Source organism: Solanum pennellii, chromosome 3 (assembly GCF_001406875.1).
Source record: "Solanum pennellii chromosome 3, SPENNV200".
In the NCBI taxonomy this organism is placed as follows: Eukaryota; Viridiplantae; Streptophyta; class Magnoliopsida; order Solanales; family Solanaceae; genus Solanum; species Solanum pennellii.
Genome location: NC_028639.1, coordinates 3616436 through 3688524, shown reverse-complemented (window position 1 = coordinate 3688524; position 72089 = coordinate 3616436). Strand labels below are relative to the sequence as shown.

The 72089-nt window shown below is 30.7% G+C and overlaps 6 protein-coding genes across 8 annotated transcripts; 4 read left to right on the top strand and 2 right to left on the bottom strand.

Annotated features, from left to right (window-relative positions):
- Positions 1 to 13831: 13831 nt before the first annotated feature.
- On the top strand, positions 13832 to 19518 carry LOC107014968 (homeobox-leucine zipper protein ROC5). 2 transcript variants are annotated; one of them, XM_027915711.1, is made up of 10 exons: positions 13832 to 13844; positions 13956 to 14015; positions 15141 to 15352; positions 15440 to 15557; positions 15636 to 16322; positions 16565 to 16666; positions 16760 to 16969; positions 18041 to 18212; positions 18295 to 18656; positions 18742 to 19518. In XM_027915711.1, exons 3-10 carry the CDS (start codon positions 15150 to 15152, stop codon positions 19123 to 19125), a joined length of 2238 nt encoding a protein of 745 aa, XP_027771512.1. In that variant the 5' UTR covers positions 13832 to 13844; positions 13956 to 14015; positions 15141 to 15149; the 3' UTR covers positions 19126 to 19518. The 2 variants fall into 2 exon arrangements, with proteins under 2 accessions (XP_027771512.1, XP_015070591.1); XM_015215105.2 differs by lacking the exons at positions 13832 to 13844; positions 13956 to 14015 and adding an exon at positions 14425 to 15038.
- A 10919-nt stretch (positions 19519 to 30437) lies between these two features.
- LOC107015481 (E3 ubiquitin-protein ligase XBAT33) lies at positions 30438 to 37199 on the top strand. Its single transcript, XM_015215763.2, has 10 exons — positions 30438 to 30783; positions 30864 to 30923; positions 31118 to 31189; positions 31330 to 31514; positions 31900 to 32060; positions 32148 to 32206; positions 32370 to 32416; positions 32503 to 32646; positions 34174 to 34265; positions 36110 to 37199. The coding sequence occupies exons 1-10, from the start codon at positions 30607 to 30609 to the stop codon at positions 36646 to 36648; spliced, it is 1536 nt and encodes a 511-aa protein (XP_015071249.1). The 5' UTR covers positions 30438 to 30606; the 3' UTR covers positions 36649 to 37199.
- Positions 37200 to 38777: 1578 nt separating this feature from the next.
- Positions 38778 to 39823, bottom strand: LOC107013858 (CEN-like protein 1). 2 transcript variants are annotated; one of them, XM_015213739.2, is made up of 4 exons: positions 39520 to 39819; positions 39335 to 39396; positions 39225 to 39265; positions 38778 to 39152 (listed from the first exon to the last, which is right to left on the bottom strand). In XM_015213739.2, the coding sequence occupies exons 1-4, from the start codon at positions 39724 to 39726 to the stop codon at positions 38935 to 38937; spliced, it is 528 nt and encodes a 175-aa protein (XP_015069225.1). In that variant the 5' UTR covers positions 39727 to 39819; the 3' UTR covers positions 38778 to 38934. The 2 variants fall into 2 exon arrangements, with proteins under 2 accessions (XP_015069225.1, XP_015069224.1); XM_015213738.2 differs by having other exon boundaries at positions 39225 to 39396; positions 39520 to 39823.
- A 12149-nt stretch (positions 39824 to 51972) lies between these two features.
- On the top strand, positions 51973 to 56332 carry LOC107014643 (leucine-rich repeat receptor protein kinase EMS1). Its single transcript, XM_015214641.2, has one exon. It carries the CDS (start codon positions 52355 to 52357, stop codon positions 56180 to 56182), a length of 3828 nt encoding a protein of 1275 aa, XP_015070127.1. The 5' UTR covers positions 51973 to 52354; the 3' UTR covers positions 56183 to 56332.
- A 3712-nt stretch (positions 56333 to 60044) lies between these two features.
- On the top strand, positions 60045 to 61442 carry LOC107014185. The gene has a single exon (XM_015214037.2). It carries the CDS (start codon positions 60045 to 60047, stop codon positions 61416 to 61418), a length of 1374 nt encoding a protein of 457 aa, XP_015069523.1. The 3' UTR covers positions 61419 to 61442.
- Positions 61443 to 63965: 2523 nt separating this feature from the next.
- LOC107012083 (heat stress transcription factor B-2a) lies at positions 63966 to 65743 on the bottom strand. Its single transcript, XM_015211809.2, has 3 exons — positions 65368 to 65743; positions 64999 to 65271; positions 63966 to 64896 (listed from the first exon to the last, which is right to left on the bottom strand). Exons 2-3 carry the CDS (start codon positions 65248 to 65250, stop codon positions 64126 to 64128), a joined length of 1023 nt encoding a protein of 340 aa, XP_015067295.1. The 5' UTR covers positions 65251 to 65271; positions 65368 to 65743; the 3' UTR covers positions 63966 to 64125.
- Between the last annotated feature and the right edge of the window lie 6346 nt (positions 65744 to 72089).

The following is a 72089-nucleotide window of genomic DNA, read 5'->3' as shown; positions in this document are numbered from 1 at the left end:
ATTTATAGATGGAGTTCTTGATTTGGGATGATTTTAATATTTTTAACTTATTAGATGATTAGCTTCAAATTATTTGATATTTTCAAAATTATTGATTTGCAATAATTAACAGATTCAGCTAATTTGATCATTATATTCAAGTTATTTGAAATTCACAAAGCTCTTGATTTGGAATGGCCTTAATACATTCAACTAATTTGACTATTAACTTCAAATTGTTCAAATTTTGTCAAATTCTTGATTTAGAATGACCTTAATAGCTAATTTGACATTATGGTCAAATTGTATTATGATAATTGTCAAAAAGAAAATCAGTTTTGTAGTGTGAATGTGTATGATGGACAAATTATTCTGGCCAAAAGGATTTCTCCAAAATTTATTCAGTCTAAGTTAAAGATATCAAAAATGAATCTCCCAAAAAAAAAAAAAAGGTTAATGTATATTCATTGTATTAGATTTTTTTAACACAGATATATATTAATTGAAACGTAGATTTCACACATTGAATATAACCACAAAGTAAAAAAGAAATAAAAAAGATGAAGAAATTTAATTGTGACAAAAATTGGATCACTAAAGAGTACGATGAAATGCTAAACGTTTATTAATATTAATTATCTTTAATTTGAGCTTTAAACTTTGCATTTGTTTTAAGGTTGCTAATATTAACTGTAGTTAATTTCTTAAGCGCATATATGAATTAATCAGAATGTAAATTTCAAACACCAAATATAACCACAAATTCAAAGAGGAAAAATTAGAAAAAAATAAATTGTTTAATTATTACGAAAGTTGAACCACTAATATTAACGTTATATGTCTCAATCTTCTAGGCTTTTTCAAAATAAAACTCTAATATTCATTATAATAGATTTTTATTGTACAAATATTATTTATTAAAACGTAGATTTAAACACGAATATATAGTCATAAAATTAAAAAAATAGAGAATTATTAAAAAATGTCGAATTATTATAAAAGATGAATTAACCAAAGATGTCTAATTTTTTGAAGAAAAAAAAGCATTAATATCAATTTATTACCATATATTTATATAATGTGAATATAAATTAATTGAAACAACGAATATAGTCATTAATCACAAAGGCAAAAAAAAATCATAAAAGATAAGTTGTTAACAACTAAATGACAAAAGAGTATGACTATTTTGTTGAGGTTTGAGCTTAATGATATTTTTTTAAAAAAAGAGTAACACTATTGTTAACTATTTTTGAAAAAAAGCGTCAATTTTATGAGATTCTTTTAAATATCATTATCATTTCATTACAGTATGTTATATAACGCGAATATAAATTAATCAAAAAAATAACATAGTGACAAAGTTTTTTTCTAAAAAAGAAGAGAAATTTATAAAACATACTGATTGTTAGTAAAGTTAAATCATTAAAGGGTATATTTTTCTCGTTAAATCTTGAACATAACGAATTTTTTTTAAAAATGTGTCACCATTGTTTATGATTTTTTTTAAATGTGTGTATTGTTAAAGTTTTTTCATAAATTCATTGTGGTAGATTCATATAGCATGAATATAAATTAGTTAGACTAACAAATGAGCAATTAATTTCAAAAAAGAAAAAATCACAAAAAGTAAGTCGTTGAGAGCAAAAGATCACTAAAGAATATTATTGTCTCGTTGAGCCTTGAATATAATAATTTTTTTTCAAAAACGTGTCACTATATCCGACGTTTTTTTGAAAAAGTAAAACGTTGATAGGTAAAAAATTTATCTAAAAAAGGCATTAATATTGACTCATTATAATAGAATTTTATAGCACGAATACGGAGAATCAAAAAAAAAAAAAACTTTAAAAGGTAAGTTGATTGATTGTTACTAAAATTGAATCACTAAAGAATTTGATTGTTTCGTTGACCTTGAACATAACATATGAGTTTTTAAGAACTGCCAATATTTTTCATAGATTTTTTTTAAAAAAAAGTAGCACCAACATCTCTTCATCAAGGTAATTTTCTATAGCGCAAATATAGATTAATCAAAACAATAAATATAATCACAAAGTAGATTGTTGACCGGGAAAGTAGAATCACTAAAAAATATGGTAAGCCAGAAAAAGATACTTCTAAATCAGTTTTTGACTCCTTAAAATATTTGATAAATATAAAAAATAATTTAAAATAAGTTAGAAAGTGTTTGACAAGGTAAAAAATGACTTAAAATAAGTCAAAAATAAAAAGTAAGTCATCTCATACTTTTTATTTTTTGACTTTTCATTCTTGACTAATTTTTTAGGTCAATCTAAACAGGCTATGAGTATGAGAGATAAGTTGACTGATTGTTACTAAAGTTGAATCACTAAAGAATATGACTATCACGGTTAACCTCGAATGTAACCGCCTTTCTTATTCTAAAAAAATGTCACTATTTTTAACAATTTTTTTTAAAAAAACCCACCAATTTTATCAACGATTTTTTTTAAAAAAAATAATACTAACATCGGATCATTACAATAGATTTTTATAGAGCAAATATAGATTAATTCGAGTAATGAACATAGTCACAATTTTTTTTAAAAAAATCATAAAAGATTATGAAAGTTGAATCACTTAAGAATATGATTGTCTTTTTTATCGTTGAATGTAACGATTTTTTTTAATAAAGAACAGCTATCGTTAATGATTCTTCAAAAAAAATACCGGTAACATTTAATAATTTTAAAAAAAATACTATTATCAATTCGTTACAATTTTTAATAGCGCTAATATTTATTCATTATAACATCGAACTTAGTCACAAAGTCAAAAAAGGAAAAATTATATAAAAAAATAAGTTGACTGATTGTTACGAAAATTGAATCACTAAAGAATATAACGTTCTTAATGAGCGTTGAATGTGACATATTTTTTATAAAACACCACTATTGTTGACGATTTTTCAAATATAGTGCCAATGTTTAACTTTTTTTTAAAAAAAAATCCACCAATATTAATTAGTAATAGTAGATTTTTGTAGCGCCAATCTAGATTAATTAGAAAAACAAATATTATCACAAGATTAAAAAAATTATAAAAGATAAATTAACTGATTTATACTAAAGTTGAATCACTACAGAATACTCGTTGAGCCTTGAAAACAATTGTTTTTTTAAAAAAGCGCAACTATAGTTCATGACTTTTTAAAAATTAGCGGCAAAAACTTTTAACAATTTTTTTTTAAAGAAAGAACATTAAAAGATGAGTTGATTAATTATTATTAAAGTTGAATCAACAAAAAATTTGATTGTCTCGTTGATCCTCAAATATAACATTTATTTTTAAAAGAAGTGTCAATATTATTAATGGATTTCTTTAACAAAAAGTAGCAACAACATCGGTTCATCAAGGTAGATTTTCTATAGCGTAAATATAAATTAATTAAAACAATTAATATAATCACAAAGTCAAAAAAGGAAAAATCATAAAGGATAGACTGTTGACAATGAAAGTAGAATCACTAAAAAAAATTGTAAGCCAAAAAAGGATAAATTAAGAGATTGTTTGAATTGGCTTAAAAGTTGGTCAAATCTGTTGAAATTACAGATAAGATGAAGGAGATGAAGAAACAGAGATGAAGGAGATGAAGAAACAGGAACATGGTCTGAATGTTGAATCACAAGTACGTGGCAATCATCAAGACCTATCAAGGAAGATGTTTAATCTCAGCCACACATTTAAGAGATCAAATCCCAACCATCCATCTTAGAGGACCTAGAAGTAACTACAAGCTCACGTGAGAAGCACAAAATAGGAATAAAAGTTTGTTATAGAGGTTACATAGACAACCAATAGGATTTAGACAAATATATTTGTATTTAGAATAATTTTAATTCTTTTAATTAGTTGAACAGTATTTAAATACATGTATGTTGTACAGAGAAATACACAAGCAATTCTTCTTCAATCTTCCATTGTTCTTCAATTTTTCAATTTTCTTCATGGTATCAGAGCAACAAATCAATTGATCAATCTTAAGTTTTCGTTTCAGCAATGGTAGGAGAAACGACTGCTACAGCTTCCACACTCACTTCTGCACAAACAGTCACTGGAAACACATCAGTGATTGATCACAATCACCCTTATTATCTTCATGCTTCTGATGCTCCTGGTATGACTATCGTGAATAATCCTTTTGATGGAAAAGGTTATCAAGGATGGAAGAGATCTGTTCTTATAGCCTTGTCAGCTAAAAACAAGCTGGGATTTATCACCGGAACACAATCAATCCCAGCTGATGGTTCTCCAGATTTGCAGGCTTGGAATAGATGCAATGACATGGTGACCTCGTGGATCTTGAATTCATTATCAAAGGAGATCGCAGACAGTGTGATCTACTCAAAAACTGTGAGAGAGCTATGGATAAGCTTGGAACACAGATTTGGGCAGTCCAATGGTGCAAAATTGTATCACCTGCAGAAGGAACTCAGCAGGTTAATTCAAGGCACATCCAACATTGCAGGATACTTCACCAAGTTGAAAAGACTATGGGATGAACTAGATTCTCTTAATACTAATGTCAAGTGCAATTGTGTGTGCATGTGTGAAGGAAAACAAAAGTTACAGAAATCTTTGGAAGATGAGAGACTCATCCAATTCCTTATGGGATTGAATGACACTTATTCACAAGCTAGGGGTAATATATTGATGATTAATCCTTTACCAGATATTAATCTTGCATATTCTCTGATTCTGCAGGATGAAAATCAAAGAGAATCCTATGTCAATTCTACTGTCAATCCTGATTCTTCAGCCTTTATGGTTGGAAATTCATATCAAAATAGAGTCTCTAAGCAGGGCCAGAGATTTATGGATTCTTCAAACAAATCTGGAAATGCATACCCTAGATCTGCTCTTGCTACATCTCAACAATCACAGGCATTTCAAAGACAGAATCAGTATCCAAGACCCAAAGTCAAGAAAGCAAAATATGACCCCAATGTAACCTGCACTTATTGTGGGAAAACTGGACATGTGGAACTTAATTGTTTCAGACGAATTGGATTTCCAGAAAATTTTCAGTTTACACATGAGAAAGGTTTCAACAATCAGGTAAAGGGAAATGGAGATCAAATTAGGGGAAATGGAGTCATGACTATGGAAGACACAGAGAACAAACAGAACTTTGGAATGGACACTTCAAATCAAAACTACTCCCAGGAACAATACAATCAGTTTGTGAAAATGTTCAAACACATGAAGATGGAAGAGGGTATCAACTCAGGGATGGAGATCAATGCTAATGCAGTGGCTGGTACGATTGTTAAATATCTTGGTTCATGCTTTTCTGTGAGTAATTCAAGCACCTGGATCATAGATTCAGGTGCTTCTGAGCATATGTGTTTTGATTCAACCTTTTTCAAATCATTATCCTCTCTTACTCCTCCCTTGACTATTAATCTTCCTAATTGTCAAACTATTCTTGTCACTCACATTGGAACTGTATCTCTGTTTTCTGATCTTGTTTTAGAAAATGTGTTATATGTTCCCAGCTTCAAATATAATCTTATGTCTGTACATAAGTTTTGCAGTCAATTTTCTTACACACTATTCTTCACTCTTAATCATTGTGTGTTGCAGGACCTTTCAATGAGGAGGTCTCAAGTTTTTGGTAAAGTTTCAGAAGGTCTATATCTGCTCAAGCCTAAAGTCAAAGAGTCTGTTTTCAATTCTAGCAAGAACAAAGCTGTTTTACATTCGACAGTTTCTACTAGTTCTTCAGTTTCTTTACCTTGTTTCAGTAATCCTAATTGTAGTAGTACTACTTCTAATGTAAAGTTATGGCACATTAGGTTGGGCCATTTACCTTTCTCATCAATGAAGAATATCAGTTTCATTTCAATTCCGTCTAATTCTGATTGTTTCTGTGACATTTGTCCCAAAGCAAGGCAGTCCAGACCACCCTTCCCAATCAGTCATATATCAACTAAGTCAATATTTGATCTTATTCATATAGATACTTGGGGACCCTACAAAGTTGCTACACATGATAATTATAAATATTTTCTTACTATAGTGGATGATTTTAGTAGAGGGACATGGACTTACCTCTTGAGCACCAAAAGCAATGTTTTTTCGGTTTTACAAAATTTTCTTTATATGATAGAAAGACAATTCAATCATAAAGTGAAGAGGATCAGATCAGATAATGCAATGGAATTGGGGAAAAGTAATGCAGCCATCAATTTTTTCAATTCACAAGGTATCATCCATGAAACTTCATGTGTTGCCACCCCTCAACAAAATGGAGTTGTTGAAAGGAAACATCGACATTTACTTGAAATGGCTAGAGCACTCTTGTTTCAATCTCAGATTCCTTTAGCCTACTGGGGGGAGTGCATTCTTACTGCAACATTCCTAATAAACAGATTACCTTCTAGAGTACTTCATGGAATCACACCTTATCAAATACTTCATGGAAAAGCACCAAATTATGATGGTTTAAAGTGTTTTGGATGCTTATGTTATGCTGGCACTATTTCTCATGGAAGGGGCAAGTTTGAACCAAGAGCTAAGGCTTGTGTTTTCCTTGGATATCCCTCAAATAAAAAGGGATACAAAGTCCTCGAATTGGATAGCCAAAGAATAATCATATCAAGAGATGTCTCTTTCTTTGAAACTATTTTTCCCTTCACTGTTACTTCTCCTATTTCTACTTCTATTTTTCCTAATCCTGCTACTTCCTATTCTAGTGTAAATGATTCTTCTCGTGATGTTCCAGTTCCTAACATTTCTTCTCCAGATTCTCTCCTTTCAGACTCTCCAATTTCTGCATCTCCACTTCAAAACTGTTCTTCTCCTAAATCATCTTCTATACCTGATTCTAATTTACCCACTACTTCTCTTCCTTTAAGAAGATCAGAAAGATTAAATAAAGGAATTAAACCAGTTCATCTTCAAGATTATTTTTGCAACAATATCTTTCTTAGTCCCGTCTCTGAATTTTGTTTTGCAGCACCAATCCCCTCTACTGGTCTATCTCATACTGAGATTTCAACATCTAATCAATTCTTTTTGGAGTCAGTTTCTCAAATCACAGAACCTAACAGTTACTATCAAGCTTCTCTTCATCCAGGTTGGTCAAAGGCTATGCAAGAGGAGATAGCAGCTTTAAAAACAAATCACACGTGGGATGTTGTTCCTCTTCCCTCGAATAGAAAGGCATTGCCTTGCAAGTGGGTATACAAGGTAAAACATCGTGCAGATGGCTCTATTGAGCGCCTAAAAGCCAGATTGGTTATTAGAGGAGACATTCAGCGAGAGGGTATTGATTTCAATGAAACTTTTTCCCCCGTGGTTAAAATGACCACGATCAGGTGTCTTTTATCAATTGCAGCTAAGAAACAATGGCCTATATCACAATTTGATGTCAATAACGCATTTTTGCAAGGAGATTTACAAGAGGAGGTATACATGAAATTTCCTCCTGGTTTGGTTCCACCTGATTCTACTATGGTTTGTCGTCTTCGCAAGTCCTTATATGGTCTCAAGCAAGCTTCCCGGCAGTGGTATGCCAAACTTGCTGGTGCTTTGCAATTCAAGGGGTATAATGCATCACTGAATGATTACTCTTTGTTTTTTTAAACACACAGGTGATTTGGTTTCTATTGTTGCTGTATATGTCGATGACATTCTCATTACGGGAAATGACGTGATAGAAATTCAACGTCTCAAAGATTTCTTAAATGTGTGGCTGAGATTAAACATCTTCCTTGATAGGTCTTGATGATTGCCACGTACTTGTGATTCAACATTCAGACCATGTTCCTGTTTCTTCATCTCCTTCATCTCTGTTTCTTCATCTCCTTCATCTTATCTGTAATTTCAACACTATTTTTTAAAAACCCGTCAATAATAGTAGCGCTTTATTCAAAAAACCCGTCAACAATAGTAGCGCTTTATTCAAAAAACCCGTCAACAGTAGTGGCGCTTTATTCAAAAACCCGTTACATTCAACGCTCTTTAAGAAAGTTATATTCTTAAATTTTTTGGTGTTTTTTTTTAAATTGTTAAATATTCTTAGTGATTCAATTTTCGTAACAATCGATCAACTTATTTTTTGTATATATAATTTTTTCTTTTTTGACTGTGTCTATGTTTTAGTGAATAAATATATGCACTACAAAAAAACTGTAACGAATTGATATTGGTGTTTTTTTAAAAAATCATTAAATGTTGACGCTATTTTTTGGAGAATCATTAACGATAGTGGTGGTTTATTCAAGAAAATCATTATACTTAATGATCAACAAGACAATCATATTCTTAAGTAATTTAACTTTCATAACAATCGTTTAATTATCTTTTATGATTTTTTTTTATTTTGTGACTGTGTTCATCACTCCATTGTTCGGATGAATTTATATTCGCTCTATGAATATCTACTGTAATGATCTGATGTTAGTAATTTTTTTTTTTTAAAAAAGTCATTGATAATATTGATGTTTTTTAAAAAAATCGTTAACAATAGTGACATATTTTTCTTTAAAAAAAAAGAAAGGCGAGTTATATTCAAGGTTCTCTGAAATAGTCATATTCTTTAGTAATTTAACTTTAGTAACAATCAGTCGACTTATCTCTTATACTTAGAGCCCGTTTGGATTGACTTAAAAAATTAATCAGATTTTATTTTGGATTTGGCTTATTTTAAGTCACCTTTTACATTGCCAAATATTTTTGTTTTATTTATAAATTATTTTTTATATTTGTCAAACACTTTAAAAAATAAAAAATTGACTTAAAGTAAATTTGATCAACTTTTAAACTAATTCAAACACCCTCTTAGTTTATCTTTTTTGGCTTTCAATATTTTTTTTAGTGATTCACTTTCCTTGTCTAGAATCTATCCTTTATGATTTTTCCTTTTTTGACTTTGTGATTCTATTTATTGTTTTAATTAATTTATATTTACGCTATAGATATGATAAGAAGTCTACCTTGATGAACCGGTGTTGTTGTTCCTTTTTTAAAAAAAAATCCATTAATAATATTGTCACTTTTTTTTTAAAAAAATATATGTTATATTCAAGGATCAACGAGATAATCAAATTCTTTGGTAAATTCTTTGGTAATTCAACTTTAATAACAATCAATCAACTTAACTTTTGGTGATTATGATGTTTCTCTTTTAAAAAAATTGTTGCCAATAATTTTTAAAAGTCATGAATTATAGTCGCGCTTTTTTTAAAGAATAATTGCTTTCAAGGCTCAACAAGTATTCTGTAGTGATTAAAATTTAGTATAAATCAGTTAATTTATCTTTTATAAATTATTTTTTATTTTGTGATAATATTTGTTGTTCTAATTAATCTTCATTGACACTATAAAAATCTACTATTACGAATTGATATTGGTGGGTTTTTTTAAAAAAATTGTTAAATATTGACACTATTTTTATAAAAATCATCAACAATAGTATGGTATTTTATTAAAAAAATCGTCACATTCACCACTCATTAAGAATGTTATATTCTTTAGTGATACAATTTTCATAACAATCAGTCAACTTATTTTTTAATATAATTTTTCCTTTTTTGACTTTGTGACTATGTTCGATGTTCTAATGAATAAATATTCGCGCTATTAAAAAACTGTAACGAATTGATATTGGTACTTTAAAAAAATTAGTAAATGTTATCTGTATTTTTTGAAGAATCTTTAACGATAGTTGTGCTTTAATTAAAAAAAATCGTTACATTTAACGATCAATAAGATAACAATCACTTAACTTATCTTTTATAATTTTTTATTTTTTTTAATTTTGTGACTATGTTCATTGCTCGGATTAATCATTCACTCTATAAAAATCTACTATAATGATCCGATGTTACCATTTTTTTTTAAAAAAATCGTTGATAATATTAGTGTTTTTTTAAAAAATCATTAAAAATAGAGACATTTTTTTAAAAAAAAGAAAGGCGGTTATATTTAAGGTTCACCGAGATAGTCATATTCTTTAGTGATTCAACTTTAATAACAATCAATCAACTTATCTCTTATACTTAGAGCCCGTTTGAATTGACTTAAAAAATTATTCAAAAATAAAAAGTAAAATAACAGAAAGTACGAGGAGACGTACTTTTGGTTTTTAGCTTATTTTAAGTCAGCTTTTACATTGTCAAACGTTTCCTAACTTATTTTAAGTTACTTTTGTCTTATTTTTAATGTTTTTCTAAAATACACTTTAAAAAATGAAAAACTGACTTAAAAATAGATTTTGAAGAAAATTGAAAAATTGAAGAACAATGGAAGATTGAAGAAGAATTGCTTGTGTATTTCTCTGTACAACATACATGTATTTAAATACTGTTCAACTAATTAAAAGAATTAAAATTATTCTAAATACAAATATATTTGTCTAAATCCTATTGGTTGTCTATGTAACCTCTATAACAAACTTTTATTCCTATTTTGTGCTTCTCACGTGAGCTTGTAGTTACTTCTAGGTCCTCTAAGATGGATGGTTGGGATTTGATCTCTTAAATGTGTGGCTGAGATTAAACATCTTCCTTGATAGGTCTTGATGATTGCCACGTACTTGTGATTCAACATTCAGACCATGTTCCTGTTTCTTCATCTCCTTCATCTCTGTTTCTTCATCTCCTTCATCTTATCTGTAATTTCAACATCCCCCCTCAAGATGGAGGGGAGAGAAACGACACCCATCTTGTTAAGAATCCGATGATGAGCAGGACCAGAAAGGGATTTAGTGAAAACATCAGCAAGTTGATCCTTGGAGGGAACAAATTTTTTTTGAAAAACACCAATATCAATTCTTAATATTAGATTTTTATAGCACGAATATAGATTAATCAGAACAAAATATATAATCACAAAATAATTTTTTTAATAATAAAGAAATTTATTGATTTATACTAAAGTTGAAATACTACAACATATTACTATCTTGTTGAGCCTTGAAAGCAACTGTTCTTTTAGAAAAAAACGCGACTATAGTTAACAACTTTTTAAAAATTAGCCGCAATAATTTTAATAATTTACTTTTTTTAAAAAAAAATCATCAAAAACTTTAAAAGATAAATTGATTAATTATTGCTACAGTCGAATCCCCAAAGAATTTGATTGCCTCGTTGATCTTTAAACGTAACATATATATTTTTTTAAGAAGTGCCAATATTATTAATTATTTTATTTTATAGAAAAAATAGCAACAACATCGATTCATCAAGGTAGATTTCTATAGTACAAATATAAATTAATTAAAACAATGAATTTAATCACAAAGTCAAAAAAAGGAAAAAATACTAAGGGTAGATAGTTGACTGGGTACGTAGAATCACTAAAAAATATGGCAAAGTCAGACAAGAAAAAATAAGTATTATGAGAGATCGTTTGGTTGGAAATAAGTTATTTTAAGATTAGTTATTTTGAAATAATTTATTTTATTATGTATATAGGATAATTTATTCCAAATATGACAACCAAATAGGATACACAAATTTTATTCGATCACTATTTATTTTCATCTTTCACGCCAAACGATCCCCAAAAATAAATTAATTGATTGTTAGTAAAGTTGAATCACTAAAGAATATCACTATCTTGTTGAACCTCGTGTTGAACCTCGAACATGACCACATTTCTTTTTTTCTTAAAATGTCGCTATTGTTAAAGATTTGTTTTTAAAAAAACATCAACATTTTCAACGATTTTAAAAAGAAAAAATACTGACATGGATGATTACAATAGAATTTTATGGAGCAAATATAGATTAATCAGAACAACGAATATAGTCACAAAATCAAATAAAGAAAAATAATAATAAAAGATAAGTTAAGTGATTGTTACGAAAGTTTAATCGCTAAAGAATATGTCTGTCTTTGTAACTGTTGAATGTAACAATTTTTTTTTTAACAATGCACCACTATCGTTAATGATTTTTCAAAAAATAGCGCCAACATTTAATGAATAATCACAAAAGAAAAAAAGAAAAAATTATAAAAGATAAATTGCCTGATTTTTATTAAAGTTGAATCACTAAAGAATATGACTGTCTCGTTGAGCCTTGAAACCAACGTTTTATTTTAAAAATCGCGATTATAGTTAACGATTTTTTAAAAGTTAGCCACAACATTTTTTTTAAAAAAATAATCATCAAACCAATAGATATTTATAGCGCGAATATAGATTATTTAGAACAACGAACATAATCACAAAATCAAAAAGAAAAATCTTAAAACGAAGTTGACCGACCGTTACTAAAATTGAATTACCGAAGAATATGTAACGTATCGTTGAGCCTTGAACGCAACGGTTTTTTAAAAAAAGCGCGACTATCGCCAACGACTTTTCAAAAAAAAAAAAAAGAATGCACCACTATTATTAACGGGTTTTCAGAACGCGCCACTATTATTAATGGATTTTCAAAATAACCACCAACGTTATTAATGATATTTTAAAAACTGCACCAATATTAGTTCATCACAGTAGAATTTTTATCCCATCACTTTATTATAAATAGTGAGATGAGTTATCTTAAATATGACAACCAAACAAGATACAAAAATTTTATTCAATCACTATTTATTTTCATCTTTCACGCCAAACGACCCTCAAAAATAAGTTGATTGATTGTTACTAAAGTTGAACCACTAAAGAATATGACTATCTTGTTGAACCTCGAACATGACCACATTTCTTTTTTTCTTACTTAAAATGCCATTATTGTTAAAGATTTGTTTTTTAAAAAAAAACATCAATATTTTCAACGACTTTAAAAAGAAAAAATACTGACATAGATGATTACAATAGAATTTATGGAGCGAATATAGATTAATCACAACAATATATAGTCACAAAATAAAAAAGAAGAAGAAGATAAGTTAATGATTGTTACGAAAGTTTAATCGCTAAAGAATATGTCTGTCTTTGTGACCGTTGAATGTAACAATTTTTTTTTTAACAATGCACCACTATCGTTAACGATTTTTCAAAAAATAGCGCCATCATTTAATGAATAATCACAAAATAAAAAAAGAAAAAATTATAAAAGATAAATTGTCTGATTTTTATTTAAGTTGAATCACTAAAGAATATGACTGTCTCGTTGAGCCTTGAAAACAATGTTTCTTTTAAAAATCGCCACTATAGTTAACGACTTTTTAAAAGTTAGCGACCACATTTAAAAAAAAAAATAATCATCAAACCAATATATATATATATATATATATATATATATATATATATATATCTAACGCGAATATAGATTATTTAGAACAACGAAAATAACCACAAAATGAAAAAAAGAAAAATCTTAAAACTAAGTTGACCGACCGTTACTAAAATTGAATTACCGAAGAATATGTAACGTATCGTTGAGCCTTGAACGCAACGGTTTTTTGAAAAAAGCGCGACTATCGCCAACGACTTTTCAAAAAAAAAAAAGAACGCGCCACTATTATTAACGGGTTTTCAGAACGCGCCACTATCATTAACGGGTTTTCAAAACAACCTCCAACGTTATTAACGATATTTTAAAAACCGCACAAACGTTAGTTCATCACAGTAAGATTTTTATCGCGCGAATATAGATTAACGAGAACAACGAACATAGACACGAACCAAAAAAGGGAAAAGAAAAATGAGACAGGCGGGCGATAAGCGCGCCACATCATGGTAAAAAATCCAGCTAGGAGCAGACATATCAAATATTGACTTGTTTTGGTAAATAGAACAACCCCACCCCCCTAAACCCCCCCTACCCCAACCCCAGATTGTCATTTTCACCCTAGCAGCAGCCGTACATATCCACTATATATATATTCCTTAGTGCTTTTTTCCTTATTCATTTTACTGTTCGAAAGTTAAAAGCAATTGTAAGTAGTACTAGAACTTGTTCTTTTGTTAATTTTATAATGATTAATGATGTTTCCTTTGTGATTTTAATTTGATATATACATTTGTTTATTTGTTTTGTTTAATGATAGGGCAATCGATCGAGACGTGGAACAAATCAATTTGTATTGACTAGCGTGCGTTACTCTCTGGTAAGTCAGGTCTTAATCTGCTAATCAGTAATCAGTAAACAGTAATCACCATTTTTTTCATTTTAATTAAACTTCCATTAATTTAATCAATTAATTAATCTACTTTTGGATCCCAAAATGAGCATCTGGAGTTATGGACTCTTCTGGAACTGTGTGTTTTTGGTGTGTGTGTGTGGATTTTCAATAGGTCCACACAGAATCCTGAAGCTTTTTTCTATTTACTTTATACACAGAAAAAAATAATATTCTAAAAAGTCTTTTTTAACTTTTATGCGCTTTTTTGTTGATGGAAGAGTCAACAGAGTCTTTTTCTTTTTCTTTTTTCTTCTGATTTGTTGGTTTCTTGCAGTTTTTTTTGTATGGTAATGAAAAGTCCACTTTTTTTATATATATATACTGGTTTATTTAGCCCCATTTATAAAACCTTTCATTTTCTTCTTTTATGGTAGCGATCCCACTGTTTTTACAATGACAGCTATAAGCAGTGAAAACCCATATCTCTTTGATTGAATGAATGAAATAATCTTGTTAGGGTTTCCTTTTTATTGTTTTAGCCAACCCCTCTTTTCTCATTTGTTTAAAAGAGTGGAGTTAGAGGGGAAGGTGCAATAAGGGTTCTTGGTTGTCTTATACCAACCCCCTTTGCTTCTTCTTTAATTTTTGTGGGTTTGGGTTGTTGAGTTTTATGTTCATCACTAATCTTGGGCTAAATAAAAAAATACACTATTTTTTATTTATTTTGTGGGTGTATAAATATGAAAAGTGTGTTGGGATCTTGAAAGTGATTGAAAAGGGTGTTTTTGAGATTAAAGTTTTGATTTTTTGATAGAGTGGGGTTGAGTTTTGATGAGTTTTGGAGGTTTTATTGGAAGTAGTAGCGGAGGAAACGGTGGTGGGGTTTCAAGATTGGTGGGTGATACTTCATACGAAGCCATGCCTACTGCTACTATGGCTCAGTCACAGCTTATCACATCATCTTTATCTCATTCAATGTTTAACTCTTCACCGTTATCTCTTGCTCTTGTAGGCCTCCTTTATTTAAATTAGTACTACTTATTAATTTTTTTTTTATTGTTGGTTGGGAATTGGGATTAATCAATATGTGTTTTTGGGTTAATTTTTCAGAAACCGAAAATGGAAGGTTCTGGTGATTTGAGCTTTGATGGAATGGGAAGGAACTCCAGAGATGATGAGTACGAGAGCAGGTCCGGGACTGGGAGTGACAACTTTGATGGTATTGGATCGGGTGATGAAATTGAAACTCACATTGGTAGCTCATCCAAATCGGCAAAGAAGTACCATAGGCACACTCCATACCAAATCCAAGAGCTGGAGGCGTTAGTGTTTATAACCACTTTATGTTTATACTTTTGTCTTTTAAATTGTTTGTGAAATTTTTTTATCTATCTGTCTTGTGCTGACAGTTGCTTTAAGGAGAATCCACACCCGGATGAGAAAGCAAGGCTGGAACTTGGTAAGAGGTTGACATTGGAAAGCAGGCAGGTTAAGTTTTGGTTCCAGAACAGGAGAACCCAAATGAAGGTAAATGACGACACATTTAACATTATTTTCTTGTGTTTCATTGTGTGAATGTATAAGTGAAAACCTACGTTGTTTCAGACCCAGATGGAGCGTCATGAAAATTCAATGTTGAAGCAAGAGAATGATAAGCTTCGCATTGAGAACATAGCGATGAAGGAAGCGATGAGAAGCCCAGCTTGCCCACATTGTGGTGGTCAGGCAATTTTTGGTGAGATACACATTGAAGAGCATCATTTGAAGATTGAGAATGCTCGGCTGAGAGATGAATACAGTAGGATCTGTGTTGTGGCAAACAAGTTTCTGGGTAGGCAGGTGGAATCTGTCCATGGTCCAATGTCAGCTGGAATGGCTAATTCAGGTTTGGAACTTGCTGTGGGAAGAAACGGCTATGGTGCTATGAGTTCTGTTGACACTGCATTGCCAATGGGTCTTAATTTTGGCAATAATTTCTCAAGTGCTCTACCAGCTATTTCACCTAGGCCCGCCCTGAGCATGGCCGGTGTAGATGTATCCTTTGATAGGAACATGCTAATGGAGCTTGCTTTTGCTTCCATGAATGAGCTGATTAAGCTGGCTGATATCGGTGCTCCTCTGTGGCTTGGAAACTTTGATGGAACTGCTGAAGTATTGAACCTTGAGGAGTATGCCAGGTCTTTTCCTCCATGTATTGGCATTAAACCTGCCCATTTGACAGCAGAAGCAACCAAGGCAACTGGTACTGTGATGATTAACAGTCTGACCTTGGTGGAGACTCTGATGGACACAGTAGGTTTCTTCATCCTGAAACCTGTAGTTGAGATTTTTAATTTCTCTGAACCATTGCTGAATGTGAAAATGTTTCTCCAATTTGCTTATTGACATAGGATTTCTTTTTATTTAAGGAGTGTTGCATTAATGGCTGCATGTTCTTTTGATTAAAGTTATTTTAACTTCTAAGTAGAGGAAAAAAGCATATTGTTGGCTTTTGTTCTTGCTTTCCATGTAACATGTAACTTCTACTTATGCAGAGTCGATGGATGGATATATTTTCATGCATTGTTGGCAAAACCTCTACAATTAATGTGATCTCCAACAGCTCAGGTGGAAGCAAGGATGGCAATATGCAGTTGGTACGTTTTTGTTATTTTGGTGGAAGTCGCCCATTCTATAAGCTACTTTTCTTGCCTGTCCTGCAATAGAGGTCTGAAAATATTGTTTTGCAGATCCAAGCTGAGTTCCAAGTTCCTTCTGCTTTAGTTCCTGTCCGTCGAGTGAAGTTTCTACGCTTCTGCAAGCAGCATGCTGAAGGTGTCTGGGTGATGGTGGATGTGTCTATTGATGCTATTCAGGAAGGTCCACTACCGCTTGATGGAAGTTGCAGGAGGCTTCCTTCGGGATGTATCGTGCAAGAGTTGCCCAATGGGTGCTCCAAGGTGACTAGTCCATTTACTTTTTTCCATTTAGTATTCCATGCAGTTCTCAATAAGTTGCTGACATTTACCTAGCTTATTGTTCTATGTAGATTTACTTTTCCTTGTTGGTTTGTGTATTTATTCGTTCTTAATCAAGGGGTTTCTCTTGTCTCTTTGCTTACATAGGCTTTTTTATGCACTTCATACTATTTGGTTTTTGAGTGTTGATTCTCTTGACCTTTGCTTCTGAAATATATTTTATCCTCAGCATCTTTTGGAAGTGCTGTCAGTAAAATAATTTGACAGTTGTAGCCTAAGAATCTGAACCTTCTATTGTTATTTTATTCTGTAGATGCTTCTCTATGTTTATTTATGTCATCATCAAATTCAAGGCTAGATTTTTTCATATTTGCTTGATTAGGCTTCTGTCAGATTAGAAAATTGGTTAATCGAGGATATCAACCTTACAGTATTGCAAGATGCCTCAACTCCTTTTTCTGTGTCTTGAACTTTTAAATTTATGATCATTGTGTGAAGGCAAAGCCTCGGTAGTTTCATCTCAACTGTATAAGCAATATAATGTGATGCTTCTGTCCAACACCCTTGCCCGTGCTTGTGAAATTGTGCTTGCATGGTGTTTACTTGGTTACCACTTGTGTTATTTGACCTCAATATAGACTTCTATTGTACTCAACCTATCTAGAAATTCCAAAGTGATCTTATTTGTGTAACAGTAATTTTGGTTTAACTTAAACCTCTTATATTCTATTCTTCATTTTCTTACAAAATCACATTTTGCACCGAGTTTCCTCGTTTGCATCCCATCTTTTTGAGTGATTATAAACAATTAACTCTCATCATTTCCTTGCATCCTATCTTTTTATTCCGGAATCCCAACTTTGTGTAAACTAAATATACTGGATACACAGATTGATATATGCTCTTTTGAAACATATAATCCTTTAGTTGTCTTGAGTTGCTGGTTAAGTTACCTAATTGCCTCCATGCAGACCAATTGATGTCAAAGCTTGTCTTAATCTACTCAGTTTGTGTGTATAAAACTGCTAGCACAATTTTGACGGAAAATTTCAGGTTATTTGGATTGAGCACATGGAGTATGATGAGAGTGTCGTCCACAATTACTACCACCCTTACATCAGGTCTGGCCTGGGGTTTGGTGCCCAACGGTGGATCGCCACCCTACAAAGGCAATGCGAGTTCTTGACAATCATGTCTTCTCCTGTGCCCAGTGGTGATAATTCAGGTATATCACGTCATAATTGTTCATTTGACACTCTCCAACTTTGAAATGATAATGGATTCTTATCAAGTTTCATTATTGGCAGTGCTTACTTCCAGTGGACGGAGAAGTATTGCGATGCTTGCTCGACGCGTGATTCGCCACTTTTGCATTGGTGTTTGTGCAACCTATTACAACTGGGAATCAATCCAACTAGGGACTGCAGAGGAGAGTAAGTTTATTATGAGGAAGGGCGTTGGTGAACCTGGTGACCTTAATGGTATGGTGTTGAGTGCCAGCAGGACCCTCTGGCTGCCGATAACACATCAACGTTTGTTTGACTTCCTGAGAAATGAACAGATGAGAGGTCAATGGGATGTGTTGTCCCAGGGTGGTTCCGTGCACCGAATAGTCCACATTGCCAAGGGTCAGGATCCTGGCAATAGCATCACTCTGTTTCGTACTACTGTAAGTGCAATTGGTGTGGCTTTTAGAAATTTGACACAAAACCAGTATTCACCATTGTATAACTGTGTTTTGGCTTGACTTGCAGGTGGCTAACAGCGATGGTAGCCAAAACAGCTTGCTGACCTTGCAAGAGTCGTGCACAGATGTATCTGGTTCGATCATAGCATATTCATCACTTAATACCGGAGACATGAATGCTGTGATGAATGGTGGAGATTCCTCCTGCGTGACGTTCCTTCCATCTGGATTCGCCATTGTTCCAGATTGTTACGAGAATTCCAACGGGGTAGCTGGCATTGGAACACTGGAGAATGGTGGTAAGATTAATGGGTGCCTATTGACCATGGGATACCAGGTACTCATGAGTAACCCGCCTACAGGAAATCTCACTATGGATTCAGTGAACACTGTTGACTCCCTCATCACCCGTACAGTGCAGAACATCAAGCTTGCTTTCCAGTGCAATTAAATCTCCAACTGGAGGTTTTGTTGCACTCACTCACCCTACAAGTTATAGAGTTGTTGCTTTTCTGTGTTGTGATGCAAGTAGTAGTATACAAGGTTATTGACGGGTTTGAGTCAATGAACGAACCGAGGTGGTTCCCTCGGGTTGACTAGTTAGTTAGTATTTGGTATGGTGTCTTGATGAGGCATGGAGGATATTGGTGTGGTTCGCGTATTGACTTTCGTTGGCCCTTTTAAGATTATTGTGTGATATGATATTCTCTACAGGTTGTTAGTTTTTATTATTAGTACTGTTGGTTTGTTCGTGTTTGAATCTTAGTTGTGTTTTTGGGTGTTGTTAAACGCTCTAAACTTATTTGGATGGTTTTTTTAATATATTTGGATTTTGGTTTATCAATATCTCATTATGATTTATTTGATTTTCGTGGTGGCTTTATAATATGATTTCTGCAGGGAATACTTACAGTTGCAGCAAAGTATTCTATTTGATTTTACTACTCAACTCATTTAACGTTAACTTCAATTTTTGTACAACATATACTTTTTATTTCTTACGAAAAGATAACATGTGATGCTTTCTGCATCGGTAATATAAGGTTTCATGCATGGAAACAAGGACCACGTATCTAGCCTGTTCGACTAAACTTTTATAAAAAATATATATATGTTTTTTTTTTTATATATACAAAATGATTATTTGGAAAATATTTTTGACAAATTGCTGCTTATTTAAGGCTTCGAACATGGATACCCTATGGTGTTTTTTTAAATGCCAAAATAATCACTCAAAGTCCCATGCATTCTTTCTACCATAGTAGAAGAATATATTCCAATTTAAGGGTGATTCAGAGTTTTCAAGCTAGATAAAATTTTAACGTGTCATTTGTTGTAAAATTAGAGAGCCACCGCATCAATGTATGTATATGTGGCCTCTATTCAGGAACTCTGTGTCATCATTTTTGGCAACACTCTAACTTTATATTTTCACGTGACATGTTTAAAACCACAAGATTAAAAGACACTTTGATATATTCGATATAACTTTAATTTAGAATTACAAGATTCATAAGTCTTTTTTTTTCTTAAATTCCGTTTCAAATCAAACTAAGTCATCCTTTTTGAAACAGAGGGAGTATCAAAGTTCTCACTAGCTTTTGCACCAAATATTCTAACTTGGACGGTCGAAAAACTTACTTAAAAAGACTACTTAGAAAGTCGTTCAATTTAAGCTTGTTTACTTAAAAAGTCACTCAATTTTATTTTACAACTCAAAAATCACTCAACTATTGATATTTCACTCATAGAGTCATTCAACTATTAATATTTTATTTATTTAGTCACTCAATCAACTTAAAAAAAGTCATTAAATTTCATTAGAATAAAATATCTATCTTAATTATTTTATTGACCAACTCTAACTATTTAATTATATTTTTCTTCTGGAAACCTTACCGTAGCGAGTGGGGAAAAAAAAGAAATTTCCTTTTCTATAACCGCAATTGTCTAACTGAAAATAATGCTGAAAAATGATTATTTTTTTTTTTAAATAAAGGCTGGAATCAAGAAGTTAAGAATCCAAAAAAAAACTGTAGTAATCTTATTGATTTTTTTTAAAAATAATTCAAGAACATATATATTTAAAGAAATTTAATAAAATAATTAAGAGCATCTTATTAATTTTTAAAAATAAATTCAAAAATAAAAATTGTATTTTAACAAAATTTAATTTAGAAATATTTAAATTAGTCGAGTGATTTTCTACGTAAAATATCTTAGTTGAGTGACTTTTTTAATAAAATACTAATAATTGAGTGACTTTTGAATTATAAAAACAATGAGTGACTTTTCAAAGTACTTTTGAATCATAAAACAAAGTTAAGTGACTTTTCAAGTAAATTACTTTAAGTTGAGTGACTTTCTAAGAGAACTATTGAAAGTTAGGTGACCATTTGAATTATTAACTTACTTTAAAAGAATTTTTCCTATTATCGCCCTTTTGTTTTATGAAAGAGATCTTCACAACCATTTTGATTTTTAAATGAAAAAATAGTGTAATAGATGAGTGAGTTCATTTCGATTAAGAAGAAGTGCGTTATTGGGTGAACTTGAATGACCATTTACCTGACTAAAGGCTGTAAACTTTTAATTGCAGATTGATAAAAGCTAAATGATAAAGAAACGTATGAATAAGAAAAAGTTGTTTATCGAAGAAAGGCTCTGTTTTGAGCGTTCGATTTTGTTTGAGTTATATTTTATATCACTTAAAGAGTGTAGCGATTTACTGAGTTTTTTATTTAATTGGATTCCTACTCAATGTTGCTCTGGGAAATTTACATTTCGAGCTTGATTGTAACATTTATCAAAATTCGTAAATTTGTAATTTCATTTTTATCTATTCAATATCAATAAGTTCAGAATATTTTCTTGCGTATATCTTTGTAATTTGGATCCAAACATGTAAAAAATACTCAAAATCACATGTCGGGCCGTGCATATAAATACTTGTTACGTATATATTTATTGATTTGGTTTTGATCAAGAAATTAAATTGAATAGGAAATAATGCCTACCTTTAAAGTGAAGGTACACTATTTATAATAATTCAAAACATATATTTATCTTTTTACGATATAAAAAATAATGTGTGATTGTAGCGATCCATTTTTAATATATAGTTCACACATGCGACCAAAATTATTACTTGCAAATCTATTTCAAATATTAATGTCCAATACTTATGAAAAATTTTAACAGTTCAACTGATTAGCTATCTGATTTTTGTAATTTTTTGGTGAGGATATCATATCTTAGTTGGTAAATCTCCGCTCTCAATTTCCTTCCCCTTACTCTAATAAAATAGTATTAAAATAAAAAGTATTTTTCATTTTTTAATTAGTTTAGATTCAACCTAATATTATCAAAAAGCATACGACCAACACCCTCTAATTAATCTCCTAAAATTTTAAATTAGGACGTCACTTCAAAGCTAATTGCTACTCCAACTTGCTACCATAGTCAAAATAGTAATTAAAAAAAAAAATCCCATAGAATAAGTCAGATTTGGTACGTCACTTCCTTTAATTAAATTTTCTTTAATAGCTGTATTATGTAGCTGAAAGAGACTTAAAACGATGCATGCAATTTTAATTAATTGCTCCTTTAAATTATACTATTAATGTAATCGGCTTTGCAAATTGAAACCTAACCCCCAATTAAGAGAAAAGGATATATATATATACTAGTTTCCGAAACGTGCGTTGCACGTTTGTCTCATACAATTATTATAAAGTTGAATTATTATATAATGTTGAAATTAGAAATATTAGTTTTATCAATCTATATTTTATTTATTAAATAAAATTCATAATAATCGAATAGTACATTGACCATCAAGCAAGAAATATGAAAAAATAATTATATTATTATAGCATCNGAAGAAATATGAAAAAATAATAATATTATTATAGCATCTAATAATATGAATATATCTATATGACTTGTTCTTAATAATCTCTCATTACGCCCCATATTAGTAAGTACACAAATTGTGTCTAGATGCATGTATTTAAATATGATTATTTAATATTAAATTAATTATATATTAATATTTAATTTAGTTTAGGGATAAAATAAGGGCAAAATGGTAATTCAACTTTTAAGTTAAGAGCTTCCCACTTATAATAATACGAGTATATGTTATATCATAAAAAAAAAATCATCTACCAGACTAAGTACAAATATGTCATAAATATTTTCTTGGGATAGCTTAATATATATAGGTTGTAGACTACTGAATGTGAATATAATCGAAGACATCTATAAACTTTTTCAACACGTCGCATTAGTACCAATTTATACTCTATCAATAGTTATTTCTCCAAACTCAAAAGAGAATTTAAGAAAATTATAAAAATATTGAACCAAACTAAATAAGTATTAAGAGAATGATTTCTATAATCTGGCCATGTACAAAATTACACTAATAACTTATCTTTTAAGTCTAGCAGGGCACTCTTATAATCGAAGGTTCTGATACCATCATTCTGCTATCGAAAAAGAAAAGCATATCAAAAAAATCATAAGAGTTTCAGAATGTTCATCTATGAATTTTTCTTGTACCTACAAAATTAGAATATGCAAAGATGAAACAAAAAGAAAAGAAATAATACATACTTACTGGAGTATCTCCGTTGAACATATGAAATTAGGAAGATGGTAAATTAGATTTTTGAATGATTAACATAGAATACACACAATATATTATAGTAAATGAGACTCTTTGTTTCCCTTGTCTGTTATGCCTTTTCAGTTGCATCATTTAAATATGTCTTCATTATTATATGATAGAATTACTGAAGGCTGAAACTAATAATTATACATTGTAATTTAAGATACTATAAATTAAAAGTTTTATATTTAATATTAAAAAGTAACTCCAAGAAATTGAACAAATTACAAAAATTAATTTCTCATTAAAATAATTTTCTCACCTATTAGAGCATCAAATAAGAATTAAGGAAACATAAATCAACACATGTAAACAAATTGACAATTATTTAATTTATACATAGGCTAAGAGATGAACTTCAAAAATTTTAAACTATTTTAAAAATAATAATAACAGGAAAACGTGTCTTTAAGACAATTAAACTTTATTATATACTTTATATACTGATATTTTACTAATAACCAATTAGATGATTTTTACAATTTCAATGTAAGGATAGGGGTAAGACTTTTCAAATTCAAAAATTAAGAGTAATTAAGTTAAGATTATAAAATAATTAGCAATTTATTTACTAATATTTAATTACTTTGATTATGATATAGTATAGGGGCAAAATAGTAATTCAACTTTTGCCTAACATTCTTCCCACTTATAATAATATATGATATATTATTTAGATGGAAATTATTAGTATTTAATATTATTTTTGCAGTTACTAGTTTTAGGTAAGATTTTATCAACTCAACATTGAAAAACATACTTTAAGTGAGACAATTGTTATATGTATTGTTAACATAATGCTATAAATAATAAGTTGATAAATATTAAATAAAGATAAGAGTAAGAACCATAGAATTTGACACAAGAAGTTGATGACTTGGTATACCTCATTTTAATATGCTTATACTCGAGTAATGCATGAAACTAAAATTTAAAAAGAAATAAAAAAGAATTTGTAATTCACCTTTTCCAACACTTTTCACTATTAATTCTTATTTTTAACAAAGTACAACAGATGTTAAAGTAAATAAAATAATTTATTTTATAAAAAATTATATTTTTTATCATAAATAATTAATTTTTCTATAAAAATTTTAACACACAATTTAATCTTAATAAATATTTGGGGGCTAAGGCAAAGGCCTTAAAGGCCAAAGCATAGAGCCGCCCCTGATCAACGCTATTAAAAAACAAGGAATTTAGCAATCGGATTATGAAGGAATGGAGGTCGTGATTTAGGGTAAATGGATAGAAGGGGTGGAGGGTGTCTTGCCTCGTAAAATTGTGAAGGTTTAGCTTGTTATGTTGTCCTAGTTGTAGTACTAGTCATATAGGCTTTGTACACACGAGCATTTTCTTATTCTAAGGAGGTGAAATCATTAGGCTATTATAACTTATTATGTTAAGGGTGTCCAAAATATGTTATTTAATTATTTTTTATGTTATTTTACTTTTATATGTACCACAATATTTTCGAACGAAGGGTGTCCAATTGGATACACTGACCACCATGTACCTATGCCGCTGATTTGATTTATTTAAGCCGATTATCTTTCAAAAATAGCTTTTTATCTCCATAAGTTTGTAATAATTAGGTATGCGTATACACTATATCCTCTGATACCAGATCCTACTTTAATTGTTATTGCAACAGATAAAATTTCATACATAGATTAACAATAAAAAGCTTATGATAATTCCATACTACTACAGACTGTAAGAAAATTCTATCAGCTAGAAGTATTTTAACAACGAATTAACTAAAAAATCGATAAATTTCATAGCTAGATTCATGTTTTCTGGTAGCTATGATTGAGATTTGGTTTATTGACTTTTTATAGTGTTATGTCATAATCAGTGTCATTTTTTTCTTAAATGAAAAGACCAATTTTCATGTGTTACGTTTGAGTCAATGACTCAATGATATATATATATCATGAATTGAAAACAATGGCTTTGGTGAGTGTTACGTTTAATTTGCTGGTATGTATAATTAATATAATAAAAGAATATGCATGTGTAATTTCTACAAAAATAAAATAATTAAGAAGATTAAAGCAAGTATTTGGTAGATATTTTTGTTGAGTGAGTGAATGACTAGTAATTAATTAGCAGAGGGACCAAATTCTTAATTTTTTCCATTATATATATATATATAAAAATATATATGAGCCAATGGAATCATAGGAAGTTTTACAGGTAGGTCTCATGCTAATGATGTTTAATGATGGTTGTTAAAACATTAATTACTGGTTATCTACAAAAAGAACTTGACCTTATAGCCATGATCAAATGTTATTTTTAACAAAAAGTTCTTGTTATAACTATGATGTGATGTGAAATTATTGAGTGTTGGGGTGCATATGTGCAATACTTTTTATGACGTGAGGTTTTTTCAAGAAAATTGTACGAGTGGATAATTAATAATATAACATGTTAAGATTTGAACAGTAGTTAATTAAAAGTTTAATAATACTTATATTAGAGTCAATAATTTAGATAGACAGGTTGATGGAAATATGACAAACTGACAGTGTAAGATTCGACTAATTATCTTTACACATTTGATTTGTCGAACGATTTGTCAATTTTTACCTACAGCTTTTGAAGACACAAACAAGGAAGACGATTATGGACTTGGTGGCCATAAATATTTGGAAGTTAATCTCAAAATTAGTCCATGAATAATATGATAGATCATGCGAATGTAATCTTAATTAGTTGAAAGTATTTAGATAGTTTTAACTTTTAATAGTGTGAGATCGTAAACATGAGACTTTTAATGATATTACCAAATGATAGCCAAACTTTATATAAATGTTATAATATTGTATGCCAAGATTTGGAGATAATTGATACCAACTTTAATTTTGTCTTTGCTTAGAATGTACATATGTATAGGGATTACTATTTTTCTTTGAAGTAAGGAATGTTAAAAGTGATTCTGTTTAAATGATGGAAACAAAATCACCACATTCCTATCCACCATACTCAACTTTCTTGAATAACACGAAACTCGTTTGGAGTTCAGGATTTAAAGTTTAAGATTTTGAAGAACGAAATTATATATAATATAAATAAAATAGTAACATTTTTTTTAATCTTAATGTCACTCATTATTTGGGAAAATAATCAAAATGCTAATACTATGAAGCAACTTGTGAGGTTGATAATCATCCTCATCTACCGTACTAATAATTAAATTAGTATCACTAACTCTAATTTTGAGTAAAAAATCATTTTCAACTATTTACAATAAAATATTGCCTATGCTTAATAATGGTTAGATTCAATTTTTGCTATTCGGTATTCGATATCTATTTTGAGCTATTCAAGGCGATTTCATACTCATGAATTATGGATCGAATCTGAAAGCATTGAAAAATATTTGCAACACTATTACTACCTTTCAAGGTCATGATCGAATCCATCTTAAACGAATGAAAAGTTAGTAATTATAGCATTCATCTTCATTTCTTTTTTGAGAGACAAAAATATTACGTACTCCGAAAATAGAGATTAAAATCCTCAAAATTCAATAAACATGATGGAATTTGGCCTCGCGACGCGCAACTACTTTTCAGAATCGTTAAAGTCGTACTTTGGTAATTTAACTTAGTAAAAAGACTCATTTAAGTGGAGGGTATTTTGGGTAATTCATGGAACTTAAAGTAGAGAATGTAACAACTGAAAGAAACAATAAACACCGAAATATAAGATAGAGAAGAAGGGGTATATTGAAATTAAAGAAAAAAAAATGTTAAAAATAACTTTACAAATAAAAATAAATAGAATGATATATTTGTATTAAAGATCACTCTTTTCTGAACAATTATATGATCTATCGAGATTAAATATATGAGCTACTATTATAATATACATTTTTGCACATTTTTTAAACTATTGAAAAGAATATTTACAAATTTTTTAACTAAATTTTTTACTCTGCCGCTATGGGTGATGATTGAGTCTTTTTGATTTGTGTAAATTAAGCCTTTGTCGATTCCTTTTCGCGGATTTCCTGTTACCTTTTTTAGTGGAGTAGCATAAATGTTTATTTTTAATATTTTTGGAAATAATTGACCTATTAATAAAATTTAATTTAATAAAAAAAGGCGTTTCCATTATATATTATTTAAGAAGTGAAAATTTAGAATTTTTATTCTAAAGTGTATAGTCGTCCTCAACAATTGAGATGATTTTCTTAATTTATGAAAAAAATTAAAAAAATTTTGAAGTAAATATTTTATATATTAACAATATGTTGAATTTAATATATAAATATATTTTATAACTTATTTCAAATATAAATATAACCTACGTCATAGATCTCTGGGGAGTGATGACTCGACGATTTTGGTTCTTTACTCTTTAAACTAAGCTTTACTTAATTAGGTTTAAATTAAATGATACTGTAATAGATACTTTATCAAAAAGTACACCTAAACATATGCCAACACTCTTATTAAATGTTTAACGTCAAACAATAAGGTAAGAAGGTTTTACATTCTTGATTTCTTGGTGAAGAACCGAAATGCTTCTTTACGAGTATATTTGCGAAAGAAATATTTTAATGAGTGATATTTTAAAAGTAAATAAAAAACGAAGATTAACTGAATTAAAGAGACCTCAATTAAATTGAGGTAATTTTAAAAGTCTATTTTTAATTTTTTTTTATAAAAGTCTAATTTTGTAGTTATACCTTATAAAACAAAAAAAAAAATTAAAAAAAATTGAGATGTTATATTTTTTAAAATAAATGACCGATCTGTCCTATTTCCCGATAAGACGTGTTTTCATTAAATTAGTGCTTATATATTTTTGATTATTCAAAAATTCATTCTTCTAAATAAGGATAAAGATAAATTGAAAGGAAAAATTAAATACCTTTTAATTATGGATAAAACTATTTATTTAGGATTACCTATCAAAGTTAAAAATATCGTACAATATAAAGGTTCGCAAATTAACTTGTAACAATTTTAGTTTCAAATGTAAGAACAAAAAAATTTCAAAGACCATACTGTCGGCATACATATGCAAACATATAAGCCTTTTTGACGATTATATATTGTCTTAAATATTTCACGTGAATTTTTATAATTAAATAATTATTTAATTAAAAAAGAGATATTAATATTAAAAAAAAATAGATAAATAAATTAAAATAACAAGAATATGTTTCAACTTTGACATCTCATAAACCCAATTCTCAAAGTACGTATATGTCTTTTCTTTCTTGTTTGAATAATGAAAGCAAACATGAAAAGTAGAGTTGTGGGTAAAACAAATATTTTCCTTATTACAAAATAATAATAATAATAATAATAATAAATAAATAAATAAAAATTGTTATGTTTTTCTTAATTACAAGTTGATCTTAATTCACCAACCACTCTATTGGCTAGCTAAATCGTGCAAATTAGTTAAAAGATTTGTGGTTCAAATTTTCTTAGACATAAATATTATTAAATTACTACAAGAAAGCTTAAAAGTAGCTTATATCTTAAGTTATATCAGTACAAATTTGAAATTAAGGTGTGTTTCATACGGAGGAAAATAAAAAAATATTTTAAAAAATTTCATATATAATTAATTAGATAAAAAAAAAAACTTCTCAAGATAAAAATATAAGAAACAAGTTTAATACGTAACACTCAATTCCTTCCCAAATCTTCAATACAAAAAGTAAAATATTCATACATAAAATAATTATATCTATAATTTTTCAATGAAAAATTATCGATTAATAATTCTAACTCTATTATTAAATAAAATGAAAAGGTTGCTTAAATATAAAACACCTTCCATTTTTTTTTATGTTAAGATTGCATATTCAAATTATAAAGGAAAAAAAAAAGTTCTAGCAAAATATTATATTTGAAGTTCAAAAGTACAAATTATCAAATGTTAGACATGACTCACATTTTTGAAGATAAAAAGAAACTTTATTCATCACAATAAAAAAAATAAAATAGATTAAATAAATAAAAAATTACTCCACTTGCCAAAAGAAATAAAAAGATGGTGGTAAAAATTTGCCTTGACATTGGCTACAAGTGCAACCCCACTTTTTATTCTCCAAGTAACCAACAAAAACTTTTACTTTTTTAAAAATAAAATAAAAATTATTTTTTTGGATCTTTGGTCCTTATTTTATCCTATATTTTCCTTTAATTGATGCACCTCTAACTTTTTTTAAAATAATTTTTTTTTTCAAATTCCTAACTTACAATTTACTCCAGAAAAGGAAATTCCACTAAACGTTCTCTTCCCAACTACCTATGCCAGAATACAATTTAAAAAACACAAATATCTTTTATTTTATCACTTTTTTTCAAATAATCCACCGTCATCCTTTTATCCAAAATTATAGTAAAAGTATACAAACATTTCTTAGAAATCAAATATAAATGAGAGAGACAAGTATTGATAATACTTTTGAATTTATTATAAATCGTTAATTTCATCTTCAAATAATTGATTTTTTTAAAAGCATCATTTATTTTATTTGATCGACTAAATTAAAATACGCCATTGATATTTTACATGTCATAATTTTTGAAGGGGTGTTATCTTAATAAAAAAATATCTCTAAATTTGTGAAGAATTTAGAAATATATTTCATTGATATAATATAATCATGAGCGCATTTAAATTTTATTGGTCAGATAAATAAATATTATTAAGACTAACAATATTAAAATAATGTAGTTAATTAAACACAAATCAGTTACTAGGTAGAATGTTGAAATCTTGCTATTATTGCCATAACCTTATTTTCATCTAATGAAATTAAATAATTTATAGTAATAAAAGAAAGAAAAGAATCCAATATATATCAGCAGAAATATTGTTATATCCCAATATCAAATAGATATTTTTATTGGAGTTTTGAGTATAAAAAATTTAATTAAAAAATACTTTTAATAACTTTATGAATGTGAATACAAATTAAATTGTAATTTTAATTAGTCAAATTTTAAAAAAAATAATTATTATAAAGCACAAACCACTTGCATGATTATCATTTTTTTTTTTCAAATTTTGTTTAAGGACAGTTGACCTAATTTTTTCCACAAAACCCAATTTTTTAATTTACTAAATCCTTGTAAAAGACATATACTCTGTTTGAGTCAAATTTGCTTCATCAGATACTGCCATTTTTCTGCAAATCTTGACTTGACATGTATATATATTGAGAGAGACACAGCTTTGATTTTTCTTAAGAGAGTAAAGAAAGGAGGAACAGAGAAAATGGGTAATTCTTTTGGGTGTTCGGCCTCCGGTGAACGGTTGGTATCGGCGGCCAGAGACGGCGATTATGTAGAAGCGAAGATGTTGCTTGATTGCAATCCATGTCTTTCAAAGTACTCTACTTTTGGTGGACTCAATTCACCTCTTCATTTTGCTGCCGCTAAGGGACACAACGAGGTATTTAACCCTTTTCTTTTTTGTTTCCCTTTTTAATCGCATATCGTTAAAAGTTTTTGATTTGTGTGAATAATTTTCAGATTGTTGCATTGTTGCTTGAGAATGGTGCTGATGTTAATTCTAGAAACTACTGTGGTCAGGTAAAAGATTATTTTTTTTTTGAAAAAAAAAAACCCTTTTTGTTGATTAGTCCTGTTTAGTTTCTTTTCAAATGAGAGATCAGTTTCATGGGTTGGGTTATTTTTGTTAATTTTAGTCATCTTGGGGGATTTTGAAGTTTGGGTGTTTCTTTGTTGAATCTGATGTTTGAGTTTTTTTTTTTTTTTTTTTGAAGACGGCACTGATGCAGGCATGTCGATATGGTCACTGGGAAGTTGTTCAAACCCTTCTTCTCTTTAGATGCAATGTGAGTATCCCTTTGATTTTTTGTCTCAAAGGGTTTTTCTTTTAACTTGTCAATTTGGCTACTAGAGCTTACTCAGCCTTGTGCTTTGTCATTCTTCTAATAGCATTTGTCCCTTTTGGATCTTGAAACTATTTTTTCAGGTTACCAGGGCAGATTATCTTAGTGGAAGAACAGCTCTCCATTTTGCAGCAGTGAATGGACATGTTAGATGCATAAGACTTGTGGTGACTGATTTCGTTCCTAGTGCCCCTTTTGAGTCTATAAATGCTCAAACAAATGCTGACAGAGGAGACAGTTCAAATTCAAAAGGCAAGCATGAGCAAAGGTCGGTGATCTGTTCATCTTCATTCTAGTTATCTGGATTCTCGTTAAGTTGTGTAAATACAGATAATTTATTTATGAAGATATAAGGTCCCAAATGAAATCATTGATTGACCTGTGATGTCATTGATTTAGGGCTAAATGCAAATCATATAAGACAACCATAGAAGACTGAGGTGGTAGTGTACAACATATGCTCTAGTAAAAGAAGATACCTCGGGAGTTCTTCATTTGTGAGCTTTGTGTTTACAGATGTCTAGGTTCTGATAAGAGAATTAGTTGAGAAAAATGTTCTGACACAAAATTTATTGATTTTGAGGTTTTGACTTCTTCTTGGAACGTATCTGGTTTACTTGGCTAATCGCTGTATTGGCTTCATTTCATTGCAGTCCACTGTCAAAATTTATAAATAAAGCTGCTGATGGTGGTATTACTGCTCTTCATATGGCTGCATTGAATGGGTATTTTGATTGTGTCCAGCTCCTGCTTGATCTCAATGCAAATGTTTCAGCTGTGACATTTCACTATGGGTCATCAATGGATCTGATAGGTATATGTTCAGTCGAGGCATAATTAGATGTTTTCGGAAATTACCTGATTGTTAATTGACATTATTTTCAAATAAATCGCTCTCTAGGAGCTGGAAGCACTCCTTTGCACTATGCTGCCTGTGGCGGAAATCTAAAATGCTGTCAGGTGATTGTTTAACTCATCTTCCCGCTGCTATCTGATAATTTTGATTACCAGAAGGAAAAGATGTTTTACTTCCGATTCCAATTGGTACTTATGTGGTTGTTTTCTGATGCAATATTTTACCCTTGCTTGTTTCTAAATGAGTATTTGCTTGGTGTTTCTGCAGATCCTTATTGCAAGAGGTGCCAATCGATTGACATTGAACTGCAATGGGTAATCTATTTAGGACTTTCTTCTCAGTTTAACCTTACATCTTTGAATTTCTAGACGTCACTAAACAGATATATGGATTCTTTCAGGTGGGTTCCTCTCGATGTTGCCAGGATGTGGGGACGTCATTGGCTTGAACCATTACTTGCACCAAATTCTGAGTCGATAATTCCACCTTTTCCATCTTCAAGTTATTTATCGTTGCCTCTCTTAAGCGTGCTTAACATCGCAAGGTAAATGGAAATTATCTTCTTTTTCTAGTCATTTGTAATCTAGTTTTTGACTGATAAGTGATAAGGGAGGGATGACCTATAGTGGTAAGGACCCTCCACTTCCAAACATAAGGTTTTGTTTTGAGTTACCAAGTAAGCAAACATGGGAAATGCCCACTATTCAGCTCGTAGATGCAGGGATTTAGGGGAGGGAGTTTAACGTATTTTAAAAAAAAAAAAAAGCTTCTTTCTGAACTAATGGTCTTTGTCATCTGAAAAAATTTGGAGTGCCCTAATTTCTGGGTTGAATCTGTTTTGGTGCATCAAATTTGTTTAAGATCGAAATTCAATATCTACCCTAAACCTGGTCCCATATTATCTGAGATATAGTAACTTTTTGATTATCAAGTCTCAATGAATAGAGAGATTTTGTCATGTGATATTTCACTTTAGATCGTCTAGTGTTTCTTGTGGTGGCCAAGTTGGGTAGTTACTTTTTGAAAATCAAAACAAATGATTGCATTGATGATACTTAAGCCATTTGATGCAAGTAGCAATCGAAATGGGTTACTGGCTTACTGCAAATCTGTTTGACAAATGTAACATATGCTAGGGAAGTAAAACAAAGTAGATTTTTACTAATTGAAGATGTGGAAATTATTGCTATGGATATTGTGTGTTCGTAACTGCAAAAGGGTACTCCATGTATCGGTATAGATTTGTAACAAGCAGTTCAGTCACTCTACTCGTTGCTGCGTTCAAAGTTTTTGAAATCAATGTATATTGTTCTGTGAATTCTATCTGTATGATGCACATTTAGCTTGCGAAGGCATAAGCCGGAAAAATTATGATTGATCCAACTCCCATTGGTCAAGCTTTCTTTTGTTTGTTTCTCTATACTTTGTCAGTTTGTCTCGCTCTTTTGGTTTCCTTTAGTTGAAGTCATCTTTAGGCAGTCTAGTGATCAATTTTAGTCAGTTACTGCGCACCATTCCGTTAAGAGTCAATAATAGAAAATAAGCAGTGAGGCTGCTATTTGAGATGAAGAACTTTATTGTTATCTCAGGCTTATCCTACCCTTTCCTGTGTTCTAGTTTGATCTATTAGACATTGCTTCTTCTGGAAGCTTAGGAAAACACCTTAACCATTAGTCCTTTGGACATTGGATTGAAATTTTCTTCGATTGAGCCTTCTGATCTATTAAGGATTCATGTTAAAGCACTAGTGTGATGGACTGCTAATTGGTTCTCACTTCCACTAGTGGAATGTTTCAACTCTAAAGCCGGTCAGGGCTGATTTTCATTTGACTGCTTTAGTGGCTGTTAAGTGAGTGATAGAATGAGCACTTGTTTTGTACTTCCGTGTGATTTCTCTCAGTCTCTCCTTCGCTGGGAAATATTTTCCGTGTGGTGCTCTTTTCTTCCATGGGGTTTTGGAGGAGGGGGAGCTGTTAATCTATGCTTTTAAATAATTGTAAATCTATTAGGGTACTGTAAAATTAAATGTCAACCATATGTAAGTTCTTATCATTGTGAATACTTTTTGCAGAGAGTGTGGGTTGCAGTCTTCAGGATCTTCCTCTGATGATTCTGATACTTGTGCTGTTTGCCTGGAGAGGGCATGTTCAGTGGCTGCCGAAGGTTTGTACCATTATTTCCTTTCAATCTGATTTTGTTCAATATATTAATCAGACAGATTCTTTAAAATGGTTCTGGCAACAATCAGTTATGCAACTATGTCGTATAGGAGCAAAATTTTGGGACTTTTAAGGTCCAATCTATCCACAAGATGAATGTCGTATAAATGCGCGCATTTAGATGAATATGCATTCATACAAGATGGACAAGATTAGAAATGATTTACATCTGATAAAGATTGTGTGCAACATATATGGAGGATAAAATTAGTCGCCTTATATGTTTTACCTTCTTCTACATTGATCTCCTTATGTATAGATTAATTAGTGTGCTAGTATGATGTTGAATGTGGTAAAAGAACGAGGTAGACCTAAAATCATGTCTAAGAAATTGTCTCTGAAAATTCCTCAGTATCAATACAAAACAAGAACAACACACAATGAAAGCAAATGACCTGTAAACTGTATATCTAATATATCAGTTTATTAGGAAACTTATTTTATTGTTACACATCACATTAGATCTGGTTCTTGTGAGGAGCTCTTTTATTCTAGTTGGAGAAGTATTCTCATCATGTAGGAGCAAGTGTGAGATCAAGGGAATAAGACTAAATGCTTAGTATTGGAATGAGATATGCCTGAATCAAGCAGATGAATAAATATAGACAACTCATACAACCAAATCTCAACTATTTTATAATCTGAAGCATAGTTCATTTGTTGAGATGTGTATGGCAAATGGTGTAAAAATCCCCTCTAATTGAGAATTTTCGGTTCCGTACATGATCTAGCACCAACCTAATCATCTATTCTACTTGAGTATGAAATCATGCGAGGAACACTTCCAAAATTAAGCCTTTGTACACCCTAGACCTATCAAATCTAGATATTGTAGTTGAATCCTAGCGTATGGTCTAGCATTTGGTGAAGCTGGAGGGAAAATCTTAAGGATTGGGATTTAAATCTCAATAGAGGCAAAAAATGCGAGGAGATTTCTTTCCATCCACCTAAACTATTGTGTACAAAGTTTGTCCTATACATGTGTTGGTGGAAGGATGCAGATACTTATGGGAATAATTGAGGTGTGTACAAGTTGGTCTACACATCCGCCTTTATAATTGTTTTTTAAAGACTTCTAGATTTGTAGTTATGAAATAAATGTGTAGATACTGCAGTTATTTATAATTGTTTTTTAAAGACTTCTAGATTTGTAGTTATGAAATAAATGTGTAGATACTGCAGTTGTTTATCTTTTGTTATACTTGATGTTTTTCAACTATCTGATATGGAATATCTGATGCCCACCCAGTCTTGTTCTTATGTATAAAGCAACTTGATTGGTTCACTTGGAAATCTGTTTTACATACTCTTTCCGTCTCATTTTATAGGAAGGAGTTTGGGATTCGAGGGTCAACGCATAGATTTTTCATGTGTTCTGAAATAATTTTTTTTACATATTTGATGATTACATGTCTAGTATATATGCTAGTATAGTTAATAATTCAAAATATTAAAAGAAGTTTGATAAGTCATAGTCAATGACCTAACTGTTCGACTTTCCAAAGAGTGATAGTGCCTCATAAAATGCGACGGCAGTACTGATGAAAAATAGGTACCAATGTGATCTCCCCCAAACTCCAACAATATTACCCAGAGAGTCAGGAAATATGAGATCTTCGAAAATATCTTTTTCCGGTGACATCAGATTCTCTCGCACTTTTAGGTTTCTGGGACACATTGTCTAACCATGAGAAGATGATAACAATAAAATGACAGTATGGTTCCTGTAAAATTAGATGAGAATTGTCATATTAATATATTATTTTATTTTGTATCAAATACTTTCAGGTTGTGGGCATCAATTGTGTGTAAGATGTGCACTCTATCTTTGCTCGGCAAGCAACATCCCATCTGAATTATTGGGTCCGCCTGGATCCATTCCATGTCCACTTTGCCGACATGGGATTGTCTCATTTGTAAAACTCCCAGGATCTCCTGCAAAGGAAATTAAGTTACATCTATCCCTAAGCTTATGCACACCATGCATGCTTCATTCTCGTGACCAAGAACGATCAACACCGCCTAGTGCACATGAAATTAGAAAGAATCGTGTTGCTTCAGTGTCTTCAGATCTTTTCTGTCCTGTGACTTGTAGTCCATTTCCCTCTGTTGCAATGCCTTTGTGTACCTGTGATGAAGGACCTTCTCCAACCTTGGAATCAAGAGAAAATGATACTCAAGAAGAAACTCCTAATCAGTCACAGTCAACATCAACGGATCAGGACAAAATGAATGTGAGATTGGAGAAAACTACCTGCTCGAACATGTTTTGGGGTAGAAGAAGCTGCAGCAGGGAGCATCAGTGTAATGCTGAGATAAATGCTTAATAAGCTTGCCTTGGTGCCGGAGTAGAAGAAATTTTGATCCAAGCAGAGCAGCGCATGGATTCAAGGCGTAGCATTACTACTTTCTCATGCTTTTGAATCTTTCTTGCAGCTTATATTTCTCTCGCTTGCTATGAGCCAATGGATCCAGCACTCCGGTATCTTGAATACCTTATAAGTGTGACGTTGATTATTTTGGACTCGGGGCTTGTAAAGAATTCACAAGTAGGAAATTGGAGTATTGCAATGGAGCATCATTGGAGAGATGTCTAATATTGAGATTGTTCTTAGACTATTCTTCTCTGTTGTATGTAGTGCCGCTATTACTAGTCTGGTTGAAGCAGATGAGTTTTTAACCTGTTTGTTCCAGTACAACCCCATCAAGTTACAAAAGATAGTTTGAGTACTGGTGGGATTTGTGAAGGTAAACGTTAGGTGTCTGTAAACTGACAAAGATAAAAGAGTTAAATAGGGAAATTTGTGTAGCACATTTACTCTGTTTTGTACACATTTTAATGTTCTGCAGTAGAAAGTAATGTGTTTGGGTTTGTCAATTTAAGTTGTAAGGTTGGTTTATCTTGAAAATTAGGTGAAATGCGGCAAAAAGCAGCAACAACAACAAACATCGTGAAATTTCACAAGTGAGTTTTGGGTAGGATAGTGTTTATATCGACTTTACATCTACCTTGTGAAGCTAGCGAGGATGTTTTCTGTAGACCCTTGGTTCAAAGGAAAGAAAAAAAATACTAACAATGAGCAGTAGATAATATGATAATCAAAGTGACAGTAGTGTTAATCGAAAGAACAAAAAGAAAAATATACAAGAATAACACTAGTACTCTAATCTTTGATCTTGAGGTCATATTCGTTGTAAACTGAAATTTCCAACACCCTAAGGTAATTTTAATGTGGTCTATTTCTCCTCTTTTGCAATCAATTTCGCTACAACGCCTCAATATTTAATACGCAATTACACCTATCTCTATCTCTCCTCTATCGCACTATAGCCAACTTCTTACACCGAACATTTGAACATTTCTTCTACATATATTTAAACTATTTCAACCTCGCTTTCCATATCTTTTTCAGCACAAAAATAATTCTCATCTTATCCCGAATAACTACGTTTAGATCTAATCTTTATCTTTCCTGATGCATCCACACAACCTAATTGAAAGCAATTGTTGTTAGGCTTTTGGCATTCGAGGAGTTTGATGTTAATTTGGAAATGAAGTAAATGGAGAGTTGAGTCATGTGGTGGGGTGTCTGAATTGATTTTGATTGTTGTCATCTTCAATTAAGCGTGACATTAGTAACAGTAACAAATTAAAGTTGGCCAATACACAATTTTTGTCCTCTTTATATTAATTATTAATTATACACACTCTACTTCCTAGTTGTTTCTGTTATTTTTGTTGACAAAATTAGAATCTCTAATTGGACCAAATCACCACGTCCTTTATTTATTCGACACGTATACTAATACTAATCTTTGAGTAAGTCTTATCTAAATTACTGTAGAGGCCTTAATCATTTGCCATTATCATAAGTCTTCTCACAACAAGTATAGTGTCAGTGTCAAAGGAACACAAAAAATCTAGTTGATACGATTGTGTAAACTGCAGTCTTATTAGCTTTTTGCTTGTTTCCCCGTGCAAGATGATTATGGCTCTGACTAAATTTGAATTATGTACTTCAAGGTCCCATTCACGAGTGACGCTTTTAACAGAATTTTTTCCGTACCTAAATTTTTAACAAGCTTCATATAACCGAGGACATAAATAGTACTCTAAATAGGAAGGAATAAAGGTTGCACGCATTTGGATAGAAGGTTAGTAGCGGTGAAGTGTTGTCTTGCCGTGTGTAGTGTCCGTCGTTGTACAATTGTAGCTGTTGCTTATGTTGTCTGTTGTGTTTCGATCATCACACTATATTGATGTTGTTACGATTTATTTCTTTCATATAGACTTTACATTGCTTTTCTTATTAACGGTTATGCTTCCTTCGTTATTTCCTTCTTCTTTACTTGAATTTGATACGCTTGGTCTGAGAGTACATAGTAGTAAAGTCTGCTTACATTCAACGTAACATGTTTCATATGTTGTATTTATTTATAAAAACAAGCAAATGAGTAGGACAAACACCATATATATATATAATATAATTGGTTACAATATGCTTGAGAATGACACTTAGAATCTCTTAAACCAATCAGTGAGGCCCTGGGGGAGTACTACTTTTGTCTGTACTATGCAAAGTGCATTTAGCTTATTTTGTGTGTGTGAAAATTCATCTTCTTCTAGCTGCAGTTTCTCTCTGGGCATTGAAATAAACAGCAGCAACAGGGGATCCCAATCCATTTTCCGCCGAAAAACTCCTCGTATTGAACTGATCCCTTGTTGTTGGTGCTCTCACTGTTTGCCTTCCTCTCTGTTTATACAACAAAAATACATAACGATGGATCCCAATTACCGGCTTTGGCTTCTCGTAGCACACTATCTCCCTTCCTGAGAAAGTTTATAATCAAATTATATCGTTGTCTTGACCATCTCAGAAATCAACTCGATAATCAAACTTACCAAATGAAATGTCAGTCGTACCAGGTATATCCGTCACAATCCTGATATGCAAATAAATAACAGATGTATTAATATTGTACATTACATCTATTAATTTAAATTTATCATACCAGTGGAGATGTTCCCTCAAGTATGGATCACTAGGACTTGGAGCATCAGGGTCAGTCATGATCTTCCCAAAAGAAAAAAAATAGACAACAATCAGACAACAAAAACACAATGTACAAACATAAACCTCTGTTTTCATTTTATACAAACATAAACTTCGTGCTCAGTCAAATACAAAAACACATACGAGTGTATAAGCAGATCTCATGTCTTCACCGCCAATTTCGACACGAGGTTGAGTTGCAACAACAGCAGGCATGATCTCATGGCCATTAGAGACTTGTTTGCTCCCATTGTATAGAACTTTCATTTTCACACTTGGACTAAAACTGTCTACTACTTCACCTATTACTCTACCTACTGCAAGTGGTTCACAAGTACTTCTAAAAGACATAAGTTTATATTTTTTTTTAGAAAATGTTGTATGTTGAGTGAAGAAATTAAATATATGTGGTGAATGATTTGAAAATATTGCAAAGGAGGAGGCTTTATATATAGTTTTTTTTTTTTGGAGATATTAGTGAAATAAAAAGGAAGGTGCTTGATTTATAAGTTTAAAAGATTCGAAAAACCAATCAACGTGCCAGAAAAAAAGATGTCTACATACATATATTAAAAGTTAAACATGTTTGCTTAATTGTTTGAACAACTTTTAATAATAACAACACATGTCTCTTGCTGTCGTTTAACTTGATTTTAGCTTACATTTATGTTTTTTTATTTCGAGTGTGGACAAGTAATCATTTAAACTATTGTAAAGTTGAAGAGGTAATAACTTTGATGATCACTCAACTATCAATTATTTTCACAGAAAGTCACTCAACTTACATTTTCAACTCAAAACTCACTCAACTATCAATTGTTCTCACAGAAAATCACTCAACTTTAATTTTCAACTAAAAGTTCACTCAACTATGACTTCTTTGCACAGAAAAACATGCATGTCAAATCTCATGCGATTTATCATGTAGGACGTGTGTGTATATTTGTTCAACTTTATGCATGATAGTTTAAATAACTACTTGTGCCAATCAAAGTTAAAGGTTATATATATCAAGCGAGATAAAGTTAACGTGCACATTCATTTATTACATCTTTCACTTTCATAATATAGTTATCATTTATGCTCTGTAACTTTGAATGTGCACAAATAATCACTTAAACTATCATAAAATTGAATGAATAGGCACATGCGTCCTATGCATGACAAATCGTGTTTGTCTATTCAACTTTATGCAAGATAATTTGACTACTTAAATCAAAACTGGAGGTCATAGATATCAATTGAAATCAAGTTAAATGACACATTCGTTTATTACGCCTTTAGCTTTCGAAAAGTAATTTATCTCATTTTCTGGTTTCCATCTTTAATGAGATGATTACCTAATCATGCAAATTTATAAACTATATTTATCAAATATACTGAGAGTTTAAGAAATTACTCATCAAACATAGGAGAGTTTCTGAATTTTTCATGTATTTAGTGATATAATAATTTTTTATATTCACTCTCTCAGTGATACAATAAGCCACTCTGTATCTAAGATGCAACAATTTTTTTGTATTTATTGTTGTATATAGATAGAGAGCAAATTATTGTATATGCAGAGCTAATTTCAAAAATTATTTCTACATCTGATAATTTTACAAACTCTCAAAATTTTTAGTGATTAAGCCTCGGATTATTGCTTTTTTTGAAAAAAAAAAATCATTTCTGATTTACTCAATTTAAACACAATTAGTTGATTAGGCCTATCTTAGTAGCAAATTTGGCAATATAAGATTTTGAATTTGACATATTCAATATTTAGGTTTTTACTATCGAATTCATTGCACTTCTGAAATTATAGTTTTAACCTTTAATATATTCTGACACTGTCGATGTGATTATTCAGTGTATAAGTAAGATTTAGAAAAGCTACGATAGATTTAAACTTACCTTCGGCTCAAGATAGTTCTCAAAAACAAGTTTGACAAATACAAAAGTAAAAATTACGATGAGAACACTTTAAAAAGAAAAAAACTACTACAATGCAAGTTGAAGAGTACAATAGTTTATAATAGAACAATAATATTGATAACGATCATAAGTAGAAAAGGAGAATGGACAATGTTCTTTAATTGAGTTAGAACTATGAAATTAGGTCTTAGGCCTAACTCACTCCCAAAAGCTTTCACACCCCTGCAATCCTCATAAGGAGTCCATCCATCTCACTTTTGTCATTGTTTAACACCCCACCTCACGTTCAGTGCTTAGCATCTGGTGCGTGGTCAATGCTATTAGGTCTAACTCACACTCTAAAAGTTAGTTCAAAGGGAGGAGGATTGCCCAATCCTCATAAGGAATCCACCCATCTCATTAACCATCGATGTAAGACTTTTGTCATTCTTTAACAAGAACCATATATGCTCTTCCAAAAAAACAAAAAAATTGATCGATTATTTACTAACCTTCCAATTATGACGATCTTAATTTTTATTTTTACATTTTTCTATAAAAAATCATGTGTTCGATGAGTTGGAAAATGTTCATGTCACGTATCAATGCACTAGTATTTTGTATGTATTTTAAGGTGCGGACATAAACTACAAGTGGTTTTTTTTTATTGGCTTGAGAAGAATGAGGAATAATACTTTCTTGTGTGTTGATAATAATATCCTGGACAAATGATAAAACACCTTTTGAGGTGCTTATGCCTAATACACTCCAAAATTTTATGACACTCAATCCGTTTCAAAAAGTATGACCTAGTTTGACTTGGAATGAAATTAAAAAAAAAAGGTTTTTTAATTTTGTGGTTCTAAATTAAAGTTATGTCAAATATACTTGTCTTAAACAAGCCACGTGAAAAGTTAAAGTTAAAGTGTTGCCAAAAAAGGAATGGGGTCATTCTTTTTGAAATAGATTAAAAAGAAAATAGGCCATTCTTTTTTAAACGAAGGGAATACATAAATATGTCATTTAATTTGACTTCATTTCATATTTATGCCCTTAAAATTTATGTATGCACAAATCGACACTTACACTTGTATAAATTTGAACAAAATAAACACATGAGTCCTACGTGACACATCACATGTCGGACGAAAATTAACACGTATGATGTCATGTATGACATGTATGTCTATTTGTTCAAATTTATGTAAGTTTAAATGTCTACTTATACACACCCAAAATTGAAAGACATAAATGTGATTTGAAATCAAGTTAAAATATATATTATGTCTATAAAAAGAATATCAATAAAAGTAGTTCTTTGTCTTACCTTACTAAACGAGTCTTTGCTAAAAATAGTAGTGATAAGGCATCTTTCTACATATTCTTCGACTACAATTACTATTATTACAAGTATAAATGATAATATTAGAAAATAAAAAATTAGCGGTAGATAATCTTTCATAACTTAACAGTAAAAAATTAATGTTAATCTCATTTAGTTATTGATTACTGACAAATTTTATAGCTAATTTCATCATTATTTTTGATAGTGAAACAGTCCTAATACTACGCTAACACTAATAGAACTTGAGATAAAGTATTTTATTATAATAAAAAAGATACTACTACGTTGTATGCTTGAATTGAAATCATTATATGTTGCTTTAATATATTAATTAAATTATCACATACAGATTTAGAATACACAAAACTGTTTTAATATTCTTTTTTTGAAGTTAAATGAATAGAGAATAAGAGAAAGGGAGAATCAACGCTAGCCAACAAGTAATAAAACATTTTGATGCCCTATTTGAATGACACGTTGCTAACTTAGTTTTTTTTTAAAGAATTGATATAATATTTATCATTTGAAAACCTCTTAACTTTATATTATATTCTGATTCCTCAATTATCTACTTTGTTTTAATTCTACAATTGACATGTTGCCTTACTTTAATGATATTTTTCCTGTTAATTGGGACTGCACCAATTGATGTGCTGCCATATTCTTTTAATTCTTTCCATTTCATTTTATTTTACTTTGATTTCTATATTTTTTATATATCTTATTTAGTCATTTAATCAAATTAAAAATATGTTATTATTTTATGTTATTAACAATTATATCATGTAGTAGTTGAATTTAAAATTTTAAACATATTACTAGTGATGTATTTATATTATTAGATTTTTAGAATTATTAAATCAGATCAATACGAGTCAAACAATATAAATAAAAATCACAAGAGAAAGTGAGTGAATATATTATTGGCATCTTTTTCCCCTTATGATTAGTTAATCAATGCAAATGGTTGTCTTAAAAAGACTCCGATCCCACTTATCATAAGTGGTCAAAAAAGGATTCTTTCTTACTACAAGTGGAAAAAGAGTACAAGAACATATGCAACAAACAATCTAATGAATTTTTAGGGGATGTGGAAAAATATTGTTTTGACAAATATCATTAGTAATGTGTTTATATATAATTTAGCATAAATATTATGAAATAAAATAAAATAGAGAAGGGAGTGGGGATTCAGAAATAAAATATACATTTTAATTTTACGGAAAAGGGTCAAAAATATTTTTAAACTATCAGAAATAGCTTAAATATACCGTTGAAGTATATTTCAGCTCAAATATACTCATACTGTCAAACTATTGGGTCAAAAATACCCTTCTCATTAACAGAATCGGTTAAAGGTCACTTAGATGCCATGTGGATGTCACATGGCATGCCACATAAGCCAATAGAGTTCCACTCATGCCACGTAGACTAATAAACTTATCCCTAATTTTCTCCAATTTTCTCCGTTTTCCGTAGAATTTAGAAATGATTTTACTGAAGAACATAGAATCCCTTTTCCTCATTTCTCCATTTCCTTTAAACGATTTCACAAAAACATAAGTTCTAAGTGAAGGGTATTTTGACCCTATAGTTTGAGGGGAAGGATATTTTTGAGCCGAAATATAGTTCAAGGGCATATTTGAGTTATTTCAAATAGCTCAAGGGTATTTTTGCCTTTTTTCTTTAATTTTATAATAATGGAAAAAATGCTAATTAACTCTCCTTGAATAAGATATGGTATTGCTAAATATTTGTTGTAATTCGATTTGACTCCTCTCATTTTCCTTTTCTTTATTTTTTCCAAGTTCTTGTTTGGATGTGAGACACATAGCATAGATAAAAATTAATGGTTAAAATTTAATTGTATAAAAATAAGATTTTAACTATGATTTAGATAATTAATATTTCATAAAAAGAAAATAACAATATCACAATCATAACAATATATTATCTTGTCATAAATATATTATTAAAGAAAATCTTTTTCTTACTAGTATTGTCTTCTGTTTTTGTCCATAAATATATTATAAAATCGTTTCTATTTTTCTAATTATTTTTTCCCAGCGAGTATTTTTTTCTATTAATTATATGTAAACTAATTTCATGGAAAGTTCAAAGTTGCTATCTAAGACTTACTCATTTATTTATTAAAAAAAAAAGAAACTGCAGATAAATATTCGAAGGAATTTTTATTAGAGAAGCGAAAAGTTATTATAGACATTATATTATATTGTTATGACTTATGATTATGATATTATTATTTTTCTTATAAAATATTAATTATCTAAATCATAATTAAAATCTTTATTTAATCAATTATATTTTAGGCATTGATTTTTATCTATATGTCATGTGTCTCATATTCAAGTAAAAACTTGAAAAAAAAATGGAAAGAATAAAAATAGAGAGAAGACGGATCCGTTAAAATGGTTAGTTGCTTAGTTATTACAGAAAAAGTTGGTTTACTAGAATGATTACTTATTTAATTGTAGGAGGGATATAATATTGTGATTATTAGAATATAAGAAGAGTCCATTACCAACTATATATAAATTGAAGTAGCTATTTGTTGAGTACATATTTTGGATATTTTTTCCATTTGGAATATTCATAGGAAACTCGTATAACATTTTTATGTAATAATTTACAAATTATTTATTAGATATAAATTATAGTAGACAAATTTAGTGTGACGAGTTCAACTAAAATGACGTTGGTAAGGAAAATCAATAATCTCATTTATGAAATATCACATGTTACACCAATATTTTAATATTTTGGCTACCAAATCTTTGTTAAAAAATACTACCAACACTTTTGGTATGCTTAAGAGATATAGCATAACACAATTGGCTTATATGTCGCACCAACGTCCTTGGGGCATCTTCTTGCAAAAAAAGTTAATTACGTCTCAAGATTGTGTTGTTTGGTTAAAAATAAATTATATCGGGATTATAATAATTTCGAAATTAAATAATAATGATCTTATTTAGGGCATACACATTTTTTTGAAAATGTTTGGGTCAAAATCTAGTTCAAATTCTGTCATTTGATTTTGATCACACATGCGATATCATTCTCATAGTTGTAACTTTAGGTTAGAGGTGTCAAATGGGTAGGTCAAATTGAGCTAAGTTGACAAATGAATGGGTTATTGACCTGATCAAAAGCTATTTGAATTGAAACGAGCTAAAATGTGATTCATAACTTAACATGTCCAATTCTTAATAATTTGAAATGAACTGAATTAATAAATAGACCGAGTTTGATACGTCCAAACTTGGACGGATTTGGCGGATTGAACTTGATTTTGACACCCCTACTTCGAGCTAACAAGCTCACCAATTACTGATTTTCGAGCGATGTTGTTCGCCAATCATTCCGGGATTCAATTTGTTAATCCCACAAAATTTTCTATGAATATACAACGATATACATGATATATACATACAGAAAAGATATAAAGAAAACACCATAATCACCAAACAAAAAACAAATGTCACATTTATATGTCTGATATACTATTTCATTTTAAACTGATTCATACAATAAATTGGCTTAACTCCCTATTTATAAAAAATATCAGAAGTTGCTTGCAAGCTATTTTTTGTAAGTTACTTTAGGAAGTTGCATGTAACTATTTATAAGTACTAACTTTTTTAAAAAAAAAGTTACTTAAAATTACTTAGTAACTTTTCTTTAGAAAAATCAAGTTATAAAGCTATTTGTAAGCATCTTCGAGATATAGTGATAGTAGTAAATGCATGGACATCACAATTAAGTGTCGTAGGCGGGGTTGTTCACGGTTGAGATAAAAATTGATTCAAAGTGAAAAAATAAGTTCAATTAATTAAATAAATTGATTTGATTTGATTTTAAATTTTTAAAAATTGATAGTATTTAATTTGAATTAAAAAGATGAAGAAATAATCCAACTAAACAAATAAATTATATACATATATTTTATTATTATACGTACATAATATTTTTTTATAAATAATTTTAAATATCTTTATATGTATTTTCGTCAACACTTATCTAAATTTTATTAAAGCAAAACTGCACAAGTTGAGAAAATTTATCTTATTGGTTCCGTGTATATGACAGTTCTTGATGGGACTAGAAATGTCACTGTCTCTTCCTTTAAAACAAAAACTGTGAATTTTGAATCTTTATTTATAGAAAATTCAGTGATCAAAACTTCTGTAATGTGAGTCGTTCTATCTATTTTTCGTCGTTGTCTTTTTTTCTCTTTAGAATGAATCGTTTCTTTTATTTTTGTGTACGGTTAATAACTGAATAACCAAACCAAAACTGATAACAACCAAATCGATAAATGTCACAACCCAATTTACCACACAAGAGGATATATATTATAATAGCTGAAGAACATAAAATACAATAGAGAAATAAACGTCCTTACAACGAAATTGAGAAGAGATAATTGAAGAGAAAGAAGACCAGAAAATATAGAGTCAGATAGAAGGAGATGAGAAACTTAGATTAAGAAGGGAGATGAGTGGAAACAAGCTTTTTCTTCACAATTTGCAATTTTGCATAATCTCTAAATCAGATACCACCACCCTTTTTGATTGAACCGTTTCCACACCCACTTCTCAACCCAGATTCTTAATTAACCTGGATGTATTGCTTGTTCTCGGCCCAATAGCTCTTGTCAGCCAAATAACTACTTTCGTGATCCAAATATCCACATTGGATTGAACTTGGTTCATACCATAAATATATATTAAATTTGGTTTAATTTCATTTTAATAATCTAAAATCAATCAACTTGATCTGATTTTGATTTTAACTAATAACTAATCCAAATCGACCTGATTATTTTTTCGTTCCATTTATTTTCCATTATCTTTCTAATCAAAGTTCAAGAATATCATAAAGAATTAGAGAGAGGCAAAACTTGTCCATATTGCTCAAATTTTAGGCCCCCACGTCCAAATCGTTTTGTATACATAGCTAGCCTTTTTAAGTCTAAAAATATTTAGGTTTTGGCTTTAATACTTGATGGCATCCTACTAACATGGTATGAAATTAAATGAAAAAAATGAGTCAAATAAGAGAGTTTAATTTATGTTATCCAGTTGTATTTTGTAGAGTAACGTTAATGTCAATTATGTATAGTTATTGAATGTAGAAATTAAGAACAACTAATGAATTGATAATACAGATCACCAGCAAATTTATAATATGGATGTCTTAATTAGAGCCATAAATGGTCAAGTACTTTGAGGTAAAAATATTCAATGTACATTGGACTACCTTATTTTAAACCAAAACGAACCTTAATTCTTGGCATGGAGTAAAACTAAGCTAATTTGAGCAAATTTAATCATTTGCCCCAAATATAATTTCAGTAATATATCCCTACGTCCTTAATTACTTATCAATTTTTTTAAAAAATTATTCTTAATTACGTATTTGACAAATCAAGAAAGAACAAATAAAATTTCTCTATTATAACCTCAATTTATTACTTTGATAAATATAAAACTTCTTTAAAATTTTAAAATTTTAATTCATCAACTTCATAACTGATATAGCCAAATTAAGTGATCGTGGCTACTTATGGTCCTTGTTTCGTGCAATATTTTTCTATTAAATTTATTGATTAAATGTAAAGTGTTAATAAAAAACTTATATACGATCATATTAATATTTAAATTATCTTATACGTATATAAATCAAATCAAATTATTGTTATCTAACATTTGATATCCTTAAAAGAGTCGTAAATCCAAAATAAATTTTTTTTTAAAAAAACTCCATCCATCTATCAATCACAAATGAGCCAAAAACCCAACACCAAAGTGAGAAGAATCTCTGCTCCTCACTGAAAAGATATCAAATTTACATTGAAAGTTGTAACACTCTAATATCCACAGAATCTAAACTATCTTTTGCTTTCTCAGACTTAATAATTTGAACTTCATAAAGTTAAATGAGAAAGGAAAACTTTAAATTTGTAATTTTATCTTTAATTACTCTCTTCGTTTAAAAAATGATGGTCTAGTTTGACTTGAAACGAAGTTTAAAAAAAGAAAGGAGACTTTTTAATTTTGTGGTTCTAAATTAAAGTTATGTCAAATATACCAAAACGCCCTTAATCTCATGGTCTTAAACATATCACATGGAAAGTTAAAGTTAAAGTGTTGTTAAAAAAGGTAAGAGGACATTCTTTTTGAAACAAACTAAAAAGGAAATATGGACATTCTTTTTGAAACAGAGGGAGTATAATTTTTGAGTTCGAACTCTGAATATGAGTATCAGAAGCTTGGACTTTGAACTTCTATGTTGGAGCTCTCAAGTTTGAAGTCTCTTGCCAGCGAAAGTAAAAGGTTTGTCTTTTGGGTCGAGTTGATCGCATCGAGCTTGTTTTGCGCGAGCTACCTCTCTTATTCGAACTAATGCATAGAAGCGGAGGAGGTAGGGGGAGTTGGATTTGCCTTCTGAGTCGAGTTTGTTACATCGGATTTGTCTAGTGTGAGTTATCTCTCCTATATGATTTGCAATTAGCTATAAAAAAAAATTTATTTTAAATATGTCATTCTCAAAATAGATTTTGTTATGCATAATTCAAATCTAATCAAAGCTCTAATGCACAATAGATTGTTTAAAAAAAATTTATCTAAATTTTTTTTCTAAAAAAGTTGGATTTTTTGATATTAAATAGATCATTGAAACGTAAGAGGGAGAGACAAAGGAAGTTAGGCAGCTTTAATTTGTTCAGAGCAAAAAGTCATATCAGAGTCCTTTCTCTATAGCTTTTATTTTTGGCATTTATATATTGCAAATTGCATCTTATCCTTCTTTTTTCTTTTGATATCTAAACGTACAAGTCTCATATAACCTTTTTTTTTTCTTTTTTCTGTGGTCGTATTTAATGCAATATTTGATGTGTTTAAGCAAACTTTGTCATCATATTTACTGTTAAATATTTATGTAGCTAGGCTCCTACCCCTCCTTAAATTTAAGTAAAACCAGTATGCATGGCCTCCACCAACAAGATTTATGGTTGGATGATCATAAAATTTCCATTCACTTCGATCAGATTTGATACAAAGATCAATAATACAGAGATTAGTAATGCAGAGATTATTGTTATCAAGTGTTTGATTTATTATTTTTTAATTAGTTTTGTGTGTGGTTTAAAATTCTATAAAAACTTTTTGGATAAAGACACATAATTATCTACTTTGATCCAATTACATGAAATAGTAATTTTTCCGGGTGGTGCTCTCTCTTGCTTTGTATGTATCTTTGTCCCTTCTTAAATTTACTTTTCCCCCCGTGTGCTTCAATATATATAAATGATGAGAATCACGCAACTAAATAGCATATGCGATTTTTACTTAAAACTCGACCTAATTCACCCTATTTACGTGGATATTATTGGGCCCGTACTGGCACGAGGCCTTCGTCTAAGTATGAATAGAGAAATCCAATATAATAATTTTATTTTTATAATATAGTAGTGGCATGCCTCTCGAGTGATGATGTTTTTTGGTACGAAAGGGTAACAGCCATTTGTTTGTTTCCGCAAAAGAAACAGTGTTAAGCCTCTGACGATCCGTCCCATCATTAACTTCCTTTTCCTCAAATATATTATAAACAAATGCTCAATGACCACTATATCCTTTTCTACATTTTTCAAAAAAATAAAAATAAAATAAAAGTATTACACGAACCTGAGTTAGTGATAAGATGATTGAGATTGTTTTCTCCTTAATTATAAGTTTCGAATTGAGTCCTAAATATAGAGAAAATCACCATGTTGTCAGTGGCGTAGCTATGTTATTATCAAATTATTTAAGAATATTCTTTGTCGAAAGATAATATCATATATATATAAGTGAATCAATAACATATGTTAAACATTTTAGACATTTTGATAGAGCAAACATTAGGGTGCTTATGTGTTTCAATTTCATTTGTAAAAAGTTTTCTAACTTTATCACTGATGTAATGCGTACTTCAAATTTAATTAAAATTTCAATATGAATTCTCAAACACCAAATTGAAGAAAAAAATGATACTACTACTAAAATACGTTGAATTATATTTAATATATGTTGTTGATGCATTATAATGAGATTTTTGTTTTTTTTTTCATATGACTTCCTCTGTCCACAATTGTTTGTTAGGATAAGGTCACATACTTCCTTAAAGGAAAATTTAATATAAGATGTGATTTGATTAATATAGTTCTATTATAGCAACAATATTGAAGATCTACGAAACTTTTCAATTGAATAAAATAAAGCAAGTATTAATGGTAGAATTAAAAAAAATAATTAATTATTTCTTAATTATTTAAATTGACAATTAATTTTAGATATTTATTTTAGTGTACTTGTCAAACATTTGTGGATGGAGTGGGTGATAAACTTGACCAGATAAGGTACTTTTTTGATAAACTTACTTAAATATACTATAATAAAAAAATATTTACTATTTATAGTAATAACATTATTTTTTCACTTGACCACTTTTAATTCATTTATAGTACAAGTTTAATGAATATTACAAAGATAAATTTATTATTCAAATATAATACAAGTTTTAATGATGGATAATGCATTTATTACATATTTTAATACACTTATAATACAATGTGAAATTTTTTTACCAAACAAACATAATATATTTCAAAAACAATTATAGTTCAAATATATTGCATACATAATTCGCTTTTAATACAAGATTTATCACAATATTGCTATAAATAATAACAAATAAAAAGTATCGCTAAAATTAATAATTATTTTTAAAAATATACTAATTTATGTAATTTTTCCTACTTTTTATCCCCAAATACAAATGAAATCTTTTTCTGATTTAAGAGTAATTTCAAAGAGTTCATGTGCTTTTGTCCTCACATAATATGATTAAATGACTCTTTAAATGATATTTTAGCCACATTTATTATCAAAGTAGTTTAACTACCCCTACAAGTAAATTTCAATTATTACTAGCAAATGTGTCGATCCTCAAACAAATACCATTTCTTCACTTTTATTTGCTAAAATATTTTTATATTCTCAACATTAATTACTAATTTTTAATATTTCATTTTAAAAAAATACTACTCTTTTCGTCCCAAAATAAAGGGTAGGGAGGGGGGCCTCTTGATTTTCTTTTTCCAATTAGAAGAGGGTATTTTAGGGATAACACACCCAAAAAATGGGGATCTTAAAATATGTCTCATAAAAACAGAGATTTTAATAAGCAACAATCTTTTCGCATTCATTTGTTGGTAGTGAAGTAGTTTCCCCCGTGGCTTACTTATAAGTAGGAGCCAAGGACCCCCACTCACTCACACAGTACAATATAAAAGTCCGATATAAAATCACTTTTGTTAGCGAGCATTTAAATATAAATTTAACGAGATTAAATTTGTTATTAGAACTTAAATACAGGGCAAACTCAAGACCCTTTGAAGACTGCACTTTCTTTAAAATCTGCACTTCCATTTTCTTGTTTCTCACAATCATATTTGGGGATTTTCAAGAATTTGGTATTCCACCATGGAATTGAATCATCCTCTGTTCTTCTCTCCTCTCTTCATGTTCCCAACATTTGTATTGTATTCTCTTTCTTCTTAATGCTTCTAACTTTTAACATCCAATTCAGAGCCCCAACTGATGTACATTACTTTCTCATATCTACCAAAAAAAAACTTGTTTATTTCTATTCTGTCCCCCTTTTTTTTTTGTAATGGCTACTGGGTTTTCTTGTATTACTGCCATTGTTGTTTTTCTTCTCTGTTTCTGTGTTTCTAATGTTGTTTTACAAGGAACAGAGGAGGACCCAGAAAGACAAATCTTGTTTTCATTCAGGAGTTCTCTTGAGAATCCTAACCTTTTGTCTACATGGACCCCCACAGTTTCACATTGCAAATGGGATGGTGTTTTCTGCCAAAATGGTCTAGTTGTTTCCCTTATTCTTTCTTCTTTGTCACTCAAAGGGCCTATTTCACCCCACATTGCTTCATTGCAGAGTTTAAAAGTCTTGGATTTGAGTAATAACCAGTTGTATGGTGAGTTACCAATTCATCTCAGTGAACTTTCTCTGTTAGAAACAATTAAACTTGGTTCTAACTGTTTTATTGGAGAAATACCGCCGGAGTTTGGACGGTTGACGGAGTTGAAGTTACTTGACCTTTCCGGCAATGCACTGACCGGAAAAATTCCAGCACAACTTGGTCAGCTTACTAAGCTACAAGTCTTGGCACTTGGAAATAACCTTCTTTCTGGTTCTTTATCTGCAACACTTTTTACAAAGCTTCAATCTTTAACTTCTTTTGATGTTTCTAATAACACCCTTTCTGGTATTATTCCACCTGAAATTGGGGAATTGAGAAGCCTTACTGATCTTTACATTGGGGAAAACAGATTCTCTGGCCATTTGCCAGCAGAAATTGGTGAACTTTCAAGACTCCAGATTTTCTTGGCTCCTTCATGTTTACTTGAAGGTCCATTGCCTGAATCCATCTCAAAGTTGAAATCTTTGAAAAGATTTGACCTTTCTTATAACCCATTGAAGTGTTCAATCCCAAAAGCTATAGGTAGTCTTGAGAATTTGACTATACTGAACCTTGCTTACTCTGAGATCAATGGTTCAATACCTTCTGAGCTTGGGAAGTGTAGAAACTTGATGTCTGTAATGCTTTCTTTTAACTCACTATCTGGGTCTTTGCCTGAAGAACTCGCAGAGTTGCCTGTTCTATCTTTTTCTGCAGAAAATAATCAGCTTTCTGGAGCATTGCCTTCTTGGCTTGGAAGATGGACTAAGATGGATTCATTGTTGCTTTCGAGTAACCGGTTTTCTGGGAATATTCCAGCTGAGATTGGGAATTGTTCTATGTTGAGTCATATTAGTTTGAGCAATAACTTACTGACTGGTCCAATACCTAAGGAGCTTTGCAATGCTGTGGCACTCGCCGATATTGAGCTTGGCAATAACTTTCTCACAGGCAGCATTGATGACACATTTGTCAAGTGTGGCAATCTGAGTCAGTTGGGATTAATGGATAATAGTATTGCTGGGGTGATCCCGGAGTATCTATCACAGCTTCCTTTGGTGGTTCTTGATTTGGATTCCAACAATTTAACTGGTCCAATTCCGGTTAGTCTCTGGAATTCGACTTATATGTTGGCGTTTTCTGCTGCGAATAACCGGTTATGGGGTACTCTACCGGTGGAGATTGGCAATGCTGTGTCATTGCAGAGTGTTGTTCTTAGTAACAATCAGATAACTGGTGTCATTCCTAAGGAGATTGGTAATTTAACCTTCCTTTCAGTGTTGAACTTGAATTCCAATCTTCTTGAAGGGTACATTCCTGATGAGTTGGGTAATTGTGTCTCTCTTACAACATTGGATCTTGGGAATAACAGGCTGCGTGGGTCGATACCGGAGACACTGGTGCATCTGCCTCAGTTACAGTGTTTAGTCCTTTCACACAATGATCTTAGTGGTGGTATTCCTTCAAAGATTTCAAAGTATTACCAGCAAGTTAGTATCCCTGATTCGAGTTATGTGCAGCATCATGGAGTTTATGATCTGTCTCACAACAAGCTGTCTGGCTCAATTCCTGAAGAGCTAGGGAGTTGTGTTGTTATAGTGGATCTTTTGCTCAGCAATAACATGCTATCTGGGAAGATACCACGATCACTCGCCCGCCTGGTGAACCTCACTACGTTAGACTTAACCGGGAATTCGTTGACAGGCACCATTCCAATGGAGTTTGGCAACTCACATAAGCTGCAAGGATTTTATCTGGGGAATAACCAGCTTACAGGATCAATCCCTGAAAGTATTGGCCAAGTAAATAGTTTGGTGAAGCTGAATTTGACAGGCAACATGCTTTCAGGTCCAATACCCTCAAGTTTTGGGAAGTTAAATGGGCTGACTCACTTAGATTTGAGCTCAAATATACTTGACGGTGAACTTCCTCAGTCGCTTTCCAGGATGGTGAACCTTGTTGGCCTTTATGTTCAGCAGAACAGGCTTTCGGGCGGTCTAGATAAGCTATTCTCTAACTCTGCAGCATGGAGACTTGAGATTATTAATTTGGGTACTAACTCCTTCACTGGAGACTTGCCACCATCATTGGGCAACTTGTCGTATTTGACGATTCTTGATCTCCATGCAAACAGTTTAACCGGTGAAATTCCAGTTGATCTAGGAAATCTTGTGCAACTTGAGTATTTGGATGTCTCAGGCAACAGTCTCATGGGCAAAATTCCCGAGACAGTATGTGCCCTTCCCAATTTAGATATACTAAATTTTACAGATAACAAACTCAAAGGAACTATACCGAGGATTGGAATTTGCCAGAATCTTTCAGAAATTTCGGTGGCTGGGAACAAGGATCTCTGCGGGGGAATCGTGGCTCTAAAATGCCCTGCCAATAGTTTTGTTAAAAGATCGTTGTTGCTTAATGTCTGGGGAATCTTATCAGTGGTGGCTGGGACTTTATTGATCACTCTTACTATAGTCATTTTGATAAGGATATGGGTTAATAGAAGCAGCAGAAAGAGTGATCCAGAGGGGGCCGAGGATAGCAAACTGGACAGTGATGATCAGCACCTTTATTTCTTAGGAAGCAGCAAGTCGAAAGAACCTCTTAGCATCAATGTGGCAATGTTCGAGCAGCCTCTTCTCAAGCTGACCTTGGTTGATCTTCTTGAAGCCACCAACAACTTTTGCAAGACTAAAATTGTTGGTGATGGAGGGTTTGGAACCGTCTATAAGGCTACTTTACCTAATGCTAAGACAGTTGCTGTTAAGAAGCTAAACCAAGCAAAAACTCAGGGTCACCGTGAATTTTTAGCTGAAATGGAAACTCTAGGCAAAGTGAAACATCGAAATCTTGTTCCTTTGCTTGGGTACTGTTCTTATGGTGAGGACAAAGTGCTCGTTTATGAGTACATGGTTAACGGTAGCTTAGACCACTGGTTGAGAAACCGAACTGGAACACTTGATGTGCTGGATTGGAGCAAACGACTTAAGATTGCAGTAGGTGCTGCTCGTGGTTTGGCGTTTCTTCATCATGGATTCACACCACACATTATTCACAGGGACATCAAGCCAAGTAATATCTTGCTCAACGAAGACTTTGAGGCCAAAGTTGCAGATTTTGGGTTAGCAAGGTTGATCAGCGCCTGTGAGACGCATGTAAGCACTGATATTGCTGGCACATTCGGTTACATTCCTCCCGAGTATGGCCAGACATGGCAGTCTACAACAAAAGGGGATGTTTATTCTTTCGGCGTGATCCTTCTTGAATTGCTGACAGGGAAAGAGCCAACAGGACCGGATTTCAAAGATGTCGAAGGTGGAAACTTGGTTGGTTGGGTACTCCAGAAGATGAAGAAAGGTCATTCAGCTGATGTTCTTGATCCAACAATACTTGATGCAGATTCAAAGCAGATGATGCTTCAGACATTACAGATTGCTGCAATATGTCTCTCTGATAATCCAGCTAATCGCCCGTCTATGCTTCACGTCTTCAAGTTCTTGAAAGGAATCAATGGGGAATAAATCATCACTCTGTTATTTCATATGTCTAGTTTTTATATTTTTAATCCTGTTATTGTTATTAAGCATATGTTAATAAATCATTAGTAATTATGTAACAAAATAGTCTTTAATCATATGGAATGAAATCACTGCATTTAGCCTCTAATCAAATATCAATGATTCTCATGAATGTATCAAAATCACAATCTATGATACTCGTTGTTTGAACCGAGGGTCTTTTGAAAACAATAACTTTACTTCCATTACATAGGTAAAAAGTGGTATTTGACCTATTCATAGTACATTTAGTTATAGGGGGATTATGATTGTTTATTACTTGTGACAGAAAGTCGAAAACATTAAAAAGAAACGGCGATTATTTAATACAACTATATGTATAGATAGTATCATAGAGGTGAGTTTAGAGTGTCATGTGTACTGTTTTGTAGTCAACAAAACATAATTGGGGTAGTTGAAGTAAACATTAGATGAAGAGGCATTTAAGAATATAAACAAAATGATCAAACAAATCAACAACATTGGAGTAAGGTCATACACTCAATTTCACCATGTTGACTCCTTAAATTATTCAAACTATGAGTTGAAGAATCACTATTTTTCAACTGAAAAATGTTTTGTGACTATTTCATCGTTTTTTCGATTGAATCGACATTTTATTTAAATGGGAGTTTGTTTCTCATTATGCATTTTCCAAGTGAACTGATTCAGTTGAAAATGAGTTAAAAGGTCATGATTATAATTATTGGTCTATGTATGTTTTAGAGTAAGGTTGTTGTGTATATTACTAAGTTAAAAGATGTATATTAGTCAAGGAAAGTGGTAAAGGAAAAGTTATAAAGAAGAGGTATTACTAATATTATTGTTGGAAAAGTTGTTCCCTATTTATACTTATTGACTCATTATCTTAAATTATATGTCGCGATTTCAAAAAATAATTATTATATCAAATTTGTTTATCAATTTTAGAAAATAAACATAGAATTAATTGTTAATTTTTCCGTTTTATTCTTAATAAAAATGGTTTTTGAGCACTAAAAACACCTAAAAAAAAAGAGCAAATATTTAATTAATAGATAAGTAAATTGTTGAGATTTTCCATAGTTCAAAATAAGCGAACTATTCAAAGTTAGAGAAATACTATTCAAAGTTAGAGAAATTTTGAGACTTTTTATATATTTACCCTTCATTTAATGGGATTCTTAACTACTTTACATTTTTTAGTCTAATATTTAGTTTGAGGATAATCATAAGAGTAATAGTAGAAACTAACATTTTATTCAAAGTCTTTAAATATTTTTTTAAGGAATATCTCATAGCCAAATAATTCACTTAATATTTACTGGATAGAGTATATCAAAAGACATAAATGAGAGAAAAACAATCAAATTTAAATTACGGGAAAATTATGCAGCTAAGTAAATTTATATTACTTAATTAGTTATTATAACTACAATTTGTTATAATTACCACTCCCAATTAACATTAACCATTAATTATGTTCTGACTTCAAGTTTGTATAATTAGTCATGTTTGTATAATTCGTCATATTTGTATAATTCGCAACTAACAATTCTTCGTTTGATTTGTATTTCTATATGATGGTTTGTATTTGTATAAACAATGATTTCCTTTGATTTTTCAGTTTTATTATCATATACATGAAATCTTTTTATGTATAACTTTTTAAAGTTTGTATAAATATGTAGTTTTCTGATTTTGTATAACATAATTTATATAATGTAATTTGTATGATATAATTTGTATAGCTATTTAAAGTTCATATGTTTGTGTCTGTATCAATTTGTCATTTCGATTTTTATCATATTTGTATAAATTTCAGATTTTATATTACTCAATCGTGCAAAAACACGTGAATTATATAAACGTACCCGCGAATTATAAAAAGACATGCGAAATATACAAATTATTGCTCTCTCTCGCTCACCTCTCTCCTCCCTCTCTCCATCTCGCTTGCCTCTCTTTATCTCACTCACAAATACATATGTATACCAGTTACATATATACAATCATCTAACTGATATACATATACAATTTACCTCTCTCACTCTCTCGCTCACCACTCTCCTCTCTATTACATGTAAATAGGAATCATAATTAACAAATTATACTTATGAAGCATAATTAAGCTATTTTTGAGTCGCTATATTCAAAATTCCCTGTCCTTCAATTTAATTTGTAATCATGGGTTGAACTAATGAGTCATATACAAGCCCATGTGCTATGCTAATTCTTTGGGCTTAGAAAGTTCTCCACGAAGGATAAAGTCCATCTTATAAGCTTAAAACTCTACTATAGCTGCCAGTAGTGACCAACTTAATAGGATAATGCACAAGTACCCCTAAATCTATGATCGAAGAGATACACTTATACTATACTAAGATCCTATTATCCCCTGAACTTATTTTATTAATAATTTTCTACCCCTTTTCGGCCTACGTGGCACTATCTTATGGGCCCAACGCTGGTTGACTTTTTTTTTTTCAAATTAGTGCCACGTATGCCGAAAAGGGTTAGAAAATTACTTATAAAATAAGTTCAGGGGGTAATAAAACCTTAGTATAGTATAAGTCTCTGAAATTTCGGACATAGGTTGAGGAGGTAATTGTGCATTTTCCACCAAAATTATTGGTCCTTTGACATATGACAGTATTATGGAATAGTTATCAACAAATCAACAAAAAATAAATTGTGTGTGTCCAATTTTTCTAAATAGGAATATTTCAGTATAGCAAGCAAATCAAAATTCATATATACTGAAGCACTAGTTTAGGGAAGCAAATGAAGTTGTCAACAAGTTAGCATCCTTAAGTCACTCCCAAAGTTAGTCTCCATAAATAAATTATGTACACCTTTGAGCCATCTTCAAGAATCAATTCTTGAAATTCGTATTGGAAAGTCAAAGTGCTCTCTAACAAAGGTGACTTCGTATTCAGAGGGATCCAAACTTGAGACTTCTGGTTAAAAATAAAAGAAGTATTTATTGCTCTATTATCCGAAGAATGAATTCTATTCTTACACTATTTATAGTTTTTTTTTGTTTTTGAGATATTCCACCTCTATTAGTACAAGATGGACCTTGTATAATGTTTTGTATACGCCAAGACACGTGTAATCACCGTATCTTTTTTTTTTTATGTGATTGTATTTAGGCCGAATAAATGATAATTTCTTAAAAAATATATATATATATTGAGATACATTTTAATCAAACACATGATAAAATATTGTTATTACATACTTTTAAATTTTGGAAAAACTTAATAATGTAAATTATGCAAACAATATAACCCCTTTAATCAGCACAGGACACAAGATTCTCATGAGGATCGAAGAGGTGTCAATGATTGTAGTAAGAAAATAAAAATAAATAATTATGAAGCTATTAGGGCTTGTATAATCAACCTTTACAACCCCTTAATCACTATATTAAAGTTTAAACCTTTCGCTTATTTCCAGAGGTATCAATACTTTTATATATATATAGTCTTTTTAAATGAACTGGTCAACTTATTCATATAATTAGGTCAACTTATTCACTGCTTGCAGTTAACGATTTTCCAGCTCTTAACTTCATTTTAACGGATAAATCCAAAAAATTGAACTTTTTATGTTCAGTCACACCTATATATTTTCATAATCGCCAAAAAATTGAACAATTGACAACGAAGTTCATAACTAATTTCAATTTTTTTTGGTTGCAAAATGTTGTATTTGAGTATCATTTTGATTTTCTTGTATGGATGCTATTCTCTATAGCAATATATACCACCACATAATTTTGAATTGTTTTTTATGGTACATTGTTCTGTTTTTTTTTTGTTTAAATTTGTAGTCATTGAGGATGGGTAATAATTTGAATTTTCGAAAATGTAGATTCGTAAAGATTATGAGTTCATTTCAACTTGTGCTAGGAGGGCTTGTTATATTTGTAAGTCTTTCGACTTTATTTAGCTTCTATTCTGTTGGATTTTTCATGCATGATGAAGATATATGTCGCCATTTCTATGGCGCGTATAATGGTTTTGACATTACATCCTTATCTGCTCGTGTTGATGAAGTTCTTAATAAGATGGAAACTCTACAAGACAAGCTAGAATTGATGGTAAAGCAGATGGACAAAGCTAAAGTTGACGAGTTGTCTAGTAGCTACATTTCGAGATTTGAGTACAAGAGATTGTTGGAAGAAGATGTGATTAAGCCTCTGTCATCCGCGCAGAGTTCCCTTAGGCAAATTAGGTTGCCAAGAGTTGAAACAAGTGGAAGTGTTCGCGAAGATCCTTTGATTAATACGTTTGTGATGGAGGAGATGAGGAAGTATATTACGCCTAAGGTGAATAGAAATGGAGATGTTAATGTCTATGGTACATTGATGATTTATAACACGATAGGTCACGCGTGTGTTTTGATGAAGAAAGAGTTGGAAGAGTATATGGATTACGAAATTGGATCCTATTGTAAAGATGATTGGAATTTGGCTCAAAAGCTAATGTTGAATGGTTGTGATCCTTTGCCTAGGAGGAGATGTTTGGCGAGGGCGTCTAAGCTTTATCTCAAGCCTTACCCCATTGACAAGTCCCTTTGGACAATCCCAGATGGTAGAAATATTCGATGGAGCAATTACAAGTGCAGGAACTTCGAGTGTTTATTGAGAAAGAACACGAAAAAGGGGTTTGAAATGGAGAAGGAAAAGGTAAAATGGGTAACAAACTCCTCTGTTCCTGTGGATTTTTTGATCAAAGATGTGTTGGGGATTAAGGCAGGGGAGATCAGAATTGGGATTGATTATGGCGTTGGGACGGGGAGTTTTGCTGCAAGAATGAGAGAACATAATGTGACAATCATCTCAACTGCAATGAATCTCGAGGCTCCATTCAGCGAGACAATAGCACTTAGGGGTCTAGTGCCATTATACGTCACACTGAGCCAACGTCTACCTTTCTTTGACAACACGATGGATTTGATTCATACGATAGGACTAATCGATGGTTGGATTGATCTTCAGCTATTGGATTTCATCCTTTTTGATTGGGATCGCGTTTTAAGACCAGGTGGATTGTTATGGATAGATCGATTCTTCTGTAATAGGAGGGATATCGATGACTTCATGTACATGTTCTTGCAATTCAGATACAAAAAACATAAGTGGGCTATTTCTCCAAAGTCTAAGGATGAGGTTTATCTTTCTGCATTGTTGGAGAAACCTAAAAGATCTTGATGATTATAATTAGTAAATTGCAGTGGCGGGCGCAGGATTCTCATCAAGGAGTGTTGATTAGTAAATTACTATCTTTTTATGTGTAAAGGTTCTTTTATGTTAGAATTAAATACTTTGGTCTCCATGCTGGGAAAATGTATAATTCACATATGTTCAATTATGAAGTCTAGCATAAAAACTGTTTTAAGACTTATGAGCTTTGATCCTCTATAGTGAATTGTGATGGTGTTTGATTAATAAATACACTAACTCAACCATCCTTATTGGGTAGCATTGTATCAATGGATACTAGAAAATATACTGAAGTAGTAATTGGAATTTTATTTTTTTTTTAAAAAAACCACTCTATCTAGCTAAATATGCTATCAATTTTCTCCCTACTTTACTTGTGAAATTAAGATAGATATATCGTTATATTTGTTGGAAAGTCACATCAAAGTTTACTACTTTGATGTGACCACTCTGCCCCGTCTATGGTTGTTCATCCTACGCAATAACAAAGTCAGGAATTTCAAAAAGGAAAACAAAAAAAATTATTGCTAGTGAGATTCAAACACACGAGTATCACCTCATTGCAAGGATCTGAAACCACTGTAGGTTATAACAAATTATTGTGTTAAGGATATTCAAAATATGTTATTTAATCTTTTGTTGATCATTTTAAGGTATTTTTTTTGGGACAAAGATGACTATGTAGCTACGCCACTGATCCCACGTGAGACGTCGTGCATACATAATCTCTTTACACCGTATAATTTTGAGCCAAATTCAATAAGGACAATACTCTATTCAATAATAGTTATCCAGTATTGACTTGACATAGGATTAAGAAGCAGTAAATGATACTGGTAATTTTGCCAAAACACTTCCATTAAATATAAGTCATTTAGGCATTAAAAAATCAACAGTATTTAATAGCAAGGTAAATTAGATGTCAAATAATAAATTGTTAATCGATTTTATGAAGTGGCCAAATTTTACTAAATATTCCAAAATAGTATAGAAGATAAAATAAGAATGAGTGTATAAAAAAACTCATATATCCCAATATCTATCTATTTTTAGTCCCAGAGGTTTTAAATTTTAAACCAATGTATTTAGTCGGATTTTGAGCAAGTTGGATAAAAAATGTATTGCCTTGAATTAGCTCATATTAGTTATTATTAATATGAATAAAAACAACTTTGGTAAAATACAACTACAGACTTATTTGTAACTATATAACGTATATGTCCTCATATACTTACAAATTAATCATTTTTATTTATTTTTAAAATCATATTTATCTCTGTATTCTAAAAGAAGTCATACTTATCATTTATAAAACGTCAATACTAATTTAACTAATGTACGATTAATTAATCAATCATTTTTAATTAATTCAGAGTTACCATGTATCATATGCAAAACAAAATAAATAAATGGGTTCACCCTAAATTATTAACTAACTAATAGTCTTTCAATTAATTATGTATTTAACTATTATGATAAATAATCTAGCAAATAAACGTCAATATTAAATGGCTAAATAACACAATAATAGTGCGCTAGCGCAAAAGTCGTAAGCACGAGGTTTGGTTCAAGGCAAGGTATAGCTTAACGGAATGAAAGAGAATTAGTGTATTAAGCAAGTACGAAAAAGCGGAAAAAGGGAATTTAGGCGCTGTTCTCAAGTCTAGTTAACGAAGCCGAGAGGAAAAGCTTACTTGAGAGGATATACCTGACTGAAAGCTACAGACCCACATACTTTGAAAATAATAATTAAATAAAAAGGATCAACAATTAAACAAACAAAGAATAAATAGTTAAGAGTAAATTAAGCCCCATTTATCGTAACAATTGTTAAGCCTCATTCATTGTGGAAACTTATAACACACAAAATAAGTAGTATATAGGTTACAAAAAGTCTTCTTTAAGTTACATGACAAACTTGAATTCCATTCATTTAATACACAAATTACCCAAAAAGTCACATTCTCATCCGAATTTATAACATTTTTCTTTCTTCTATAATAGGCATTTGGATATGAATCCCAAGTTTTAACAATTTACACATTTTCCCTTTCTTTGAAATAGGCATTTGGATATGAAATAAATGATATTGGATGTATATATTCTCTATGTTCCATAATAGTAGTTGTTCAATTCAAAAATCAAAATATAATTTACTATCTTACCCTTCAATTTCAAGTCTTAAATAAATTTCCTTGTCGTTGAATTTCATAAACAGATTCCTAAACTTGTTAGGTTTAAAAGAAACAAATTATGAATAATTCAATAGGAAAATAACATAGTTGAGTTACCTGAAGAAAAAAAAAATCGTTTAGAGATCTAATAATGAGTTCGATCTAAAAATTATATCAAAACAACTTATGTTGATCAAACTTTTTTCTTTGGGCTGGCAAAATTACAAAAGGATCAAGGATATAAACGTACTTTCCTTTGCACATTTTTCTCAAATAGTTCTCCGCCGTCAGCTCTTTCAAAAAAAGATTTATTTTTTACTGCTACAAAAGAAAATACTTTGTAACAATAAGGACATAAATATAAATCAAAAAGGGGCCAAAGAAGCTTCTTCAAGATTAGTCATAGTCACGTAATTATCACCTCTTTCGATTTTGATCAGCTAATCTCTAATATAATCTCGATTATCATCACAGCTAATCTCTAATCTAATCTAATTAAGGTTCATCACACCAACAAACTATCAATTACAAGTCCTTTGATTTCTTCCACCGCAATGTAGCAGCCACGATCTCTCTTCACTTTCACCGTTACTTTCCTGATCAGACGGTTCTACTTTAACATCCGTTGTTCCAGGTTGCCGCAGCCGTAAATCATGAGAATGCTCCGCCATTGCTTGTTCCCCTTCCCTAACACGCTTCATGCCTATCGAGAAACCGAATAATCTCGCCTGCGCTTCCTCCGGTACCTCCTGGCTCTCCCGGTCCTCTACCGCCTTCACCTGAGATTCACCTACGGACCGTTCCGTACCTAACAGATCCAGTGGCTTCAACGAAGGCGAACTACTCTCCGCCGATTGATTACCGCTGCTCGAAGGAAGTGCGTAAGTCGACATCATACCATATATATTGCCGCAGAGCTTCTTCATTTGGTTCAACTCTTTGTTGAGCTGTAAATTCTCCAATCTTAACCGTTCGTTTTCTCCTAAAAGCTCCGCTGTGCTACCTGCAGATGAGTTCGACGATAGAACTTGCTCTTCACAGGAATCAGAGGTAGATACAGCCACCGGTGGTTGAGCAGGCGGAGGCGGAGGCGGAGGCGGAGGCGGAGGTGGAGGTGGAGGTGGAGGCTGAGGCGGAGCAGCCACAATCGCCACCGCTGTTGCAGCTGCGGAAGGAGTTGCAATCGGCGTAGCAACCTTTCGACGCTGGATATCAACTAACTGACTTCTCTCACCTCTCCGGAAGCTGTCGTTTGCGAATTCCCATCGATCAGGTACTACTTTCCGAAATCCCTGCATAACCGAAGAAAAGCTAAACTTAACCATCGACTACAAACAATGATTTTCTATCTCTCTCAGTTCAAATCAAATGATTTCAGATAAGAAGAAACTTACATAGGTGTTGAGCTGCCTAACGAAGCTAGAAAAATTATTATGTTTAAAATATTTAGGAAGCAAATCTCTAGCAAACTCCGTTGGATTCCACACTATAAAAGTAGATCCGTCTTCATTCCAAGAGATCACATCGTCAATAGATTGATCCTCGATGAGCTGGTAGGTCTTTGTTAAAAACGGTGTCGGCACAGACCTCGGCGTTTCACCGGCCGTCGTCTCTCCTTTGTTCCGGTCTATTGGCTGTGGAGTCATCTCTTCTTATTACCTGACGAACTAATTAAGTTCGTATTGAATCAACTCATCAAAAAACCATTTTCTAGCTAATATAATACATACATAAAAAATAATAGTAACACCAAAACTACGTACTTGAGTGAAGATCGATGAAGCTATTCTCGCAGATCTGGAGCCAAAACTACAGAGAGTTCTGAGAAAGACGACCGTCGGAATTTTCGGTGATTCTAGAAGTTTCCGGCGCCACATAGAGGTGAGTGGGTGTGGGGTGGGCAGGAACAAAGAGAGATGGGAAGATAATTGGAAAATTCGAAAAAGAAGGAATAAAGATAAGGAGAAAATATTAATAAAAGAAAAAAGTGAGAGTAAAAAGAAACAAGCAAAAGCTACGTTAAGCACAGCTTCCCAAAGTAGAATTAAATTAAAAATAGAACTAAAGTCGTAGAGATACGTATTGCCTTTCGTGAAACTTCTTTTACGTGTTACCTTATGAGAGGCTATACGCACACACAGATGAATAGGCGATGTATTTGCGCTACTCAAAATTTGTGTAAACAAATAAACAAGATGTTTTTTTTTAACAATTTGGTCTCATAGAAACTGGTTTGGTAACGGAACTAGTCGCTCCGTTAGTTTCATTTTACTTGATCCTATATCAAGTAAAATATAGATGTTATTTCTTTTCATATTATCTTAGTATTAAATAATTATTTTATTTAATTCTTTGGAATGACTCAGTGATATGGGCTTGAGACTTTCATGATAGAGGTTTCAAGTTTAAAAATTTTCTTGCCAACGAAAACAGAGAATTTGTCTCCTGGGTCAAATTCGTCGCATCGGACTTGCCTAGTGCATGTTACCTTTCTTATATAATTTGCGAGTTATTACATAGGAGTGAGGTTTTATCTAGTGGCGGTTGCGGATTTCCCTTTTCATCATAAAAAAAATAATTATTCTATTTGTCTCCATTTATGTGACACATTTTTTGGTTTCGAGATTCTTCATATATCTTTTAAATATTTTGAATTATTAATTATGGTGACTTATAGTACCTTTATGTTGTTTACTGATATATAAATTTCATGTTATAAAATTTGAAGATTCTATGAAAAAATATTCGGTCAAACTTAAAGTGTTTGACTCTCGAGAAAGGGAATATGTTATATAAATTGAGATAGGAAATATATAAATAGTCAAATTTAGAGTTTTAAGATATTATTAATATATTGATTGAATAAAAAAATTATAAAATTGAAATTTATTAGTATAATAATGGCTAATAAGCAATTCATGTATCATATATGCACATAATCGAAGATTTGAGTGGGCCTTGGACTCTTTAGAGACCAAGGTCACTTTATGTATAAAGTAATTTAGTCAAATCTTATAGTAAAAGATGATGTGCAAAATATAGAAGGATAAGACTAATTTGAGGTGAGAAAATATTTTTGAATGATCATATATGATTAGAAAAATCATACTGTCATACAATGAATAACATCACATAACTGAAATCTTAATGGATTAAGTCAAGCATATGTAATGGTTCATCGATCTATTCATCATCAACCTGTTCATCTGAAAAAACAAGAGTAAATTGGTCACTCAATATTATTATTGTTTCTTGAAAGAGTGATTTTTGGATACATCAGCTTATTATCAGTTGAACTAAAAATGATTGATATGGATTAATTGACAGATCTATTAACATAAGTAGTTAAAGCAAAAATACATTTGCTCGAAAAGATTGAGTTCTTTTTACGAAACAAAGACACCTTTTAGTCCCAAACTATTTTAGAGTTCTCGCATCAAACTTTTCAATGGCAATAGACGTCACTATGTTTAGTTATTTAACTTACACAAATTAATTTGTGCTTACCCAATATTAAAAGATATAATTATCGTGTTTATATATTACGCCGATAGAAGAGGTTTGGTGGGTTTGACATGATCCATATAAAAAAAAATGGGAGGGGATATTATCTTTAGCATGAAGTAAGAGTAAATATCTCAAAAGGTTACTCAAGTATGAGAAATTATTTGAAAAAATTATTTAACTTTGTTTTATATCAATAAAGTCACTCAGCTTGTGGATTTTCTTTTATAAAATCACTCAACTTAAACTGTTTTTCTAGGAAATCGTTATAACCAAAAAAAATAAAAAATAAATATAATTGCACAAATCCCCCTTGGAGTTTAGTTTTTGTAATACTTCTTTCCAATGTAGTATATAATTTTATGCTTAACATAAAGATTTATGATTTAATTAAATTGCCCTTTATCATATATTATTTAATTAAAATTAATTTTATAACATCTTTTTATTCTATTTCTCAAAAAATCATTATGTAGGTATGTAGATGTGAGTTCTTTTTGTTGTTGAGAAATTGATTCAATTTCCTATATGGCTTAATTAAGATTTGAAGTGTCAACCAAATAAAACTACAAACAATATTTACTTATGATAAGATAATTTGAAAACCCTTTCAAAAATTTGTTTAATATGTCCTTACTGGAACATTGATACCCACTTGCGTGGGAGCAAAATAATAATAATATCATCTAATTAAATTACAAATATGATACATATAGAGAACAGAAAAGAAGTGCTTCTTCGTGTTTAATGTTTATATTTACTTGATGAATGACATAGAGCACATGTATTAAGAATATGTAACTGTTTTGACATAATTACTTTTTCGATTTTCCCTAAATGGAAGATTATGACATGCTATATTCAGTATTCACTATATAATAGCATGGAATCGCGCAAATTGGATATAACTCAAGCAGAGAAAAGTATTGACTTTTTTTAGGGTTATAATGATCTTTTTTTGAGAAATTTAATATAAAAATGTTATAGAATCAATTAAATAAAATAAATATATGATGAATGGAAATTTAATTAAATGATAAATTTTTATGTTAATAATAATATTAATTAGCTTAAGAAAATATTATAAGAGATTTAAGCATAATATATTAAATATCAATGAAAATAGGTATTACAAAACTAAACTTGGAGGGTAATTTGTATAATTATTTCTTTTACTTTTTGGTTATAATGATTTCCTAGAAAAATAGTTTAAGTTGAATGATTTTATAAAAGAAAATTCATAAGTTGATTGATTTTATTGATACAAAATAAAGTTAGAATAATTTTTTGAGAAAATACAAGTACCCCATCAATCTATGCCTGAAATCCCAGAGACACACTTATACTATACTAAGGTCCTATTACCCCCTGAACTTATTTTATAAGTAATTTTCTACCCCTTTTCGGTCTATATGGCACTAGTTTAAAAATAAAAGTCAACCAGCTTGAGCCCACAAGATAGTGCCATGTAGGCCGAAAAGGGATCAAAAATTATTAAACAAAATTAGTTCAAGGGGGTAATAGGACCTTAGTATAGTATAAGTGTTTCTCTAGAATTTCCGACATAGATTGAGGGGTACTTATACATTATCCGAAGAATAATTTTTTTATAATAAAGGGAAAAGGGTCTGATATACCCCTCAACTTGTCATTTGGAGCTGATATACCCCTCAACTTTGTCATTTGGAGCTGATATACCCCTCGTTATAAAAGTGGCTCATATATGCCCTTACCGTTATACAAACGGCTCACATATCCCCCTGCCGTTACAAAATGGCTCACATATACCCTTCATTTAACGGAAGTTAAAAAATTAGTTTTAAATTTATATTTGTTACTTCTACTTTTTTTTTAAAAAATTATTTAGGGGTATATATGATTCTTCTATCAAAGTTCAAGGTATATTTTAATTTTTTTTCATACATAAATTATTTTTTGACTTCTTTTATTATAATTATTTGAGTTTCTTATTTTTATTTTGTTTTTTTCTTTCATTCCTTAGTTTAAAGAAAAAAAATTTAAACTATTTTTTTTTGTGTGTATTGTAATTTAATTTCATATTCGAAGAAAAAATTTGGTCATCTACAATAAGTTTTACAAGAATATTAGTGAAACATAAATAAATTTGATTATCAAAATAATAATTATAAATTAGTCATTGAAACAAAAAAAAGTAAAAAGAAATATGTTTGACGAGGATTAAATTTACTCATATGGTACTATATTTTTTAGAAAAAAATAATAAAAATTTAGATTAAAATTATTTTTTTTTTCATTTCCGTTAGAGGAAAAGGGTATATGTGAGCCATTTGTTTACAAGTAGAGATATATATGAGCCACTTTTATAACGAAAAGTATATCAGCTCTAAATGACAAAATTAAGAAATATATCAGACCCTTTTCCCTATAATAAATTCACATACTTGATATTTACTCCATGAAGTAACATATGCCAGGCGCCTTGTTTACTTGTTGAAGAAATTAAGTTGGAATGGTGGAAGGTGTGTTTGCCAGCTACATGTGTGTCCTATGCTATATTTGGTAACGCGAAATAGGACGAAATACTGGGAATTTGGACTATTTTGGCCCGGTCTAATCAACTTGCAACTCCATTACTTATATATCCTTAATTATTTATTTATTTTTTTAATTGTTTCTAATTATTTATTTATTTAGATAAATTAAAAAATAACAAAAAAAATTTTATCTCTTAAATAAATTATTTCGAAAAAGATAGAATTTTTTTAAAATTTAAAATTTAAAATTTATCTATTTCATAGTTAATAAAGATAAAATAATAAATTTACTATATCAATAATTATTTTCTTAAAGGTATATCAATTTAAGAATAAATAAATATTTAAGGACGGAAATATCTCCTAAAGATTTTATCGGACGCTCTATTTTCATGCATCGATTTAAGTGATATTCGCCTTACTTATTTGCACTCTTTGTTTCTTCTGCTTCTACATCTGTATCTGTATTACATAAATATAATTAAAATATTTTAGCTCATTTTAAAGTGTATTTTAATCATGTATAATTAAAATTACAATATATTTTTAAAAAATTAAAAAGATACATGAGTTTGTTAAATTTGAAGCACATTTAAAAGCTTCTAGGTCTTTTCTAATACTTCTTGGAAAATATATTTGTAGCGCTTTTTAAAAACTTAATCAAATATTTTTAAATTAATTAATCAATACAAACAGTTTTTCACCAGAAGTTTATTTTAAAATTTTGATTAAACAAGTTGTTAAAGGTACTTTTGAATGTTCAGTAAAATATTAATTGTTGTTTAGATATATTTTTAAAATTGATTAACTAAGTATAAATTGTTTCTTAACCTAAATACCTTTATTTAATAAGAAAAGGCTCATACAATTAGCCATTTTTAAGGACTGATATAATTAAATTTAGTCACGGTTTAAAATATTGCAAGTGAATGATTCAGAATTCCACCCCCGTATTATTTAGAACTCTAAGCAGATGTTTGATAAGCAATTTAGGATCATAATTTCAAAATCATATCAGAAAACGAGTTAGAATTTTAAATTGGTGATTTTATTTTTTTTTCGAAAGTAAAACTTGATATATAATTATTTTATTAAAAGAGGCTCGTGTTGCATGTGAAAAAATTGTTTGTATGATGTGAAATGATTACATTAAAGAATGATTAGTTATTACTAATGTCGATTGATGAACTTTATTAAATATATGTATCTGAAAGTCTATTTATCAATACAATATCTTAGGATATTTCGATATATGAACTACTTATTTGATAAGATGTACAAAAAGTGAAATATTTTTAACGTTATTAAAGAGAGCATACTTTTATTACTTAATGATATTCTCAATACACCTCTTTTTTTTTAATGAGGCAAGTAGGTGAATTTTTTTTTAAAAATTTGGATCATGACCTCTTCCTACTCTGATCATAGCCATCCCGTCTACATGTTTGGATTAGGATAAGTTTAAACTTTAAAGAGAACATATTTTATTATTTAATGATATTTTCAACTGTCTAAACAAAGCTTTTAACTTCAAATCAATTTGATATCAAATCATATTTACAAATTACTTTTCAAATATAGTTGAAGTTAGAATAAATCTTAAATGATTAAAAATAGATCAAAAATAAAAAATAGATCTCCTTTAATTTTTTATTTTTAATTTAAAAGTTATTTCGATTTTAACTTTTTGTTCTCAAACTTTAGGCCTCATAATAATATACTTGAACTAGGAAGGCAAAATGTAGCACAAGAAAAGGACAAAAACTTTTCTTATGCTCTTTTAGTCTCTCCCATTGTGAAGGGAGAGTTCTCATATTATCTTGAAGACAATAGGATAATGACACTGAGCGTGACTATCTTTGTCCGAGGGGTGTCAAGCAATAGCTCTTTCTCGTATATTTTACTTCTTTATATTTTGACACCCTTCCTAATGAAAATTCTGTTGACACATACAAACATAAAAAGGAATACCACCAAGAAAGAAGAAAATGTTTTGTAGCCACACATTGACCCTGGGACCTCTTGAGTTTGATGTTGTAATTCACAGCCATCCATCTACAGGTCTGGATTACACAATATGTCCAAGCTTATAAGCTTATCCAATTTGGATTTGCAGACGAAGAATGAATAAAAAAAGGAAAACTTTCATTTATCCAAGGAAGTTGACCGTCTCTTTGTAGGGAAAACGCCTTACAGAAGCATTTCATCTGTCCATATACAAGTTGCACCACTAACAACATACGGTAGAGAGGTTGTTTTTTATAGACTCTCGGCTCGAGGGAAAGCATACAAAGCAGATTGAAAAAGAAATAACTAATGAATGGATCATGGCAAAATATTGTAGAAAGCATGAAAAAGTATTCTGAAAAAAGGAACAGTAACTACACCAAAAAAGTGTGATAATTGAATAAGAACAAAAAAAAACAATAGATAGTACTAGAAATCAACGGCGTCTCAGGCAAAAA

Coding starts and splice junctions, on each gene's coding strand:
- LOC107014185 (XM_015214037.2), top strand. CDS start 60,045: ATGGGTAATAATTTGAATTTTCGAAAATGTAGATTCGTAAAGATTATG.
- LOC107014643 (XM_015214641.2), top strand. CDS start 52,355: ATGGCTACTGGGTTTTCTTGTATTACTGCCATTGTTGTTTTTCTTCTC.
- LOC107012083 (XM_015211809.2), bottom strand. CDS start 65,250: ATGACTCCACAGCCAATAGACCGGAACAAAGGAGAGACGACGGCCGGT. Junction 64,897..64,998: donor TTAGGCAGCTCAACACCTAT/GTAAGTTTCTTC, acceptor TCGGTTATGCAG/GGATTTCGGAAAGTAGTACC.
- LOC107015481 (XM_015215763.2), top strand. CDS start 30,607: ATGGGTAATTCTTTTGGGTGTTCGGCCTCCGGTGAACGGTTGGTATCG. Junction 30,784..30,863: donor CCGCTAAGGGACACAACGAG/GTATTTAACCCT, acceptor AATAATTTTCAG/ATTGTTGCATTGTTGCTTGA. Junction 32,061..32,147: donor GTCATCAATGGATCTGATAG/GTATATGTTCAG, acceptor ATCGCTCTCTAG/GAGCTGGAAGCACTCCTTTG.
- LOC107014968 (XM_015215105.2), top strand. CDS start 14,862: ATGAGTTTTGGAGGTTTTATTGGAAGTAGTAGCGGAGGAAACGGTGGT. Junction 16,667..16,759: donor AGGATGGCAATATGCAGTTG/GTACGTTTTTGT, acceptor ATTGTTTTGCAG/ATCCAAGCTGAGTTCCAAGT. Junction 16,970..18,040: donor TGCCCAATGGGTGCTCCAAG/GTGACTAGTCCA, acceptor GGAAAATTTCAG/GTTATTTGGATTGAGCACAT.
- LOC107013858 (XM_015213738.2), bottom strand. CDS start 39,726: ATGTCTTTTAGAAGTACTTGTGAACCACTTGCAGTAGGTAGAGTAATA. Junction 39,397..39,519: donor TGAGATCTGCTTATACACTC/GTATGTGTTTTT, acceptor TCTTTTGGGAAG/ATCATGACTGACCCTGATGC. Junction 39,153..39,224: donor TACGACTGACATTTCATTTG/GTAAGTTTGATT, acceptor AAACTTTCTCAG/GAAGGGAGATAGTGTGCTAC.